Genomic DNA, 72,089 nt, shown 5'->3' with positions numbered 1-72,089 from the left:
TTGAATCAAGTAAAGACCAAATGGAAAGAGCAAAGACAAACAGAAAAATAGAGCTTCTAAAAAGCAGATATACAGCGATATAACTAAGAGAGAAGTTTAGAGCCCTCAAACATGTTTGAGTTGGAGTAGAGAAGGGCTTCTTGAACTTTCTGTCTCCTCTTGAATATCTGGAAGACTTGAAGGCTGGAGGAGACTTCTTTAATGCTGGAAAGAGTTGGTTGAATAGAGTTAATGGTGCTCTTCCTTCTTTTCCGTTGAAAAATCGTTTGCAGATGAAGAACTCTTGTTTTCTTTGAGTGGAATGTTGCTTCTCTACTTTGCTACAGTCCTCTGTGGCTATTTAAGCCATTTCCCACGGAAATTAGCCGTTATACTCACTTTACTAGCTGTTCTGCACACTCTGCACATCCTGACAATGTGTCCGTTGGGGTCGGAGTCGACTCGCGCGATCTGGAGTCGACTCGGCTGTAGCGGGAGTCGACTCATGCTTTTCTGGAATCGGCTCGGCAACTGTTCCGGATTTGAATTAAAGTGAGCTTCTCGACTGGGAGTCGACTCGACTTAACCCGGAGTCGACTCGCCAAAACCTGGAGCTGACCTGGCATTTTTGGAATCGGCTCATCCCATGAAATCCACAGAGCTATTCTTCAACTTGGCCCACTCGAGTCGCCTCGAAAATACTGGGAGTCGACTCGGCGCTCAGAGCCCGAACTCCCGATCTTCTGTCTTTTGGCTCGTTTAGTCTTGGAGTCGACTCGAGCTGTTCCGGAGTCGACTCGGCTCTCAGTTTCCGAAATACAGCCTTCTGTCTTTTTGGTGTAGCGCTGCCTTGGAGTCGACTCGAGCTATCTTGGAGTCGACTCGCGTCTCAGAGACAACAATTCGGTCTTCTGTCTTTTTGGGGTCGCGCTGTCTCGGAGTCGACTCGGGCATTGCGGGAGTCGACTCGGATCTCAGTGTCCGAAAATTGTTCTCTGACTTTTGCCTAGTATAACACTGAGAGTCGACTCTAGCTTTCTTTGGAGTCGACCTGCCAACCATCGGAGTTGACTCGCGTTCCTCAGGAGTCGACTCGGCTCTCAGGATCGAAAATTGCTCTCTGACTTTTTGTCTGTAACTCCCTGGAGTCGACTCATACTACTCCAGAGTCGACTCGGCAAGCTCGGAGTCGACTCGCGCTCTTCAGGAGTCGACTCGTTGACAGGTTTTGAATTGAGTCTTTCTGTTCATCCGTCTGTTCTCAGTCGGAGTCGACTCGTAATGTTCCGGAGTCGACTCGAGCCTGTGCCAATGCTTCTGATACGCTTGGAGTCGACTCGTAATATCCCGGAGTCGACTCGAGTCTCAGACTTTGGTTCAACTTGACTTCTTAACTTATCCAAAATATCTTGAACCAAGTCTAGACGCACTTAACCATAAATTTATAAGATTTTCACTGAAACACTAGATTGAATTCATTAGTAAGCATAAGATATACTCAAATGCTTTGATCTCATCAAAATCAAATAGGATTATGATCAATCACTCCACAATCTCCCCCTTTTTGATGATGACAAAACATTGAGTATATGTACAGTGAATTGCGCAACACACAAGGAAATTTATTGATAAAATTTTGAAATGAATTCAAGTGTCTGGTTATTTAATTTATCCAAACTTGAAAGGTGTGAAACAATAAATTTTGGAGTTAAAGCTCCCCCTTTCATTTGGAATTATATAAGCCTTCATGTCATGCAATCAATTGTTTGGCTTATATGTCTTTAATGATTTTGCTTTCTTAAAAGTTCAGATTCTCCCCCTCAACATATGCATTCAACTTGTTTTGATTCTCTGAATTTTCTTTTAATGCATTGAAGCTTTTGAACTTAAATTTTTGGTTTTTAGAGGAAAAATCTGTCACTTTGTTCTTGAGTAGGATTCAACTAATCTCCGAATATTCCTTGAATAGATTCTGGAGATTACTCCATTAGGAGCCCCAACAGAGAGATAATGAGCCTCGAGGTATTGAATCCACTTAGAACAAATTATTGTGTGTTTTAAAAGTTTTCCTTTTTATTGATTTTCTTTTTCCTTTTACATATCTATTAAATATATTCTCCCCCTTTTTGTCATCGTATCAAAAAGGAAGTGAGTAGAACACACAAGCAAGCAGAGATCAATTTGCACAATATTGAAGAGAATTTGTCTACTCATTGTATTGATGTATATGTAAGTACATTTGTGAATACAATAAGTAAAGCAGAAAATACATGTCAAAATAAAACAAAATCAGCTAGGGTCTCCTCGAGGATGTGGCTCCTCCTCTCAATCTGTTTTGCTCCATGAGGAGACCGACCCCGTCCACAACATTCCCTAGCTGGGAGATAATGGCCGAGGTGGCCCTGCTATGTGTCGTGGAGAGCTCGGTCAGAGTCTCCTGAAGTGTGTCCAGCTTGGCGATCAGCACATTCGCCAAGCACTCGGCCCCCTGACTAGTAGTCCTCATATCGTGTCGGATGTCATCGCGCATCTTCCGAGTGTTGCTCGTGACATCGCTCATGTTGGAGAACTGGGCTTGTATCACGCTTCTGACGTTGAAGATCTCCTCCCTCAGATGAGCCGTCATCTCGGTCACGGCTGATAAGGAGGGAACCAACGCAGAGGAGGGTGCAGGGGCTGGACCTCGGAGCTCCCTCAGCAGGTCGTCCCGAAGATCTCTAACAATCTCCTGCCGCAACTCCAGGAGCTGCTCAGGAGAAATCCGAACCTCCATGGGCTGAGTAGGTGGAGCTAAGGAGGAGGGTCCGGTTGAGGTGGTGGGAGCTGAGGTGGAGGGAAAGGTAGGAAAGTCTGAATCAGGATCTGGACTAGGGGAATGTCTGGTAGTAGGTGTGGAGGAAGATGGTTTCCTGACCCAAGTTCCCTCTACCTTACGAAATCCCATCCTGTGTAGGGTTCCCTCACGCATGCGATCTGTCCATCGCAATGCGCGAGAGGGTTCCCCCTCAGGAATAGGAATCTCGGACTCCCTAAAAATAAGTGTGTACATCATCCCATAAGGGAGGGTGAGCCTAGGTCTATCTAGTGGCTCACATAAGTATCTATAGATCATCTTGGGAAAGTTGATAGGGGTGTCCTGGAGAATGTAGTACATGAGGTGTTGCCCAAGGTGACAACCCAAGAGGGGGGGGTGAATTGGGTCTTTTAAAACCTTTTAAACTACTTCTAATCTTTTAGATTAATTATGCTAAGTTGTATGGATGCTTAGTGAAGCTTAACCTTAGCAAGAGTATGATTCTAATCTAATCAACTATTAAGCAGTGGGTTCAATAAAAGATTAGTCTAATTTTGCCCTAGTATGCTATTCAATTTAATGATTGAGTAAATTGATTATGCTTGCAACTAAAGGATGCACGAAGAAGAGTTAAGCAAGCTTAATATCTAAGTAAGTGAGTGAGGAGGTCAGTCAACAAAGAGCATCACAAACACAACAAAAATATAGTGGTTCGGTGCACCCCAGCACCTACATCCACTCCCCAAGACCTCTTGGGAATTTCACTATAATCCTACCGATTACAGCCGGTTGTTTTACAAGCTCACAACCCAACTTGTTGTTTTACGAGCGCACAACGAACTCGGTCGGTTTTCCCAGGCTCACCGACTAGAACCACTCCGATTGTTTTCCCGGGCTCACAATCAAACCCTTACACGTTGGTTTTACCCTCGGCTCACCAACAAACCTAAACCCCGTTGGTTTTCCCTTTGGCTCACCAACAAACCTTACACCGTTGGTTTTCCCTTTGGCTCACCAACAACCCTTTACCCCTTGATTCAATCCCGTGATTGAATCAAGTTACAAGATATTATAACAAAGTTTAAGATAAATCAAAGCTTCTTAAACAAGCAAATATAACACTATAAGCAAATAGAGTAAAGTGAAGTCCTCAAACGAGTTTGGAAGATGAAGGAGCTCGACTTCTTCTTTACTTGACCCTCTTCTGATTTGGCACGAAGTGGAGGATCACTGAGGCAGCACACGGATGGAGAGGAAGCTTTGGGATTCACTTGGATGCTCTTCTTCCCTCTATTTCACTTTGAATGGCCCTTTTGTGCTTTTGGGAGATTTCCCTTGTAATCTGTTTGGAATCTCTTCCCTAAAAGTTCTCTCCCACTTCCATGAGTTCTCCCCTAGCTCTCTTCTTGTTTTTATAGCTTTAGATGGAGTGGAAACAAGAATATAGCCGTTAGAGACAAAAATATAGCCGTTGGAACCAGTCTGCACCTCCTGACAATATTACCGTTGGGATCGGAGTCGACTCGCGCGATCAGGAGTCGACTCGGCTGTAGCGGGAGTCGACTCAAGCTTTTCCGGAGTCGACTCGGCAACTGTTCCAAATTTGAATTTTGTCCACTCGAGTCGACTCGACTATCCTGGGAGTCGACTCGAATCCCAGAGTCCGAACTCCCGATCCTCTGTCTTTTGGCTCGTCCAGTCTTGGAGTCGACTCGAACTTCCTTGGAGTCGACTCGGCTCTCAGTTTTCGAAAGTTGGTCTTCTGCCATCTTAGTGTAGTGCTGCCTTGGAGTCGACTCGAGCTGTCTGGGAGTCGACTCGAATCTCAGAGTCGGAAAACTGATCCTCTGTATTTTGGAGCCGCGCTGCCTTGGAGTCGACTCGACTTGTCTTGGAGTCGACTCGCCTCTCAGAGACGAAAATACCGTCTTCTGTCTTGGGGTTGCGCTGTCTTTGGAGTCGACTCGGACTTTGTGGGAGTCGACTCGAATCTCAGTGTCCAAAAACTGCTTCTCTGAGTTTTCCCTTGTGTACCACTGAGAGTCGACTCTCGCTTTCTTTGGAGTCGACCCGACAACCATTGGAGTCGACTCGCATTCCTCAGGAGTCGACTCGAATCTCAGGGTCGAAAATCCCTCTCTGACTTTTCTGCCTTTTACACCCTGGAGTCGACTCGTTCTACTCTCGAGTTGACTCGCCAAGCATTGGAGTCGACTCGAATTCCTCAGGAGTCGACTCGAAGACTATTCTTTTAAATTTTCCTTGAATTTGCTCCTCCAATTTGAATCTTTTGAACTTTAAAGTTGGGCCAATGAATTGTAGCTTTCTTCTAACTTTTCTTGAGTGCTTTTGGAGGCCTTCTTGTGTTCTTCCAACTTGCTATGTTCCTTGCAAAATAAATATATTTCTCCTTGCAACATAAACATTAGTATCTATACTTCAAGGTGTTGTGATCATCAAAATCAATCTATGAATCAATCTTTGGGTCATCAATCTCCCCCTTTTTGATGATGACAAAACTTGGAGTATATGCAATATAAAAGATATTGTTTTCTAGAAGTAATACATAGCAAAGTTGCATGAAGTAGACAACATGTATATTTAAAACAAAACATACTTCATGATAATGCTTTAGATTTAATCAGCTTAACACAATCAATATATTTCAGTTCAAGCTGATTATCACAAAGCATTATAAGCATATACTTAGATATTTCTCCCCCTTTTTGACAACATCAAAAAGATAGTGAAACATTAAGTACAAAGATCAGAGCAGAACACATCGAGTGTGAATTCAAGAGGTTTTTTAATTTGATACCACAGATAGTTTTCTAATCAAGTGTAGGTGGAATCTTCCTTAGGTTAATTCAAGAAGTACCACAAATGATAGTCAAGGAAAAATATGAGTGGAAATCTAACCTCTCTTCACTAAGTATGAAAGCTTGTTCATTTAAGACCTTTTGCCCAATCTATTAAGTATTTTATCAACATGAGAGCAATTTAATTAATTTTCAGAGTAAAAGATCAAAACTTATATATTTGGAAAAACATATCATCATGTTGGATCATTAATTCTTAATGACTTCAAAGTTCTTTTATGATAATAAGAGCATTGGGGGCACAAATACTAAAATATGAGTTTATGCAATTTTTGATACATCTTTGAGCTCTTTTAAAGACTTTCTTTTATTCCTTTAGAAAATAAGCACAATTTGATACATAAAATAATGAATTGGCACAAAATAGAAGTTCTAAAGAGCAAGCCAATTAAAACTCATTAGTGAGGTTCAAAATAGATTTTCTAAGAGATACTCAAGAAAATTTAATACATTGTTCTCCCCCTGTTTTATTAAATTAGAGGCTCTTAAGATTTGTAATTTGGTTCATGAGTGATGCATAAGATATACTAACCAAATAACACGCCTCAAGGTGTATCATAAAGATTTTCAGATTTAAATTTCAGATGATACATATTGGAGAGTATTAGGATCACTTTTCATTTAGTATTCTTTCCCTCTCCTATAGATTCATGTAATTAAGTTCCATAAGACCTCTCCTTCTGAAATTTTCTTTCTCCCCCTCAATTGATCATTCCATTTAAGAGTTTAGAATCCTAAGATAATGTTCAACAAAATTGTCAATCTCAAAAATATATTTTCTATAAGTTTCAGCTTATTTTCATAAGACTCAAGGTTTGAGATAAGACAACCTTTATAGAACTCATCTTAAGGTAATTAAAGCATGTCTTGCAATATAAGGAGGTTCATCAAAATCAATCCATAAAATTCAAAGCATGCATCAAAATAAAGTGTCTTTGGGATAGGATACTGAATATCTAAAGCTCCCCCTCAAAAGATGCATTCTTCTTTAATCATTTTAAATTGTTGAATTTCAGATTATAGTGATAAACATGAATAACACTGAAATCCTGTAATATCGAGAATGTAGAGTAATCTAGTATTATTCCAAAATTTGTAGTAATTACTCTTTTCTAATCCTTTACGAACAAGTTATGCTTTCTCTTAATCTTAGTGAAAATGTATAGAAATATCAATCAGAAAATGATTCATTAGAAGCTTAGTTTCTTTCAACCGCATTTACATTTTCTTTCTTTTAGAATCATTTGAGTGAGCTGAAATATTTCTAGTTTTAAGATCATTCACTCTATTGATGGAAGTTTTTTTAATAATGTAGGGGAGAAAAACATATAGATGATCATTGAGGTATATATATTTATAGAACTCAATTTCTTAATCATATTTTTTCAGCAATGTATACATGAGACACAATAAATCCTTTTAATATCAAAATAAAATCATATATTTAGAAATTTTTGTTTGCAATCAAGATCATCGAAAAACACATCATTTGGACCAATATTAGTACACTTTGAAGATAAGAAATGATATGTTTCGGATGCGTATCGGAGCAATCAACCAAAGGCATCAGAATTAATTCTGTTTTTCTTACATTAAGATTTTATTTAGAAATCATATTGAGTTTAAGCTTGTATACAAAATCAGATTCTGAATTACATAGGATTTTCAATTGAGGCTTTCAAAATCATAATTTGAGATATGTATCTTCCATATTATAGCTCATCTTAAATCATTACGATTGAAAATACATATTTCAAACATATAAGAGCATATTCAGAATCTTTGTATTAAATGTTGAGTTTTGGTACGAATTTGAACATTATATACCAAATTTAGGCAAGTTGAAGGATAGATCAAGATTAATTCATTCTGCCTAAATAGAGATATCTTTCTCTTCTCCTTTTTACAAATTTATTTAACTTTCAGATTTTAAAGATGATTGTGAACGACAAATCTGAAATTTCTTTTCAATAGAACCAAACAAAAGATGTTATGTAGCAATTCAAACATTCAAACAAATTGTCCAAGGATGAAGCATTACAAAACATTGAGAACCAATAAATCAAGACATCATACCATATGCAAAATAAATCATGTGTTAAATCATGCATTAAAATATTAAGAACAAGCATGTCAAGGATCCAAATCAATATTTTTCAAATAAACTCCCCCTATTTAAATATAATCTTGCAATGATTTTATCCTTAAAGTGTGTTTTCAAGTGATTAAAAAAAATTGACTTAATTCTACTTTCATTAACTTTGTCTTTCATTTATAACTTTCTTATGCTCTATACTCTATTTGCTCCCTATCCGGTGGAGTTGGAAGGGGCACGAGGTACTACCACTAGCCTCCCTCTTGTGCCGTCCCTAATATGCCCTACACCGAATAGTTGGGTCAAATAGTGCCGGGTACTACCACTAGCCTCCCCATTGGCACCATCCCTATGATGAGCAATATAGAAAATTTATAAAGTTCACTTCAAACTATTCCTGTTTAAGTGTAATTAATTACGAATTTTATCCCTTCCAAATGTGCCGAATATATTATGCTTGTTTTGCTTTTCCTTAAGATTGGGGTATTTGCCTCTACTTGGATTTTACTTCTCTTGAATAATATCCATTTTCTTTTCTTTATCTCTCTCTCTTTTTGTTATTCTCAAGTAATTTACACGAAAGAGCAGAATAAAGAATTTATCTTGTGTATCATTTATATGTGTATCATGCAAACAACATTTTCATTATGCTCATGGATTCATAACTTCTCATAAGTTATTTTACATCAAAATTTTAAGCATATACTTGTGTATTTCATGGTTATGACATATGCAAAGATATATTCTAGTTTTGGCAAACCATGAAACACTCTCTAAAAGTACAATTCAATCAATTATAGACATGATATCAAAAATTAATAATTAAAGACTTTAATCATGTCGTAATAAGACTTAAGTTATTGACTTTGCTCAATTAATTTATGAGAGAAGTATCTAGAATTACCATTTCATTCTGCATTCTTCAGTCAAATACCTACTAGATTTCTTATGTATGAACTTTTGGCTGAAGAAGGTCCTCTCTCTTGTTTGCATGTGAATGTTTATTGTATCTTACATGGAGATATCCTTCAAGTTGAGATCTCTCATTTTCTTGCTCAAGGATCCTGCATTATTAACAAACTCCTTTTCTTTCTTGAAAGAAGGTCATTAGTTTCTTCAAGATACAAAACATTCAACCAACATATTTTTATTTAAACTAGATGACTCAATCATAAGATATGACAATAATCAAATGTTGAATCACTTTACTCAAGAGATTGCCTAAATATAAGCAAGCACATTTCACTTGAACTAAAGAGATAGTTTCATTAACCAAGATAGTTCAAGGACAAGCATGTGAGGCAATAGAAGATTTATCAAGGTCAATTCAATTTCTTATTTTCAAAAATAATTTAGTTTAGATTCTATTTGTTTAAGATAATTATCAATAAGATATTTTAGCTAAGTTTTAATCAATTTTATCTTAAACAGTTGTTTCTATCAGAAATTCAGATTATGATTTATTTGTTATCAATAAAATAAGATTCATTAAAGTTAGATTGAAGTCTTGCCCAAGTGCACATAATGAGCATACATTCTGGTCTATTAGCTGTATGATGAAATAATTATTCTATCAATCTTCAATACAACTTTAAACAATAGATCTACTTTGCTCATCCTATTCAAATTCTACAAGATGGGGTCTTAGATGTACCTTCTTCATGCCAATCTTCTATAAGAGTGTTCTTGTGGACTAACATTGGTCAATGAAGATCCCCTTTCTTGTTTGTCTTAATTTGGAGTTTGAGAGAAGATGTTAATTCATTCATCACACATATTTCAAACTCACCTTACATGAGCTAAGTAAAATCTTCATATAACTCTTCATTAGTAGAACCAAAACTGATGTCATCAATGCATTCTTTGAGCAAATAAAATATTACAAATTCTTCTTTTTGATCCATAGATTTATCACTATTGCTTTCTATCAAAAAGTTTACTTAAGCTCTTATATATTAAGTTTTTGATGCTTGTATCAAATCTCATATTGCTTTATCATATATGTAATGTGTATTTTTAAGTATGGTGGTTATTTTACATAGATCTCCTTTTTAATGAAATAACCACACAAGAGTGTGTTCTACACATTCATTTGATAGAAAATAACGCTCGTAAAGCAAATAAATGATAAAGGTGATTTTTACTTCTAATTATGCAAGAATCTTATCAAGATCTATTTTATCTTTTCTTAATTTAGTCTTTTAATAGTCAAAAATTTTTTTTTATTAAGAGCATATCTGAAAAATCCAATTTGGTTCTAATTATTAACAAGTTTTTCAGATTGTTATATGTAAAAGATTAATCATATAATTTTAGTATCTTGATAATAAATCACTAGTCTCATAAAGAATCAAAATGAATTGATACTTCTACAACTAGAATCTTTTCATGAATGCTCTATATGCATTGCTTGATGAATGATATCCAAGAATAGAAATATCTTTATCAGATTTGGCATTATTTTCATAAGAGCATATCAAGCATAACATGTACGACTGAAAAATATGAAAGATATGCAATGGTTCATTTTTCATTTTTTTTCAGAAGATCAAAATTTTCATCAGAAATAGATCTAATAGAAATCATATGTATGACAAGCAGTGATGATAGTCTTTTAAAAATTATTTAAGTAGATGACTATCATACATAATTGTCTTTTTCATTTCTTCAAGAATTCTATTAACCCCTTTTTACTTATGATGTCCATGGAGCTGAAATAATTGAATTTAATACTATTTTCTGTATAACCTTAATCTGGATTTTGGTTTTCAACACTGTGCCATGATCTTCACAGTTTGGAAACCTTTTTCATTTGAAACGCTTCTACAAGATTTAGTAAATACAGAAAAATACTTCAGTTTTATTCTCCAAGAACAAGTCCAATGTAAGCTTTTGAAGACTTAGAGATGGAAACAACATCTTTAGATTTAGAAATGATTTTTGTTTGTTTCCTTAGTTAGCATGCATAGCAAAACTTTGACCTTTAAGTAGATAATCTAAACAAGCCTATGGCAAGGTCTTTTGATATTAAGTACATACTAGCATGAGTTGATTCTATGTGCCAAGGATGGTTTCTTTAATCTTGGTATTCAAAAGCATACCAAGTACACATTATCATATTGATGATCAATAAAAATAATGCCATAGACAAAAATTCTTAATCAAGCATATAGAGGGTTCATAGAGTTATTTTTAATGAATTAATTAATCATTTAGCAACTTATCCAATAGTGAGTGGAGCATACAAAAAAAATGAAGTGATTTGAATATATTTTCTTTTCATACCCAAAAAGACAAATATCACTTATATCACAAAAATGATTAATACTTTCAAGTTATGTTTTAATCAACTAATAAAGTAATTTCAATACGAGAAGATGTAAGAATTACTTATTTCATCCTTTCTTTCATTTAAATCATTCTTTTTAATTACATTTTAAATTCAATTCTTTAACACATGTCTAGAGCACCCATTGTTTAGATAACATCTTTCATTAGAACCTTGGATAGCTAGACATGCTTGCTGAAAGAATAATCATATTTTCAACTTAGGAACCCAAGCTCTTTTGGGTCCTTGTAGGTTAGCTATAATTGTTCCTTTTGGAACCCATATTCTCTTAATAGCTATTTTGTCCATGAATTTACAGATTTTAGGATTACAAGGGATGTATTTCTGTATCCTCTTGTTGAATTTAACAAACTTAGATCGAACATGAGTAGTAGGAAAACTTTTAATTTTCTGTTTCTCCCTTTTTGGTTCATTAAATTTGTAATGTATAGATTTAGGGACAACAGAAGAGATTTTACTTAGCTTTTGTTTATGAGAATCTGTTTTAGAGTAATTAAAAACTGTTTTAACAAACATATTCTTAAAAGGTTTTTGGGTGTACCAAGGTTGATATCCTAATGTAACTTTATCAAATTCAGCTCCTTGATCATTTATCATTAGGTTCAATTTTTCAGAGCTGAGGGTAAATCTTTCAACAACAGGTTTTAATCTGTCAACTTCTTTAGTTAATCTTCTGTTATCTTCTGAAAGTAACTCATTGTTTTTCTTAAGTTTATCATGACTTTCAGTGAGAAGTTGATCTCTTTGATTTAGTTCTTGATTTTCTTTAATTAAGATTTCAGTTTTACTGGTTAGTTTCAGTTTTTCATCTATTAGAATTTGATTTTCAATCTTCAAGTTTTTGTTCTTACAAATAAGTTTCTTATATTCTAAATACAAATCAGAAAAGGCATCATGGAGTTCATCAAATGTAAAATTGCTTTCAGTTTCAGCATGTACCTCTTGTGCCACCAAGCATAGATTTTCAATATGATACTGCTCTCCTTCTACACATGATATTTCAGATTTGTTAGTGCATTCATATTTGTCTTCAAGCATATTCCATATTTCTTTAGCAGTCATGCAAGAAGATATGCAATTAAACTCATTCCTATCTAATGCACAATATAAAAGGTTCATGGCATCAGCATTCAATTGTGCTAAATCCTTTTCATTAAAAGTTTGAGAGAGTGTGTGAAGATCATTTATTATGATTTTCCATAAATAATAGTTTTGTGATTGAATAAAGATGCGCATGCGTATTTTCCAATGTGTATAGTTTATGCCATTAAATAGTGGTGGTGTATCAATTGATTGTCCTTCTCCTAGAAAACTATCTATTTGAGTTGTCATGATCTTTGGCTCTAGTCGGTTAAGACTACAAATAATATTTGAGCACCTGCTCTGATACCACTTGTTGCCCAAGGTGACAACCCAAGAGGGGGGGGTGAATTGGGTCTTTTAAAACCTTTTAAACTACTTCTAATCTTTTAGATTAATTATGCTAAGTTGTATGGATGCTTAGTGAAGCTTAACCTTAGCAAGAGTATGATTCTAATCTAATCAACTATTAAGCAGTGGGTTCAATAAAAGATTAGTCTAATTTTGCCCTAGTATGCTATTCAATTTAATGATTGAGTAAATTGATTATGCTTGCAACTAAAGGATGCACGAAGAAGAGTTAAGCAAGCTTAATATCTAAGTAAGTGAGTGAGGAGGTCAGTCAACAAAGAGCATCACAAACACAACAAAAATATAGTGGTTCGGTGCACCCCAGCACCTACATCCACTCCCCAAGACCTCTTGGGAATTTCACTATAATCCTACCGATTACAGCCGGTTGTTTTACAAGCTCACAACCCAACTTGTTGTTTTACGAGCGCACAACGAACTCGGTCGGTTTTCCCAGGCTCACCGACTAGAACCACTCCGATTGTTTTCCCGGGCTCACAATCAAACCCTTACACGTTGGTTTTACCCTCGGCTCACCAACAAACCTAAACCCCGTTGGTTTTCCCTTTGGCTCACCAACAAACCTTACACCGTTGGTTTTCCCTTTGGCTCACCAACAACCCTTTACCCCTTGATTCAATCCCGTGATTGAATCAAGTTACAAGATATTATAACAAAGTTTAAGATAAATCAAAGCTTCTTAAACAAGCAAATATAACACTATAAGCAAATAGAGTAAAGTGAAGTCCTCAAACGAGTTTGGAAGATGAAGGAGCTCGACTTCTTCTTTACTTGACCCTCTTCTGATTTGGCACGAAGTGGAGGATCACTGAGGCAGCACACGGATGGAGAGGAAGCTTTGGGATTCACTTGGATGCTCTTCTTCCCTCTATTTCACTTTGAATGGCCCTTTTGTGCTTTTGGGAGATTTCCCTTGTAATCTGTTTGGAATCTCTTCCCTAAAAGTTCTCTCCCACTTCCATGAGTTCTCCCCTAGCTCTCTTCTTGTTTTTATAGCTTTAGATGGAGTGGAAACAAGAATATAGCCGTTAGAGACAAAAATATAGCCGTTGGAACCAGTCTGCACCTCCTGACAATATTACCGTTGGGATCGGAGTCGACTCGCGCGATCAGGAGTCGACTCGGCTGTAGCGGGAGTCGACTCAAGCTTTTCCGGAGTCGACTCGGCAACTGTTCCAAATTTGAATTTTGTCCACTCGAGTCGACTCGACTATCCTGGGAGTCGACTCGAATCCCAGAGTCCGAACTCCCGATCCTCTGTCTTTTGGCTCGTCCAGTCTTGGAGTCGACTCGAACTTCCTTGGAGTCGACTCGGCTCTCAGTTTTCGAAAGTTGGTCTTCTGCCATCTTAGTGTAGTGCTGCCTTGGAGTCGACTCGAGCTGTCTGGGAGTCGACTCGAATCTCAGAGTCGGAAAACTGATCCTCTGTATTTTGGAGCCGCGCTGCCTTGGAGTCGACTCGACTTGTCTTGGAGTCGACTCGCCTCTCAGAGACGAAAATACCGTCTTCTGTCTTGGGGTTGCGCTGTCTTTGGAGTCGACTCGGACTTTGTGGGAGTCGACTCGAATCTCAGTGTCCAAAAACTGCTTCTCTGAGTTTTCCCTTGTGTACCACTGAGAGTCGACTCTCGCTTTCTTTGGAGTCGACCCGACAACCATTGGAGTCGACTCGCATTCCTCAGGAGTCGACTCGAATCTCAGGGTCGAAAATCCCTCTCTGACTTTTCTGCCTTTTACACCCTGGAGTCGACTCGTTCTACTCTCGAGTTGACTCGCCAAGCATTGGAGTCGACTCGAATTCCTCAGGAGTCGACTCGAAGACTATTCTTTTAAATTTTTCTTGAATTTGCTCCTCCAATTTGAATCTTTTGAACTTTAAAGTTGGGCCAATGAATTGTAGCTTTCTTCTAACTTTTCTTGAGTGCTTTTGGAGGCCTTCTTGTGTTCTTCCAACTTGCTATGTTCCTTGCAAAATAAATATATTTCTCCTTGCAACATAAACATTAGTATCTATACTTCAAGGTGTTGTGATCATCAAAATCAATCTATGAATCAATCTTTGGGTCATCATGAGGGCTAGGTCCCTCTTAGACACAAAATCAAATCGGCCGGTCTTAGGGAACAATGACCTAGAAATGATGCTCAGGAGGAGCCGCATCTCAACAGAAAGTGAGCTAGCGGACACCTCATCTAAGGAGGACTGGGGTGGACTCCCTAAAATGGCCGTAAGGGCCTCAGTCCTATCCTCGGGGTGTGTAGGAGATACCCCTACTTGGGGAAGGTGGAGGATTTGAGCTATGAAATCCTCGGAAATAAATAATGGGACACCGGCTACGGTTTCCTCTATCCCACCATTGCCCCTACGCACAGTTCCATAAAACTCCCTAACTAGACCTGGGTATGTGGGGAGATCTAAGGAACAAAAAAACTCTAAACCCTGGGCCCTCAACCTCTTCCCTATGGTGAAGCCCTCCCGGGAGAGATAGTCAAAGTCGACGTATCTCCCGGTGGAGACCGCCTTCCCGGCGCACGGTCGCGAGGGAACCGCCCTCAGCGGGGAACGAGCCGGAGGTTGTGGCCTCACGGGATCGTTCCGAGCTTTGGAACGTTGCTCGGCACCGGTCGCGGGTTGGGGCCTCTTCCGGCTCGGGACAACTGACTTACGGGGCATGGTTGACCTAGGAATGAGGAAAACACCTAAGGGACGGAAGAAGGTCGACGGAAAAGCCCTAAGGACGGTCGGAGACGTTGTCGGAGTCGGCTCTAGGGTTTGTGAACAGTGGCGGCGGTGAATAGAAGTATTGATTAAACACTTGGATTAGGGTTAAAACTCGGATCCCGACCGCGAGTCGACTCGACCTCGAGTCGACTCCAAAATATGCGCGAGTCGACTCCCCTTATGCGCCTATTGACCTCGAGTCGACTCCCGACTATATGCGAGTCGACTCCCTTATGCTGCCATTGATCTCGAGTCGACTCCCGTATATGTGCGAGTCGACTCCCCCTTACGAGCCGACTCTGAAACTTACTCGAGTCGTCTCGAACTCTGGCACGTACCTAAAAATCATGCTATTTTCATGCCGAATGAGGAAAAATTACTAAGTTATGATCTGATTTGATGATCATAGATAAGAAACTCTATATTTTGCACAATCTAATCATCAAAATCAATGAGCTAGAAGAGAATATCACTAGGATGGATCAATCACTCCTAATCCTCTCCTAAGCATACTAAATCTCTCTTCACTCAAGGGTTTTGTGAAGATATCAGCTAATTGATCATCAGTGCAAACAAATTGAAGTGTCACATCACCATTCATTACATGATCTCTTATGAAGTGATGTCTTATCTCAATATGTTTAGTTCTTGAATGCTGAATTGAATTTTTAGTTAGATTAATGGCACTTGTATTATCACAATTAATAGGAATTTTATCTTGTTTAATGCCATAATCTTCCAATTGTTGTTTGATCCACATGATTTGAGCACAACAACTCCCGACTGCAACATATTCAGCTTCAGCAGTAGATAATGCAACCGAGTTTTGTTTCTTGCTAAACCATGAGATTAAGTTTTCTCCTAGGAATTGACATGACCCGCTGGTGCTTTTTCTATCAAGTTTACATTCAGCAAAGTCTGAATCTGTATATCCTATTAAGTTCAGACTAGATTCTTTAGAATACCATAGACCTATATTTTTTGTTCTTATTAGGTATTTAAAGATTCTCTTGACTGCAATTAGATGAGATTTCTTAGGATTAGACTGATATCTAGCACACATGCAAACACTAAACATGATATCAGGTCTACTTGCAGTGAGATACAATAAAGATCCTATCATTCTCTATATAACTTTTGATCTACAGATTTACCTGATTCATCTTGATCTAATTTGCATGATGAGCTCATGGGTGTGCTGATTGACTTGTTTCCTTCCATATCAAACTTTTTAAGCATCTCCTTGATGTATTTGGCTTGATTGATGAAGATGCCTTCTTCAGATTGTTTGATTTGAAGCCCGAGGAAATAGTTCAGCTCTCCCATCATGCTCATCTCAAACTCACTCTGCATCAAGTCAGCAAATTCTTCGCAGAGGCGATTGTTAGTAGCACCGAAAATAATATCATCAACATAAATCTGTACTAATAACATATCTTTGTTTTTCTTCTTTAGAAACAATGTTGTATCTACATTTTCCCTAGAGAACTCATGTTCTAGTAAGAATTTGCTAAGCCTCTCATACCATGCTCTAGGTGCTTGTTTCAAACCATAAAGTGCTTTGTTCAGTTTATACACATGATTAGGGTATTGATGATTTTCAAAACCAGGAGGTTGTTCTACATACACCTCCTCATTAATATACCCATTTAAAAATGCACTTTTTACATCCATTTGAAATAATTTGAAATCCTTAGAGCATGCAAATGCTAATAATAATCTAATTGCCTCGAGTCTAGCTACAGGTGCAAAGATTTCATCAAATTCTATACCTTCTTCTTGATTATACCCCTTTGCTACTAGTCTAGCCTTATTCCTTATTACAATTCCATTTTCATCAAGTTTGTTTTTATATATCCATTTGGTACCTATGATTGAATATTCAGAAGGTCTTTCAACTAGATTCCATACCTTGTTTCTAGTAAATTGATTTAATTCTTCTTGCATTACATTTATCCAATTTACATCTTTTTCAGCTTCTTCTATGTGTTTGGGCTCAAAATGTGAGACGAAAGCTAGATGATTGTTTAAGTTCCTAAGAGATGCTCTAGTCCTAACAGGTTGAGAAGGATCATCTAGAATTAATTCCTTAGGATGCCCGTGAGCAAACCTCCAAGCCTTAGTCAGCCCATGATCCATAATAGCCTCTTGGCTTGATGATGCACCTCCAATTAATTTTTGATTATCATTTTGTAACGTTATCTCATCTATCTTTTCTTCAAGAATTTCAGCATCATCATCAAGATTAACTCTCTTACTAGATGAGGTATCACTAGAATCATCAAAAACAACATGTATGGATTCTTCTATAACTAGGGTTCTTTTATTAAAGACTCTATAGGCTTTACTAGTTGTAGAGTACCCTAAGAATATACCCTCATCAGATTTAGAGTCAAATTTTTCTAGATTATCTTTCCCATTATTATGAACAAAACACCTACATCCAAAAACATGAAAGTAATTTACCTTTGGTTTTCTGTTTTTCCAAAGTTCATAAGGTGTTTTCTTTATAATGGGTCTCAATAAAACTCTATTTAATGTATGACATGAAGTATTGATGGCTTCTCCCCAAAAGTACTTAGGGAGGTTACTTTCACACAACATAGTTCTAGCCATTTCCTCTAGAGTTCTATTTTTCCTCTCCACAACTCCATTTTGTTGTAGTGTCCTAGGTGCAGAAAAATTATGAGTTATCCCCTTTTTACTACAAAACTCATCAAATAAATGATTTTCAAATTCGGTACTATGGTCACTTCTAATAGCTATGACTAAAGTATCTCTAGCATTGGTTACTTCCTTATGAAATTTCTTAAACACTGAAAATGCTTGATCTTTATGAGCTAAGAACATGACCCAAGTGTATCTAGAAAAATCATCTACAATAACTAGACCAAATTTATTTCCACCTAGACTTGTGGTTCTAGTTGGTCCGAATAGATCCATGTGTAGTAGTTCTAGAGGTCTAGAGGTAGAGACACACTTTATGGATTTAAAGGAGTTCCTTGATTGTTTGCCATATTGACAAGCTTCACATATTTTATTCTTTTCAAACTTTAGTTTTGGCAAACCTATCACGAAATCTCTTTTAACTAGTTTAGATATTGTGTCCATGCTTGCATGCCCTAACTTACGGTGCCATAACCAACTAGCATCATTATCCTTAGTTTCATTAACAACTAAACATGGGTTATGTTTGGCAAGATCCTCAAGGTCTACAACATACACATTCCCACGTCTTATTCCTTTAAAAACTAAACTATTGTCACTTGAGTTGGTTATGATACATAGTGATGGTTTGAACAAAACATCAAAATCTCTATCACACAATTGACTAATGCTAAGTAAATTATGCTTAAGACCATCAACATATCGAACATTATCAATAAAGGTTGAAGGGGTAATTTGTACCTTACCTATACCAATGATGTGACCTTGGTTATTGTCTCCAAACGTCACAGCACCTCCCTTCTTAGCTTCAAGGGTGAAGAATTGATCCTTGTCACCCGTCATGTGTCTTGAGCAGCCACTATCCAAGTACCAACAATTTTTGTTGTCCTTGGCTGCAAGACACTCCTACACAAGCAAATCATACAGTTTTAGGTACCCAAGTTTTCTTGGGTCCTTCATGGTTAGTAATGTTGGTTCCTTTTGGAACCCAAACCCTTTTAATTTTTCTTTTAGTTTTTTCTTTTCTATAATCACATACATTTGCTTTGTGTCCTAATGTTCCACAGCAAAAACATGTTATTTTCTTAATTTTACTCTCCCCTGCTTTAACAAAGAAATTACTAAGTAGTTTTTGCTTATTTTTAGGTTTATACCCTAAACCAGCTCTATTGAATACAGCTCGTTGACTATTAAGTATCATCTCTAATTTTTCTGAGCAATATGTAAATTTTTCTACAAACGGCTTGTACTTTTCAAGTTCTAGTGTCAATTTTTGTTTTTCTGTTTTTAGATCATCTAAGTCTTTTGTGTAGTTACTTCCAATAGTTAGTTTATCCTTTTTAAGTTCAGAGATTTCCTTGGCTAGTTTTTCATTATCCTTAGTTAAGGTATTAGATTTTAGAATCAACATTGGATTCCTTGTTTTAAGTAATACATTTTTTTTAGTGATAGAGTCCTTATCCTTAACTAATTTATTGTATTTGTGGAGGTGAGATTGATTGGCTAGTTTTAGCTCTTTATTCTTAAGATTTATAGCCTTATATTCAACCATTAATTCATTAAATGCATCATACAATTCATCAAAGGTAAAATCTAGATGCGTTTCGGATGATACCTCATTTTCATTTGCCATGAAGCAGAAATTGGCCTTTTCTTCTTGTTTCTCATCCGATGATGATGATGATGAGTCGGAGTCCGATAAGGTGGAGACAAGGGCTTTCTTTTTCTTGTACTTGCTCCCCTTCTTCAGCAAGGGACACTCAGCTCTGATGTGCCCCGGCTTCTTGCACTCATAACATCCAATCCCCTCATTTTCTCTTTCCTTACCCTTATCCTTGTGATAGGAACTTGAGGGGCCTCTCCTTTGATGAAAGGACTTCTTTCGGTTGATGAATTTTTTGAACTTGCGCACGAGAAGTGCCTCATCATCATCTCCCTCATGATCTTCTTCTTCACTGCTGCTACTGCAGGACAAGTCCATGTTAGAAGATGTAGATTTGAGAGCTATTACCTTTTTCTTATGGGTGGACTCTTCTTCGCTGTGTTGTTTCATTGTGAGCTCGTGCGTCATTAGGGATCCAAGAAGCTCCTCAAGTGGAAGCTTGTTCAAGTCCTTGGCTTCTTGGATTGTCGTCACCTTGGCTTCCCATGACCTTGGTAGACAGCGAAGAATCTTCCTGACAAGCTCACTGTTAGTATAATTTTTGCCAAGGCTTTTTAGGCCATTGACAATGTCAGTAAATCTAGTGAACATGCAAGTGATTGTTTCATTAGAATCCATCTTAAATAGTTCATACTTATGAACCAATATATTTATTTTGGATTCTTTGACTTGATTCGTGCCCTCATGGGTCACTTCAAGTCTATCCCAAATCTCTTTTGCAGAATTGCAAGTAGAGACCCTATTGAATTCATTCCTATCTAATGCACAGTAAAGCACATTCATTGCTTTGGCATTGAGTTGTGCCTTCCTCATGTCATGGTCATCCCAATCCTTTTCAAGTTTGGGTACAGTGACACCCTCTACATAGATGGATGGGATGTATGGTCCATTTAATATAATGGTCCACATCTCATAGTCTTGGGCTTAGATAAATATTCTCATCCTAGCCTTCCAATATGAGTAGTCGGATCCATTAAAGAATGGGGGTCTTTGGGTGGATTGGCCCTCAATGTGGGAAGATCCAAATGGGGTTGTCATTTTGATCTTTTACTCTTTGGGTAAAAGAGTTCCTACTCTGATACCACTTGTTGCCCAGATAAACAACCCAAGAGGGGGGGGTGAATTGGGTTTTAAAATAATTATTACAATTATTTGATTTGCGAAATACTAATTAACACTTTTTGCAAGTTGATTAATTAGATGCTATGTGCTGTGAATGAAATGAAAGTAAGAGAGATACACAAACAATCACAAACACAAGGATTTTATAGTGGTTCGGAGCTAACCCTTGCTCCTACGTCCACTCCCCAAGCCTCACTTGGGAATTCACTATATCCCCTCGGATTACAGCCGGTTGTTTTACAAGCTCACAACCAAACTTGTTGTTTTACGAGGTCACAACGAACTCGGTCGGTATTCCCAGGCTCACCGACTAGAACCACCCCGATTGTTTTTCCGGGATCACAATCGAACCCTTACACCGTTGGTTTCAACCTAGGCTCACCAACAAACCTATACACCCTTGATTCAATCCCCTGATTGAATCAAGTAAAGACCAAATGGAAAGAGCAAAGACAAACAGAAAAATAGAGCTTCTAAAAAGCAGATATACAGCGATATAACTAAGAGAGAAGTTTAGAGCCCTCAAACACGTTTGAGTTGGAGTAGAGAAGGGCTTCTTGAACTTTCTGTCTCCTCTTGAATGTCTGGAAGACTTGAAGGCTGGAGGAGACTTCTTTAATGCTGGGAAGAGTCGGTTGAATGGAGTTAATGGTGCTCTTCCTTCTTTTCCGTTGAAAAATCGTTTGCAGATGAAGGATTCTTGTTTTCTTTAAGTGGAATGTTGCTTCTCTACTTTGCTACAGTCCTCTGTGGCTATTTAAGCCATTCCCCACGGAAACTAGCCGTTAGACTCACTTTACTAGCCGTTCTGCACACTCTGCACATCCTGACAATGTGTCCGTTGGGGTCGGAGTCGACTCGCGCGATCTGGAGTCGACTCGGCTGTAGCGGGAGTCGACTTATGCTTTTCTGGAGTCGGCTCGGCAACTGTTCTGGATTTGAATTAAAGTGAGCTTCTCGACTGGGAGTCGACTCGACTTAACCCGGAGTCGACTCGCCAAAATCTGAAGCTGACCTGGCATTTTTGGAGTCGGCTCATCCCATGAAATCCACAGAGCTATTCTTCAACTTGGCCCACTCGAGTCGCCTCGGAAATACTGGGAGTCGACTCGGCGCTCCGAACCCGAACTCCCGATCTTCTGTCTTTTGGCTCGTTCAGTCTTGGAGTCGACTCGAGCTGTTCCGGAGTCGACTCGGCTCTCAGTTTCCGAAACACAGCCTTCTGTCTTTTTGGTGTAGCGCTGCCTTGGAGTCGACTCGAGCTGTCTTGGAGTCGACTCGCGTCTCAGAGACAACAATTCGGTCTTCTATCTTTTTGGGGTCGCGCTGTCTCGGAGTCGACTAGGGCATTGCGGGAGTCGACTCGGATCTCAGTGTCCAAAAACTGCTCTCTGACTTTTGCCTAGTATAACACTGAGAGTCGACTCTAGCTTTCTTTGGAGTCGACCTGCCAATCATCGGAGTCGACTCGCGTTCCTCAGGAGTCGACTCGGCTCTCAGGGTCGAAAATTGCTCTCTGACTTTTTGTCTGTAACTCCCTGGAGTCGACTCATACTACTCCAGAGTCGACTCGGCAAGCTTCGGAGTCGACTCGCGCTCTTCAGGAGTCGACTCGTTGACAGGTTTTGAATTGAGTCTTTCTGTTCATCTGTCTGTTCTCAGTCGGAGTCGACTCGTAATGTTCCGGAGTCGACTCGAGCCTGTGCCAGTGCTTCTGATACGCTTGGAGTCGACTCGTAATATCCCGGAGTCGACTCGAGTCTCAGACTTTGGTTCAACTTGACTTCTTAACTTATCCAAAATATCTTGAACCAAATCTAGACGCACTTAACCATAAATTTATAAGATTTTCACTGAAACACTAGATTGAATTCATTAGTAAGCATAAGATATACTCAAATGCTTTGATCTCATCAAAATCAAATAGGGTTATGATCAATCACTCCACATAAGTGCTTTATAAAATATTCAGATTAACTCAAGCTAATTTTATATTCAATTAAGCATATACTCAACTTATTCTTTCCTCCTTTTTGATGGCATCAAAAAGTTACCTTTTAGATTTAATCAAAAGTTACCTTTTGATTGGGATAAATATTTATTTATGTTTGATTAATCAAGTTTTGGTTTTGGGTATCTATTTTTTTTTAAATCCTTATTTTCAAACATCAATATTATTTGTAAGAAAACATGTATGTGCCATGTGTCCTTTTCTTCCATAATAATTATATTTTATGAATGGGCTGTTAGAGTCAGTTACCTTTATATCATGAACACACTTTTGTTTGTCTAGAATTAAATCTAATTTCTTCTTTCGGTGTGTGAATTTTGAAAATAGTTAATTGGCCATTATTTAGGTCTTCTATTTTTAACTTCAGATCATTATTTTCTATAGTTAATTGATCTTTTTCTTTTGAAAATAGATTTTTTTTAGACAGTTTGGAGTTTAATTTTTTAAGTTCTTTATTTTTCTTTCCTAATAGTTTTAATTCAAAAAAAAATCTCTGAATGTATCTTGTAATTCATATAATATAAAATTAGATAGGATTCCAATTTTACCTCATCTTCTTATGCCATATAGCACAAGTTCTTTACTTTTTGTTCTTCTTCTTTCTTGGAGCTAAAATCTTCGTTGTCGCTCCAAGTTGCCTTCTTCTTCTTTTTTTTGCTTGACTCTCCTTTAGCCGAAGCTTTCTTTTCTCATATCTTTTTGTTCTTTTCTTTGTTCAGCTTTTCCTTAGCTGAAACTTTACTTCTTCCTTCTTTCTTCTTCTTCTTCATCTTTATCTTTAGAAAGCTTTTGAATTTTCTGGTAATTAATGATAGGTTTATCTTCATCACCGGACTCCTCAATTTTCGTGCTTTCTTTCTAATTGAAAGACTTAAATAGAGTTTGAACCTCAAAGCACTTCTATTATATCCACATTGAATTAAGATTTCCAACACCATCTGAATCAACTCGATTGGAGCTGCGATAGAAAATGATATAGTCAAAAGTGTGAAGTTATATCACAATAGTCAAGTCCCTAAATAACTATGTGTCGATCGAATGGATGGTGAGTCAGTCGGACTAACTGTGTATTTGCAAAGTCCATCAGAGGTTGTGTCAATATAGTTAGTTGAATTGATGGTGTGTTGGTAGGCAGTGGTTGTTAGATTTTTTTTTACTAATATAAAATTTTGTTTGAATTTGACTAGAATTGGGTTGAAATTGTATCGACACCGTAATAATTAGCGTTTGAAGGCAGATGTGGCGTGTTTCATGCCATTGGAAGAATTTTTCCTTCTAAAAGGCTATGCACAATGGTATTTCTTAGGTTAGGTGTCTTAGGAATTATTTTTCTTATTTTTTTTTGAACTCTAAAGATACCTAGACATCCCTAGCTTTATGAAGACCCCAGAGCCTATATATCCGTCTTACGCTCACTTTTGATCATTAAAAAATAAATAAACCTTCCTTTTTACTAACTGCACTTTGGTACTCTCTTTCTATATGGTGGTTTTTTTGCGATCCTTATGGATTCTACGAATAATGATGTGGTTAGTTGGTGAAGTCCCTAGTTGAGGAGCATTTGAAAGGTGCCAGTTAGTGAAGTCCTTGAGGATGATGAGACTCTTTGAGTAGCAAGAAAAGTAGCTATTTGTTATCCTTTCTTCTAGTTTCTTTCTTAGTATCTAAATCTTTAGCCTTTAGTTTTCAAATTAATAATTACTTTCAAAATTTTGAATTATTTTTATTTTAATTATTATACTTGCTTAGTCTTCCATCGGGCAACTTTATAGCTTGTGCTAGTCCTGTAGCCTATATCAAGTAGTTATTAATTATCTTAATAGATGCAATTTTGATTCTCCATGTAATGAAAATTGACTAACACTTTTTGAGCTCTCCTATAGGTATGTGGATCTTTGAAATTCACAAAAGTGTTATCACATATATTGGATACATTAGGGATTGATAATTGAATACTATATAAATTCAAAAGTCTAATATGTATTAAGAGCGAACTTGAAGTAGATGCTAAATTTTACTCTGCAGTGTCTCAATATTAAACAATACTAAAACTAGGTGACAATTTTTGTGAAGAAACCATCAAAATTCTTCCATTTTGTATAAGAACATTTAGGGACCACGGACAACATGACATTTTGTCTTTAATCAAGGATATTTTTCACCATTTTTTTACAATGTTAGATTCTATAAACTTTTGTCTGAGAAATGTGATTTTACCTAGGATGCACTTAACATTCTAAGTATTTATGCAAGACTTTTTTCTTTATTTATTATTTATCTATATTTTTATTTTTGATAATAGTTTAATATGAGAAATTCAAAAAAATAATGTTTTTCCACTATTCTCACTATTAAAGAATATTTCAACAATATGATACCAAAAATATACTAAATTTATCTACAACATACATTTCTTATGACACAATATTATTGTAAATGCTACTTTCACTCAAGTACCATATCCAAGTAAGTGGTGAAATATTTATGTTATATGGTTTTATGCTCTCAGAGCTTATTCATTTAATTTTAGTAGCAATTTGCTTATGTCTTTTACTACATTTCTTTTATTTTCTTTTTTTTTGAGGGTGGTGGTAGTCCAAATATGATATTATTTTATATACATTATATGACAAATTAGAATTTTGTCCTTATTGCTATTTTTATGACACTAATGTGGCACTATGAAAAAAAGATACTAGTACAACCAACTATTCTTGTAGGAGTTATTGCATGTTTAGGGTATATTAGAGATTCATCATAAATACTATATGAAAATTTAAATGTTCGTTGTATTTACAAGCTAACTTGAAGTGGATGCTAAAGTTTTACTTCACAGTGTACGAAAGTTGTGACCTTATCAAAATTAGATGCAACTTTTATAAAGAAACTATCAAAATTTAATCTCTTGTTGGAGCAATAAGTAGGGACCACCAATAACATGATATTTTATCTATGAATGAGATATTTTACACCTATTTTGCACTCAATGTCAATTTCTTTGAATTTTATCTAAGAAATTAGATTTTACCCAGGATGGTCCTAATATTAGAGGCATGGGTGCAAGATTTTTCTCTTCTATTCATCATCTAACGACATTTTTTTATGATATTCTATAGGAGAACTTCAAAAAAGTGATGTTTCCTATTCTCACTATTCAAGAACATCCAAATATATGAATTAAATTTATTGACAATATGTATTTCTTGTGACCTAGTACCAGTCTAGGAGTTTAGGGAAATAATCTTGCGATAATCTTGCTATATCCAACCAATTAGTGAAATAATCTTGCTATATTACTTTATGGTCTAGGAGTTTATTCATTTATTTTTAGTAGTAGTTTACAGATAATTTACTATCTTTTTTTCCCTTGGTATTTAAGGGATGGTAGTAGTCCAAATATGATATTATTCTATATATATTATATGAGAAAATTAATAATTTTTATTTACTAGTTATATGGCACGTGTCAATGCACGTGAACATACTCAAACTAATTAGAAATAATTTAAGTATAGATTGATGACAATATTTAATTTTTATATTAATGTATGGTATATGAATTCACAAATGTTGATTTGATGCTATTTACTATATGCAAAACAAATATCGATGCTTATATTAAATTTAGCTTTATTTAAGATCATTTGAAGTTTTATGATTTTCCCTTTTACCAAAAAAGATAAAAACAATTGTATCTCAAGAAAATTAAGCTAACATTCAAAGTAATAACCTATTTGTGGATAGAATGGAGAAGCATGATTTAGTGAAAATAAAGAGGAATAACATGTGATTATTTTTTTTGGTGTTCAAAGGGCCAAGCCCATCATAAAAAAATATATAGGAAGAATGGTAACGAAAGTTTGAGCCCAAGGGAGAGAAAAGAGATGCCTTTGATATGGTCTTGGCAAATTAAATCAAATGACTATGAGGAGAATAAAAAAGAAATTATTTTAAATACAAAAAAAGCCTACCATTTATTTTACCTTGCAGGGCCAAGTACCATAGTATTATAAAAATATTCTATATATAAAACTTCTATATTTAGAACTCTTTTGGAAGAGGATTTTTGCACTTCTTTAACACCTAGCATACAAGAAACAAGGATAGGTTTGGGATAATCTGGGGCAAGTACCATTAGCACTATTTTCTGCCCCTAAAGTCCCACGTACTAATACTATTATTGTGACTTTTTGTTAGGGATAAATGCATCATTTTTCAATAATAAGTGAGTGCATGATATAAGAGTCCATCCATCTCTTCTTGGTTCCAAAAGTCAAGAGCCAACAAGAAGGTTGAACAAAATACTTCAAAAAAATACAATTACCAAAGTTAACTAATAGAATAACAAATAAGGAAAGCCTGTCATAGCCCCATTCCAAGATCACCTAAATACAAAAACTGAAATGTACATTAATAACCGAAACTAAACAACATAACACACCCTTGTATACCCAAGACTATGCCGTGAAGTAATATCAATCTCATCTTATGCCTAGTTCCCATTGGGATGGATCTCAAATCTAGGAACATAGAAAAGTTATGGAAGTAGGCAATATCATCTATTAAATTTCTCACTAAATATGGATTATGGATGATAGGAAGTCGTTATCTTTTGATTGTTGATTCATAATCAGAGTCCCATTTTCTGTTGGAATTATGATAAGGAAATTCCCTAGAGTTGGGTATGGAGAAAGTCATATTAATTACCGAGAGAAAATTTGGGTGGATTAGATTGTCATGTCTGAATCTGAAATTCTAAATGTTTCATTATAGTATAGGAATATTTTATGAATAAGTATATTATGGGAATGTAAAAGTTTTCACATGAACTCTTGAGGCTTTTATATAGTTTTTGAAATAAATTCTAAGATTTACATAATTCATTAATTGCCCCCTAAATAGAATATTTTCTCTGCCACTATTTATACGACACCGACATGGCACTATTGAAAAAAAAAGACTAGTACAATTGATGATACTAGGTGGCATTTTCAGTCTCATACAAAAATAGAGGCCGACATTATATGTTCTAGGTCAAAGACTCATTAATGAGTGTGGTTTGGGCCTATACTAGTATTCTATGCTTCACATATAATATGAGATCTGCATGGGATACGATTTAAGTCCTTTGTGCAGTGAAAATCACTACCATTTTGAGCCCTTCTATAAAACATGGAGATCTTTGAGATTCATAGAGGGTTCATCAAATTTCAACATAAATTAGAGATTGAACATGAAATGCTTATAAATTTAAAAGTTCATTGGGTATTGCAAACAATCTTAAAGCAAATGCTAAGTTTCCACTTCACAATGTGCCAAAGTTGTGACCTTATTAAAATTAGAAAACATTTATGAAGAAACCATCAAAATTCTATCCGTGTGCAGAGGAATAAGTAGGGACTATAAACAATACAACATTTTCTCTATGAATGAGGATGTCTTTTATAAAGTTTTCCACAATGCTACTTTTTTGAAAGTTTTGCTTACAAAATTAGATCTGACCTTGGGTGTTCCTAATATCCTAGTGATGAATATGACACTTTTTTTATTATGTATATTATACTATTTCAGTAAGAGAATTTGAAAAAAAAATATTTTTTTTCATTTCTTACTTTTTAAAGAATGTTTTGAAAAATCGATCAACATAATTTTATGTCCAACCGTCATTTTATGAAAAACATGGCTCTTGCCTCTATCCATGCAACACCAACATGACCAATTAGGAGAATTAGATAATGTAGGATATTTTCAATCTTGGAAAAGATAGGATGGTCCACATGGGATGTTATGATTCAAAGACTCATTAATGTATTTCGATGGTTGTGGTTTAGGTCTTTGTGATAGCTTGTTGGCTAAGTTGCAGACAACATGAGAGGTTAAAGTAGATATCAAATTTTTTACTTAGCGTACCAAATTCAAAGCCGTATTGTCACTAAATGACAACTTTTATGAAGAAACTATCAAAATTCTATCTCTTTGCAGAGGAATAAGGTGAGATTGCTAGATGGGGCTAAAAGAGATATTTAATTACCACTTTGTAGTGTAGTAATGTTTGGGATAATCTTGGATAAGAACCATATAACACTATTTTTGACTCCCAAAATGTCACATACTAACACTATTTTTCTTGGTTCCAAAGACCAAGGGCCAACAAGAAGCCTAAACAATAGACCTCCAAAATATACAGTCAATAGTAAACTAATAAAATAACAAATTCTTGGCCCTCTTCCTGAACACAGATGCCTTGGCACCCTTCATCCGAAACGCCTTAAGCACGAAAAGTTGCGGAAGTAACGAAAGAATATAAGAAAGAAACCAACCCCTAGAAAGTCTCTGACAACCCCTTTCCAAAAACATCCAAATACAAAAACTAAAATGTATCTCAATAACCATAACTAAATACCATAGTACATCCTTCCTAGTCTAAGACCATGCAATGAAGGATAATCAATCTCATCCTACACCTAGTTTCCATTGTGATGGATCTTAGAGTCTAAGAATAGAGAGAAGTTATGAGAGTAGGATTAGAGGCAACATTATCCATTAAATTTCTCACTAAACATGGATTTTGGATGGTAGAAAGTCATCATCTTTTAATTGTTGATTCATAATCAGAGTCCCATTTCATGTCGGAACTCATATTCTTGATAAAGAAATTCCCTAGAGATTTGAGTAAAGTTTAATAATTGCTGAAAGATATTTTGGATAGATTCAATTTTCACGTTTAAATTTGATATTCTAAGTGTTTTGTTGTAAAACAGGAATATTTATGAATAGGTGTATTATGGGAATATGAAAGTTTTAGAAATAAATTTTAAGATTTACATAGTTCAATAATTGTCCCCTAGATAGAATCTTTTCTCTGTCATTATTTATACCAATGTGGCATTATGGAAAAAAATGAGATTAGTACAGCTGACAATGCTTTGTTGCTTTGTTGTATTTTTCAACCTCATACAAAAATAAGGGTCCAAATTGGATGTTCTAAGTCAACGGCTCATTGACGGACGTAGTGTGGGTCTATACTAGTTTTTTATGTTTTGCATGTAATATGAGGATTGTATAAGATATCCTGAGCTCAAAACTCATCAGATTACCTTCATGGATGCATTTTAAGTTCTTTCTATAGTGAAAATCACTACCACTTCAAGCCATTCTATAAGATATATGAATCTTTGAGATTCATATAGGGGTCATGACATAAAATGCTTACAATTTTAAAAGTCCATTAAGTGTTACCAATAAACCTGAAGTAAATACTAAATTTTCACTTCACAATATACCAAAGTTTAGATCATATTAAAATTAGATGACTTATTTTATGAAGAAATCATCAAGATTTTATCCTTTTGTGGATGAATAAGTAGGGACCATCAATAATATGGTGTTTTCTCTATGAGTGAGAATGTTTTCATAATTTTCTTCACAATGTTACTTTTTAGAATGTTTTGGTTCCAAAATTATATATTACCTGATATTCTCCTCGCATCATAGTTATTTATATAATATTTTTTCTTTTATTTATTATGGACATATATATTCATGCTTTTTCAGTAAGAGAATTTCAGAAATATCCAACCCTCCCTTCAAGTGGATCTGGACCTTGGCCCCTATTTATGCAACACCAACATGACCTACTACAGGAATTTTATAATGCACGATATTTTCAGTCTTGGACAAAATAGGATGGCCCAGATGGGACGTTCTAAGTCAAACACTCATTTAGTTACCATGATGGTTGTGGTTTAGAATCTATTAGTTTCTTGGCTATGCTGCGGACAAAACATGGAAATATAAAGCAGATATTAAATTTCCACTTTGCAATGCACCGAAGTCGTAACCGTGTTGGAACGGAATGACGTTTTTTACGAAGAAGCTATCAAAATTTTATCTCTTTGTAGAGAAATAAATGGGGAATGTTAGAAGAGGCTGAAATAGATATTTAATTACAACTTCCCAGTATGCCAATGTCATCACTGTATTGATCCTAGATGACAAATTTTGAGAAGAAACTTACCAAAACTCTATCCCTTGCGGGGAGCCAAATAGGGACCATCATCGCTATGGCATTTTTTACCCAATGAAAATGTTGTTGTCATTTTTCTTTTAAACTAAGATTTTGAAAAGATTTTGAGCCAATCATAGAGCGTGGGTTTGGATTGTATCTTTCACGCTAAAGGATGATTGTTCCTTTTTCACGACCTTTGGCAGTTGGATCGCATCCCACGCATCCATCATCCGTGGCCTGCAAAGATCACAAAGCAGCTATGACGGTAAATTCGTGCCAAAGAACATGAATCTTTCTTTCGAGCGAAAGATACCATCCAAATCCAGAGTGTGAGTTATTTAAGATGAGTCTTGACTAATCCTCCCCGGGATTAGAAAAAAGGGAAAATAGATTTTATCTAGGAGACCGGATGAAGCTAGTCGGTCAGCGCTATAATGGCCCCAAAGGCGGTGAAGTGAGCTCCAACTCCGCCGCCTGTCATCTAGCGGTGGAGAGCGCGGGGGGGACAGGGCGAGCGATAAAAGAGTAGAAGGGGAGAGAGGCGAGCGACGAGATCGCCTCTCTCTTCTCTCACGCCTCCGGTGCCCGCTGTTCCTCTCCTTTGCCTCCTCCTCCGCCGCGGCCGAGCGGCGTCCTGCCTTTTATCAGGAGATCTAGGGTTCATCTAGATCTCCCTTTCGGAGGCTTTTGCGGGAGCTAGGGCTCCGGCGTCGCGGCGAACGGTGATCGGAGCGTGAGTTCTGGGGGTCTGGGGGATCTTGGAGCGTGATCTTGAGATCTGGAGGGGGGTTCCGGCGAGGCAGGGCTCAGCGAGGACGTGTTAGGTAAGAGCGTGAGATTTCTTTGCATTCCTTTGTTTATCCAGGTTGCGCTGTTTTGACTGAGGGTTCCTCTGTCTATCCCGCTTTAGATTGGTGGTATTTCGCGCTAAGGTTTTCAGCGCAAAATTTTGCCTTTTTTTTTTTTAATCTAACATTCTTCTTCTTGAAACATTTTTGGTGGCGGTGGCCGGATTCAGCCTTGTCAACAGGACTGATATGACTTAGTTTTGCTTATTCCTTCACCAGTTTTAAGTTTGCTGAAGATGTTCCCTGTTTTGCGGTTTTTCTAGCCCTCTAGACAAAATATTCATTTTGCTGACATGCTTCTGCCTAATTTCTATGTGCTTGCGCTGTTTGGCACTCTGTTGGCACTGACACCCCCGAATTCCTTCAGATTTTGGAAACTTTTTGGTTGTTTCTATTGTTTTTTGGTGCTTATGATGATAAGATGGACGCTTTTTGCCAGTTCCAATAGACGATTTTCATCACGGTGGATTCTTGTTTCTGTCGATGTTTGTTGGAAAACGAGTTAATGGTATGTTTGTTTGCAAGGAAATGAAAAGTAAAACTTTTCCATGGAAAGACGTTTTTCGGACATCTAGTAAACGTTTCATGAATTTGTCAGTTTTCTGTTAAAATAAATGTGAAAAAATTTCCTTTTTCTAAAAGAAAACCAGTTTTCATGCAATTTTCCTTGCAGACGAGCATTCCTTGAATAGAATATTGCATGTCTGAGGTTTATAGTTATAACTAATCTACATGGTACAGATCATTTATGTTTCCCTCTTTCTTGTTAAGTGGCTGTCATTGGCACCTGTAGGTAGCCATGCTGAGAAGTCTGGCCCTCAGAAGTTAGATTAACATTTTGGTGTTTTCATTTTATTGGCAGTTGTAATTAGTTAGATTTAAAGTAATTTAATTATTTCCATCTTGTCAACCATACGAATATATTTTGTCATCTAAGCTTAAAACTGGGACAATCATTTTATGTTTCTTGCTTTTCGCACAAGATGCAATATTTTGTTTGTCATGTTAAGCTATCATACTAAATCTGATACATGTGGTTCTTCCTTGTTACAAGAATTGAATATTTCATGTTTTATACATTCTGCACTAAGCATGGCTTTTCATCTTAAGGTGTTGATTCAAGCGATTTGTACCCAACATAGCTGCAGATGAAGTTTTCTGCTCTCCCTAGGAAGTAAAAAAAATTTCATCATATGCTCCCTAACAACCGATGAGCATATCCCTTTGAGTTGCCACATTTGTTCTCTCCATGCCAACTATAGCTTAATTAACCAACTACGATTTATTACAGATTTTATTAACTTGCTGTCTAAACAAATGTAATTCTTGAAGAAGCTTCTGTGCCATCACCAGGTTGTAACTTCCTTCAAGAGCGACTCATTTTGTAGTGCTTTCCCATATAGGCAAAAGATAGTAGAATTATCTAGTAACAAGATATGTATTGGCTGTTTTCTAAATTCTAATTTATCCCTCTTCATTGTGTAAATTGATGCATCCTGATTTACTCTTTTCTGCTGAAGAAACTCGAACCATTCTCTTAGATACTGTTTGTATGAAAACTTGTACGATCTGTTTCCTTTCATTGATGCTCTTTTATATGCTGTGCGATCATGGCTGCCAAGTTCCAACTTTTTCAGAAATTAAATTTTTTCTATTGTCCAGGAAACAACTAAGATGGAGAATTGCCCTCGTAGATTCAGTGCCATTGGGAAATTATTTGCCGAATCCACTCCTGATACAAAATCAAGATTTTGTCAGGCTGGTGATTTTCCATCTCCTGGAACTGCAGTCATATGTCCTGAACCTCGTCGTGCTATTGGTGTTGCTTGTGTCATTGACAAGCTTGACAGATTCAGTTCCAAGTCAAATGGGTGAGTTACGTGAGAAATACCGTCTTCATTTTTGCTTAGTTTTTTGGCTACATATACGGTTTTTATCTTATAAAGGCAGCAGCACACGGTTCATGCGAGCAATAACAATTTCTCTCTCTACTTGTGCCGACCTTTTACAGTGTGCATATGAACTATTTTGTAATTTACCTGCTGTCTATGCAATATATAATTTTTCATTTGTTAGATAATAGTTTACCACTTTCATGTTTTTTTTTTTTTTGACTTTGGCTGAAGATTTCAAGAGCATTGTGCTTTTTGGCTAGCATTTGTTCATCTTTATAGGGTTTCCAACTACCATCAATTAAAGCAGTATATTTTCTCTTATTCAAATCGTTAAGCTATTGTTGTCTAAAAATTGCTAGCAAACTGGCATAACTAATGCATGTTAAAGAAAAGGATTCATATTATAAAACAGAATTTAAGAAACAAAAACTTTTTAAAAATAAATTTGAAGAAAAAAGTTTTAAGGTCGAAGTACAATAGAATGAAATAAGATAAATTAAAGTACCAAAAAAGTAAAAAATTAAAATAATATCAAATAGAATGAAAAACAAAACACCGTATGAAATAAACAAAATATAAATGAAATATAAGTTAAGCTGTATTAATAAATTAAAAGCAAAGTTAAATACAAATAGAAGCATATGTTATGACAAATGTAGGGTTCTAGTAATAACAATATCTCCCAATCCCTATAAAATTTGTAATGATGAGTACTAATAGGCTTTTGCCCAATTTGGCCAAGAATTAGATTGGTTTGGAAACTAAATAGTGATTTCTATAAGAGTTATTAGCCATTATAGTGGAAATGGTGGGTGGCATTATTTGCTTAAATTAATATTCAATGGGGGATTAAATGAGTTGAGACAGACCTCTAGCTTTGGTCAATATTCAATGATGGCAGCTCGAGCTTGTCATGAGCTAGCTAGTTAAATACAAATAGAAGCATATGTTATGACAAATGTAGGGTTCTAGTGTATCTCCCAATCCCTATAAAATTTGTAATGATGAGTGCTAATAGGCTTTTGCCCAATTTGGCCAAGAATTAGATTGGTTTGGAAACTACATAGTGATTTCTATAAGAGTTATTAGCCATTATAGTGGAAATGGTGGGTGGCATTATTTGCTTAAATTAATATTCAATGGGGGATTAAATGAGTTGAGACCGACCTCTAGCTTTGTTTAATATTCAATGATGGCACCTTGAGCTCGTCATGAGCTAGCTCGACCGTACTCTAGCGCAGCTCATTAACTCTTGAGCTAGCTCAAGTTCGTTTCATATAAGCCCAATTAAATGAAGAAAAGGAGTAAGTAGTATAGGAAAACAACTGATGATCTTGGCTGTAGGAAGCAGTGGCGAAGGGAAGGTCCTGGGGAGTGGTTCAGCCAACAGTGAAGTGAAAGGGGCGATGAAGATGAAGAAGAAGGTCTGATAGTGTGTTTAGAAGATTGAACAAGGTTGATAACAAAGTAGGTTTCGAGTACAAACTTGAGGTTGTAGAGAAGGTGAATAAACTAAAGGAACCACCTAAACTTGACCGCTCTCTGGTCAAAAGTCAGGTCTGATTGGCCTTGGATCAGGAGTGAGGAATGAGGACGTAGGGTCATCATTGGGGGAAAGTGGGTTGGGGATAACTGTTGTTCCAGAAAATGGGCATGGCGGCTGCAATGGCAGCTATAGATTGGAATTGCCATCAAATGGCCTTTGGTGGGTTGGCATCAAATGGCCTTTGGTGTGTTGGCATCAAATGGCCTTTGATGGCTAACAATGAGTGATATGGCAGGCCTGAGCCTGATGCGACAACTAGTATGGTGAGCGTCATAAGCTTGTAGGAGGCTGGATCAGTTTATAAGTTGTGTTTTAAAACTTTTTATGGATTAATAATATTATGATGAAGCACCATGACTTCCTCTCCCTCCTTACAGTGAATCTTTGAGCACATTGCTTTTTTAAGTAATGGCATAATGTTGTGAGTTGTGACTTTATGAGAAAACAATTAATTAGTTTGACAAAATTATTGGTGCAATATAAGTAAGGTTTGGTCATATTTAGTAGTACTAGTTGAATCTTAAACTAGAGGCATGAAATTTATGCAAACATTATCCATGAGATGCTTAGTGAGGTAAAGTGCTGCTATCTATTTAGTAGCCTGTCATTGAGCTCAAGTTGCCCACCACGGTGCTTGCCATCTCTTGCACCCCATGAACCGTTGAACACTATGTGGTGGCCAAATGCTTTTTTAAAGTGTTAGGGCTAGCAAGGTTTCTCTTCCTCCCAGTTTGCCATAGAGGTCAATCCCATCATATCTCAATATAATAGTTGAGAGAGATTTTATCTTCTATAACACTCTATAATCTACTCCTATCCTTTTTGGTTCATTATCCAACTTCTAAATGATGAAACAAGAGTAGTGCCCCAACCAATGATGGATTGTATTTATCAATTTACAAATGGGAGATTGCTATCTTCACCACGCCAAACACTAGATCATCATCTCTCAAGGCTTTCTTGATATATAAGGATTTATTTGGGGCTTACATACAAATAATAGTTTTAAAATATTTAATTATATAACATCTCAAACTTATTTGATGTAGTACTCTTCCTTGTTTTCAAAGTTGCATGCTAGCATGGCAGCATCATAAAATGCAAAATGCCTTACTATCTTCACTTGAGTTCGATCGATTTCATTTCATTTGCTATCAGATTCCCTCTTTGGAGAGATTTGCCAATTTTCCTTATTTTGGTGAAATGGGTTTGATTTATGAAATCCAAAATTGTTTGTAACATTACTAACTCGAGATTAGCGGAGGAACTTAGAGGCAAAAGGAAGCGACACTTGAAGCTATGGTCTCACATCCATTGTTCACCGAATTTTCTAATGATGCGTAACCACGTACCCATCCACATCCAACCAAGGAATGCTAAACTGGGTTGAATTGGCTGGTTCGGTGCATAACAAATAGGACCGATCGGGACAGGCATGGTTCGAGCTGTATATTTGGTTTGCTCCCCTCCCCAACTCAGGAGCATCGAGAGAACGTGAGAGAGTGCGCCCCCCTCCCCCGCTCCCCCGGCACTTGGAAAAATTGTGAGAGTGCGAGAGTACCCTTCACTTGCAAGCACTGCACCCCCCCTCGATGGTCTGCCCTTCTGCCGATAGTAGGTCCCCTCCCTCCCCCTCCTCCCTCCCTCCCTCCCTCCCTCCCTCCCTCCCTCCCTCTCTCTCTCTCTCTCTCGCATGCTCTTTGGGTTAGGGTTTGCTGAGGCAGCCCTCCCCCTTCCTCCTCTTTTAATCCTCTCCCTCTCTCTCTCTTGTGTGCCCTTAGCTTAAGGTTAGGGTTTGCCGAGGTGGCTCTCTCTCGCCCCCTCCCTCTCTTCCATCTCCCTCTCCGAGGAAGGGAACGAACTAGTCCTCTTTTTTTTTGTGAATTTTAAATTGAAGTCGGCAAATCATATGTTGGCTTCAATTCAAAATTTAAAAATAAAAAAGTCCGAAAAGGACTGGAATGGCACGGTACGGATTTGTATCGTACTGTCTCGCTCGTCCACAAGTACGGGTCCCTGTACCAGTTTTTCAGACCTTGCATCCAACCAATGGTCATTATTGTAACTTAATCCATAGGATGATCTCATATTCATTGCCCGCTACAACACTTGAGGCATCCTTTCTGATCTTACATCTCCTCTCACCTCATTGTGTCATTTTATGCCTTACACCTTGTTTTAGCTTTTGTCCACTTCAATTTCCTTTTGGGCTGTCTGTAGTTGACGATGAATAAAAAAGAAACTTCCAAGATGCAACGCATCTGTGTCCATAGACTGCAATAACCAACAAAGGTATATAGTTCATCTATGCTGTCTCCAACAAATTAATTATTAACGACATTAAGTAGCTTGCTTGGTAATATTTCCATTATCCACCTCTCTTTTCTCTAAATGAGTTGCCAATCCTTTGACAACGTGTTTATCTTCGATGGACACCTTATTTTAAACAAGCATTCTTTCATATAATTCATCAAATGTACTTCTTAACTTTTATCAACATGTTCTTCCTAAGAAACTCTATCTTAGTGGAATTTTCACATTTATCCAAACTTGATTATGTGCCAGAAAGCAAATGCGAATGATGAATAAGAGACTGAAGAGATATCCTCCCTCTTGTGGATTCTATTAGTTGTGCATGTTACTTATTGTAGAATTAAAAGATCTATTATGGATTGGGAGTTGGAATTGTTGGAAGTTGAGCTCACCTTGCCTTCAAACTATTCAGAAGTCCATAAGCAAACAGTGACCATGGGTGAGACTTTGGTCCTGGGGCTTAGGGGATGCTAATTTTGGATGCACTAGAGCATGCTGAAATGTGGAGTGCTATTGGTGCGGACAAAGTTGACTAAACACATCCAAGAGTTAAGCATATGGTCACATGCTTCCTAAGTTTGACATTGGAACTGTTGGAAGTTAAGCTTACCTTGCCTTCGAACTATTCAGGAGTCCATAAGCCAACTGCTATCATGGGTGAGATTTTGGTGCTTGAGCTTAGGGGACACAAATTATGGATGCATTAGAGCATGCTGAAATGTGGGGTGTGACTAGTGTGGACGAAGGTTGACTAAACATATCCAAGAGGTTAAGCATATGGTCGCATGCTCCCTAAGTTTGACATTTGTTTGTGCAACTTCAGGTGGGGTAGGATGGTGGTGTTGTTGGAGGAAGGTGAAGGTGCTGCAACATAGAAACACTAAACAAGTTAGGAAGAAGGTGTCATTGTGCTTGAGAAGTGAATAAGTTACATCACGAAATAATGCTTATTTGGAAGGCATTACTATACTCGTGGTGTGAATAAGTTCCGTGGTGAAACAATGTTTGCACGGAAATGCAAGAAAACTAGAACCTACTTAACAAGGCTTATTTAATAAATTAATTTGAGAGGAGGCTATTTAATTAAATATTTCAAAATTAGTATTACTTTAATGAAAATGTTGCTATTATAAGTAGATATTGTTATTATTATAGTAGTTTTAAATTGAGCTAAATCAAGTCGAACACAAGTGAGCCTATCATAACTTGTGTTTGTTGGTTTACAATTTAAAGCAGGCTTATTTGAGCTAAAATTCATGCAAAATAAGAGTTTTCTCATGATCGAGTTGCTCATTTGAAGCCTATTGTTTATTGTATGAAAAAACAAAAATTGCTTTATCACACCACTCCCATCCCTGCTCTAGTCCCTATACTCAGAGAGTGAGTCGATACATGGTCACCCATGTGATCTCATGTAAAGTACTAATCCCCAACTACCACAAGGGACTGGTGCTCTTAGTGGGGAGTGGTGTTGAGAAGCTGCACTTAATAAAATATATTGTAATTTGTTAAACCACGAGAAAAGTTGAAAAAAAGGGCCAACATGCATTTTTATATTACATAATGGGCATTAAATTGTCGATGACTCGGTTTTTTTTTGGGTAAATTGGGTGGTTCATACATGCCTAGTATGAATACATTTCATAAAGTCAGAAAACAAAATATCGCTCAACACGATCGGAACATCTAAAGAGTTGGTCTAAAGAACACCACCTAAGTGCTTTGCTACAAACGAGGCAACCTAGTCCGCCGCACTGTTACCTTCGTGGTAGACATGCCTGGCCAACCGATGACTAGGTTGAGTGGCAGGGATGTGTCAACGGTTTGCTGTTGTTGAACTGAGAATAGGCTGGAAGCCTAACATTCTTCTTTCCCAAATCTTGGGTGGGATTTTTGGTGTTTTAATCCATGCGAGCCATTGTCCTGTAACCTACCAAACTGAGTGGGAGATGATTGCAGAACCTTCTCTCTCTTCTACTTGCTTTAGACATGTTCTTTTTTTCTAAAGTTTTTCAATATAAAGGTAGGTCTACCTTAAATCTGATTGCTTCAAACTAAAGGGAAGAACAAGATGAAGAGGATGACATTCCCCCTTCGCAAATATGCTGCTCTCCTGGTTTGCCTAATTGAAGGAGGATTCCTTCTATCCTAGAATTGGTAGGCCCTCTTTTACCCCTTATCCTCTTCCTTCGCTCCAAATTCTCCAATCATCAACCCTCTTCTCCACCTCCAATTACTTTGGCATCTTCATCAAACAGATTTGATTGGATTTGGTTGATGGGTGAGGATGGGAGATCATGTGATTTAGATCTTTTGCCTCATATTTTTTCTGTTTGTTTTTGAGGATCTGTTTGGTATCACTTTTTTTCCTATGTTTTATTTTTAAAGTGAAAACACGAATTCAGATGCAAGAAAGATGCCCTTATTTTTATTTTTTTATTTTTAAAAGTAACTTCTATAATTTATAGAAAAAATAGAAGTGAAATCTTTTTACTTTCATTATTTTTAAGAATAACTTTTTAAGATATGAAATCATATCAAGTCTGATTTACATATCAAGTCTGATTTATTTCTACTGTCAACGACTACTACCTTGTTGCTTCCATCCCACTTGCTTCACCAAGAAGTTCCTCCCTCTTTGCTCCCTCCTGCCTCTTCCACCCCACTGTTCTCCCAATCAACAGCGGCTTCTCTGTCAATGATAAAAACAATGGTGTCGTCAACAATAACAAAAACATTCCATGGTGGTACGAGAGACTGAGAGCACGTGAATGTCAACGGCTATGCTACCCTTGCTAGCATTTGTTCGACGGATATTTGTGAGATGGATGATGCAGAATCGATACTGCAATTAATGGTGTATCTCACATATCCTCAACTTGATCGTCGGTGGCTGTATGCTTAACATCTAACATGGGAAAGTACTGTAGAGAGATTTCCTATTTTGGCTTACCGAATGTGTTTTCCTATTTTTTTTGTGAAAAATAAAAAAAATTAACAGCGACTACCAAACATGTTTCTGCTGTCAAAAATTTAGGACAAAAAAGGAAACATATTTCCTATTTTTCAATTTTTGGAAAAAAGGGAGAAGTGACAATGATGCCAAATGCAGCCTTAGTTGTTGTTCACTAACCCGATGAGCAGGTCATTACCATCTAAATTGGGTAGTTTGGGCTGTTGGACAGCTCAAGTCAAATGAGTCGGGTGGTCTTCTTTAGAATATGGGTTTAGATCAACTTGACCTGCAATGTTTGATATGTGACAGGTTGATCAGGTCGACTGGGTCTCTAAACACTAAACCATTAACTTATTTGGAATTGTTTAGTAATTTTTGTTTGTGTGAACTGACAAATGCACCCTTATTATTTGGTTATTTTCTTGTGAGATATTGTTATTTACCAATCTCTCATGTGGGGCTACATGGCCTAAGTGAATGAAAACCATAAAAGTGAAATATAAAAACAAATATTGGAGGATCTTGCAATCAGTTCGAAAGTGAGGTATCTGTGACAGCTAAGGTATCTGTTAAATATAAGTTGGTTAATAGCTTGTTCTTCAGAGCAACCAAGCTCTTACATTAAAATTAAAAGTGGATGAACTAGTGTTCATCTTTCTTTAGCTGATAGATGAAAGCTTACAGCTGCATCATGTAGTTTAAACTGTAATACGATTTGAACTTATCACAGAGTTTATCTGTTCTATTATTAGGATGTGACTGCATGAACTTTTAGTTTTAAATCCATTTCTCATTTTACTGCAGCATGTTGCCGGTGCACAAAGGGGACGATAGTCAAGAGATCTTGGATATTATACTGAGCAAGGTATTGTACCTTTCTCCAGCTAGTATATCCTCTCTACTTGTATTAGGTTACATAAAAATCTGAAGAACTTTTCTACTTCTCTATTAGGATGACTATGTAGGTGATTCAGATGCAAGCAACCAAGTGGAATTCTTCTCTGGCTCACCTCCTGCACGCACAAATAACCCTATTGTCCGTGATGCACAGTTTATTAACCAGACGGTGCCATTAACTACTTTGGCACACCATCATGGAATAAGGCCTTCAGCGAAGGTGGAAAGAGGCTCCCCATCGTGTGGATCTTCATTTGGAGGGAGCCCCAAAGTGAGAATAGAAGGTTTTACCTGCTCTGCGTTCGCCTGACCTCAAAGGTCCTGAAACTGTGAGAGACTGCTATTGTAAATTTTCCCCTCACCAAGCATGGGGGGCATTAAAGCCCCCCATGCATATCTTTCTTCACCTGTTAGCTGTTCAAAGCGTTCGTCCCTAAATCTTTACGTATCAGTGGTCATTGCAGGGAGTTAATGTTCCCAGTAGGATGTACAGAAGCTTCCTCCTTTGTTGTTTTAAGCCAAATGAAACTCTTCATAGAATGTAAATATGTACAGAGAAACAAAGACTATCTTTTTTATTTTATTTTTGTACAATCCAAGCATCATTGGAGTTTGCCGCTCTTGCTTGTCTTCCTCTGCTTTGACGTCAGTCCATTGGTCTTGATCTGGGAAGGCTTCAATCGACATGTTTGGATTGAGGTCGGTATTGATTTGCTCCATGTAAAGATTCCTCTGCTTCAGCGATTAGCATCAGAGGATCTCATGGATCATTGTATGATGCAGCTGGAAGCTGCAATACAGACAGGTCCTTTTCTGTGTCATGTTATCGTGTTTGAGTGTTGCTTTGTTGAGAAAGTTTGGAAAGGTCAAGCTACAGGACAAATCAAGGAATTGGCATCAGTTAACATGAAGGCCAGTTTAGGAAGTAGATGATGATTGGATACAGTCCGGTCAAACTGGGGATAGGAGGGGATCAGTGATTCCCTTGGTTTTCTAGGACTGGGTGAATTCCTACATTTTATTCCATCTCCTTTTATAAAATAGCGAAAGATTTCTTAATTAACAAAAAGTAATTATAAAGTCGAGGGCAATGTTTTCATTTCATTCAATCAAATGTATCGTGTTTATGCTACAGGCTAATCATGATATGGCACATAAATTGTTTATTCAATAAAAAAATCTATTTATCACATCTTATTCAAAGATAAAGACAGCTTATTCTCAATTTGTCGATCCATTTACCAAATTAATGTATCCAAGGGATATAACTGAGCCAAGTTTGATGGATCCAAGGACTAATCAAGCTTGGGTTTGAAATTAATTTTTAGTTTGAAAGTTGAGATTAAGCTTGATTTATTTATTATTATTTTGAAATCGATTTCTAAGTTGAAACGAGATTATTTGATTAGCTTGAAAATTCTAAATCGAGCTAGAAATAAAATAAATTTAGTTTAGTTCAAGCTTGACTCAAATCCGAAATAATATCTAAGGGATTCTAAAATTAAATAAATATTGAAATTTCTTATATAGGCAGGTCTAATTCTACTCAGTTTGAAATTAATTTGGAGTTTAGATTTGCAGGTTCATGGTTTGTTCATTTTGCTTCAAACCACGCCTGGAACTACGCTGTTTTCGAGCTGAGCCTGAGCCAAGCTTGAGCTGTTCAGATCATTTAACAGCCCTAATGTGTCCCGAGTCATATGAAGGTGGAAAACTACATTTCAGGGTGCCAGTTTTAGTGGATGAGCGGCGCAAGAATGTAACATCGTTACATCACATCGTGGACTAACCAAATGAAAGGATTTCTCAATGTTGACTCGATTGAATTTGGCTTTGCCTTTGCCTTTGCGTATACCCTTTAGATGTCCGTCGAGCCCTACATTGGGCTTTCCTCGGGAACAAATTGGTCCCTGTCAACTTTTTGGTAGACTTGAGAAAATTTTGTGGCTGTCACACAAGTGGGTTTCTGAAGGATTTGTTTTAGATGACTATAAACTATCTCCTGCTATAGATTCTTAGGTGAGAGTCATCTTACAAATATAAAACTACAACATTCTCCAAGTCTAGCCATGATAACCTAATCACCAAAGAATTTTGTGGGAGAAACTACACATGTTTCCAATAATCTGTTAACCTACATTAGCTCGGCAAGAAAATATTACCTAGGCTGTCAGTGTTAACCGGCTAGGTCCTGACCCAAAACAGATATGGTTGTGCTGGTTTTGAGTTGAAATATTAACCCGTTTCCTCAATCGTGCCCTATTCAATAATTTACTATAAATTAGGTCATGCTTGGTTTTGGTTATTTTGGCCGCCGGTGCTCATCGCCGAGCTCTTCCTCCAATCCCCCGCAGTGGCAGGAGACCATGGCTGGAGCTCCGGCCATTGGGATGCATGATTTTTGAGGTTAAAGTGGGCCGGAACCCCTGTTTTGAATGGATTTGGTGTTGCCGGCCACCAGTCGCCGTGGGCCATCAGTCGCTTGTTGGCCGGCCATTGGTCCTTGACCTTGGGTGTCACCGACAAGCACCCTCTTCCTCTCTCTTCTTTCCTTGGCTAGAGAGAGACATTGTTCTCTTTTCCTCTCTCATTTCTCTCTCTTTTGCACGTTCTTTCTCTTCCTCTCTCTTATTCTCTCTCTATAATATTTCTCTCTCTTGTTTCATAGCCAGACACGTTAATTGATCTAGGTTAACCATGCCATTAACAACCAAACCTAGTTCCTTGATTGAACTCGAACTAAGATTCTCTCTCTATTGTTATTTTTGGATTGACCCTGGTGAATAGCCCTGATACATAGTCATCGGGCAGTGCGTCAGCCCCACCTTGGCCTCTGCCAAACACTATTAGATTTGATTGCCTCGATCTTTATCGAACTATTTATGCCCTAGTTCGAGCATGATTCAATGAGTTTCACTTTGATCGAACCGACCAGGATGTCAGGTACTCGCGCCTCGTCAGCCCTGTGAGGGTATTGGAATTAGGGTTCTATTCTTGAAATAATCATGATAAATGGGTGAGCTGCACATCATCTTGCAGCAAAGTTTTTCAGAACTGCTGGTCTGCTGGCGATATGTTACTAATCACCGTATACGACCTTCAGGACAAATCATGTGCCAACGTATTATGCCCATTGGCAGAGTCCTCAAAATAGCCAGGTTAAAATTCATATAGTTTTAGATTCTATATTCTAGTTCTAAAATCATGAGGTGTCAAAATTAATCGATCAAATCCATAATAAGATCATATATCGTCATAATCTTTCAAAATAACATATTGCGTAATAATATGCTATGCATCAAATTGATGTATCATGAATAATACCACTAAAATATCATGCATATAATAATTTAATAATTGTTGATAAACTTAGTAAAAGTGATATATTACTTACCTTGAATGCAATCCAACTAACAGATCCAATAAATCTTGAAAATTCTTATTAGATCTTGGTATTTAAAGATTATATTTTCAATCAAAATTTATCATGATCATTTCAAGAATAGAACTCTAATTCCCATACCTTCACAAGGTTGATCAGGCAGGAGTGCCCGATACCCCGGTCGGTTCGATTAAAGTGAAATTCATCGAATCATGCTCGAACTAGGGCATAGATCGTTCAATAAAGATCGAGACGATCAAATCTAACAGTATTTGAGGGGGCTAGGTTGGGGCTGACACGCTATCCGATGATTATAAATCATGACTATTCGCTAGGGTCAATCTAAAATCACTGTGAAGAGTCTCTACTGGATTCAACTATTCTGGAGAGAGAGTAGAGAGAGAAAGTTCAGTAGAGAGAAAGCCTAGTAGAGAGAGAATCTCAGTCCGAGTTTAGTTAGGGGTCTGGATTTGGTTGTCAATGGCATGGTCAACCTAGATCAATTAACATATCTAGCCATGAATCAAGAGAGAGAAATATTATAGAGAGAGAATAAGAGAGAGAAAGTGGGGAAGAGAAAGAAATGACAGAGGAAGAGAGAACAAGGTCTCTCTCTCGCCAAGGGAGGAAGAAGGGAGAGGAAGAGGGTGGCTGTGGGTGACGCCCGAGGTTAGGGACCTATGGCCGGCCAACAAGCAGCTAGCAGTGGTGACTGGTGGCCGACAACACCAAACCCAATCAAAATAGGTGTTCCGTTCCCTTTAGCCTCGAATCATGCATCCCAATGGTCGGAGCTTTGGTCATGGTCTCCTGCCACTGCAGGGGATTGGAGGAAGAGCCCTGCGACGAGCACTGGCAGATGAAATAGCTGAAACCAAGGAAGACCTAGGTTGGTCTATCGAAACAGATGAAAATAGGGTGTTGCCTTCTCAGCCAAATTCCGACGATCACCTGCTGGAAACAAGCCTCCAAAGGTCGCGGAAGAGGGAGAGGAGGGTTATCCAAGGATTTTTGGGTTCTTACCAAACTTTCTGGCAGAGAATGGCAGCAGTGACGGCGCGAACAGTGATTGATGCTCAGAGAGGAAAGACATCGAGATCTCCAGCGAGGAGCTCCGATCGAGGTTTGAACTCTGCTGGAGGGATGGGGAGGATCGGGAGTAGCTTAAATCAAGCTCGGTCGGGACTGGAATCCAATCCAGAGTTAGATTCCGTCCGACCATCTTAGGAAGGAAGAAGACTTCCATCGGAAGTCTTTTTTCTCCAGGCATGTGTGTAGCACGTGCCGATTTTACACACATGCCGATTTTTTATTTATTTCTTCTTTTGGTCCAAAGCGACTGGGCTGGTCAATTGGACTGGGCCTAGTTTGCTGGGTTTTGCATTCTCCCCTCTAAAAAAATTTCATCCTTAAAATTTTCATTTCTTGCACTTTCAAAATGTTAGAGATACATAGTTCTAATCTCATCCTCAAGTTTCTAATAATTCTACTTATCAACACAACTTTGTCACTGGATCTTATCAAAATAAGATTCATTACCTCAAGGCTTGATTCTTTTTGTAGTTGATGTTAATCAAACTTCTCTCTCATAAACGAAAATCAATGTCTTAATTTTGAATAAGAATGTCAAGTTACTTTGTCAACATAACAACGACTCTTGATTAATCGATCTATCACAAGATTACATCATAAACAACTCTAATCCACCACTCCTAGTAGAATATTCATCAAAGTCAATTGATAACCTCAATTTTTTTTTAATAAGATAGAGGGTTGATATTAATTGAAGAAGTTTAGGCTTCAGATTTAGGAGGAAAGAGGTCTATACCAAAATATTCTAGATCCAAGATCAAAATTGTTGATCCATTAATTCTAGTCTCAAGATGCTAAGAATTTTTTTAGCATGACATAAAATTGGAGAACTTAAAATAGTGCAACGACATCCAAAAATCATAACATTTTCATTTTGTTTATCAAGAAAATCTTACTATACAAGGAAGCAGATCAAGTCTTTCATTATTAAAACTTGTCAAATCAAAAAGATAATACCTTTGACCAACTTAAAAAAATAATTCAGGCCACTATACTTTTGCTGCATACTCTGATTTAAACCACCAAAATTTTTGGATTTACTAATTATTTTTTTTGATCAAAATACTACCTTGTATTATGAACTAAACAGATCCAAAATTTTAATTTTTAGGTAAATCCCAAAAAAGAACCTTGGATTCTCGTTTCCTAATTTACCTCAAGCACATCCATCTAGATTTACCCTCGAGTCAATCGATACATTTAACTCTTATATAGGCTAGTTACTATAATTCAAAATGAATTGAATCTTAAGTCTCTTATCAACTCAACTAGATGATTTCAAGTCAAACTCCTACAGGTAAAAATAACTAGAAGAATTTTCTCAATGCTCCACCAAGTTAGAAGACCTTTAATCAATAGATATGAGAAAAATTAACTCAATTATCTCTCCTAGAGTTTTAATCAAGATCTTTAGCATTTATCAAAAATATTCTATAATAATTATGCAAGCCTCAAAAATTTAAATTCTTATGCAAAACTAGATTTCATCAGCAACCTCAACAACATTGGCGAAAGATCTCTAGATCAATCTATAAGCCCAAACCTTGAATTGAAGTTTATTACACACCACATAATCTCCGATAGACATAAATAAGATCTTTATTTGGATTCAAAGATGGTAATAAAAAATATTAATAATTCCACCAGGATGAATACTTTATGATCTCAACATAAAATTAATTCTTCAATATAAAAATAACCTTTTACAGTATCACCAAGCATATTTTTCTTTTACATGCTAGTTTTATTCATAATCCGCATACAGATTCAAACCTCGAAGAATATTCCAATCAAGTACCATAAAAATTTTTTATAGCGCAAATCTTAAACAACTTCGTATAAATGGATCTTAATTTGCCTCTAAAAATTATCTTCAAAATTAATCAATATCACAATATATCTCCATATCAATTTTTGAGTTTCCAAATTCACTTAAATAACAAATAATCATAATGCATGCTAATATTCCATGGTCAATCATCCTACACTTAATTTAGATCCAAATCTAAGTAATTATAACTTGATTCATAGATTGCCCAACCTTCCATCATGCATCAAACCTCATAAATAAATTTTATCATAATTCCCTAGTAACCTTTTTATACATAATTACAAGGCTTAACAGAAAATCTTTAAAGTAGCTTACAATGCAATCGACATAGATGTACATCCTAATATCCTTAGTGTCTACCCCTCTACACTCATTGATGAGAGCACAAAAGTGCGTTATACACGTTGCTTAAATTAATATTATTGCTAACAAATAATGATAAAAGGGCTGCATTAATTTTATATTTTATTTGGCACAGATTATCGTAAATCAGAGTTTAAATGTGCATTTGGTTGACTTCAAGCTTGATTACACTGGAACAAAATTGAACCCGGTCAACCGAGGGACACATGGCAGCCATCCGGAGGCAGCGCAAGATGCATCCACTAAGGGTCTAATTTCATCATCCGGGAGGATCCAAAACCCCGCAACGGATCTGTGATTTGATCTCCCGCAACCCCTCATCCAGATCCTGCGATCAACGCCCTCATCTTCCGCCCGTTTAAGGCGCTTCCCAGCTTCCTCCTTCCGCGTGCGACCCCGTATCCCAGCGCCCGTGAAGCTTCCCAAAACACCCAAAGCACCGCATCCTCTTCCTCTTGATTCTCCTGCGGAACCAGCGAGCAGCACCCCACATCATCTTCTTTCCCCGTAATCCCAGCTTCCGGATCAAGCAACGCAACGCCCGTGATCACCGCCCAGCCATCCGCCTCCTCCACGGCGTCCGTCCAAGCTTCTCCCCCGCGAGCAATCTTCCGTGATCATTCCGCGATCACCTCCCAGCATCATGCGTCCGTGAACCGCGTCCAACCGCGTCCGCGTGCCAACCTCCAGCCCGAAATCCAGCCACGGATTGACGCCCTCCGCCTCTGCAGCACCCATTTCCTCGTCACAGCCGGATCCGGCGACCGGGCATCCCGCTGCCAGCCGAGATGGGCATCCCGGACGATCTCCTCCTCCCAGCGAAATTCCAGCATCTTTAGTTTGGAAATTTTGGTTTTAATTTGTGAGGAAATCTTGTTTTTTGGTGAGGTTTTCATTGTATAAAACAGGGGAGGGGTCGGCTGGGAGGTTGTCCTTCATTCCCACACAAAAAAAAGGAAGAATAGAGGAGTCGGCTGCTGCGGTTGAAGGAAAAGAAGAATAAGGAAATAGGGGATGCCCTGTTTCCGAAAAGAAAAAGAAGAAAAAAAAAATAGAGAGAGGAGTAACAGGGGAGAGTCTTTGATGTTGATGGCTGGCTAATCCTTTAGGTGAAGGGTGATGGAGGAACCCTTGATGTATTGCTATCTTTGAAGTAAATTCTAAACCTTTCATTCTTATAGATTTATATTTCCAATATATTATGGATTCTTGCATAATTATTTTGTAGATAGTTCTTTAATGGTTTATGTTGATCGACACGTGGACCGCTTTAGTATTTGATTTGTCGTTGATGTAATAGGCACGATAAATGCTTAGAAATAGGGTTCATATGTCCCTAAAATATATCCCATGCTTTGATCTATCCTACATTTTTATCTTTAATTAAGAATCGAAGAATTTATTTCTTGAATGCAAAATTATCAAGGGGGATTCCAGATCCCTACTCCATCTTAATCTATCCATACTTTGATTCTCTGTGCATTGATTTGTTTTCTATTTGCAAAACATCATCTTAATCAACAAATTAACTGAATTAATTAATCTGAGATTACGCTAATAATCCATAGATCGTTCCCTGAGGAATCGACCTCGGACTTCCGAGTTATACTACTTGTGCGAATCTCCTGCACTTGGGAGAACAGTTTTATTTTTGCACCACTCATTATATGTTTGAGTCTATAACTTATAATTCACTGGTCGTGGCAACTGCCGCATACTCATAGGAAACTCTTTCTACATGCATGCAAGAAATCTCAACATGATATCATAATGTGCAGCCGAACAGATTGACTAATAATATGCGAACTTTATTTCTTTAACTAACTCAACTACAATATCTTACAATTTTAACATTAGTCTAAGGTAAAACATTAGTTTAAATAAACTCTAATCTAGGATAACTTGTGCCATAGTTCTTCTAATCGTTCTTCCTTATTGAAAATCCTGGTTGGCTAGTTCTCTAAACCTATAAAAAAATAAAAAATGGTATAATAAGCTAAATAACCCAGTAAGCAATGATCACTTAGCTAAATAAATCAAACAATTAGATAAATAATAATTTATAGAAAATAAGCATGTATGCAAATTAAATCTTTATTAAATTCTATTCATGAATTCATATTTTTGTAAATACTTAATTCATCTTATCGATCCTAAGCTATGATCACATCATTCCGTGGCAGGGTCATAACACTGACTAATCATTTTCTTTAGGACTGTTGGTCTGCTGGCAATATAGCACTAATTATCTTGGATACGACCTTTAGGATAAATCATGCATCAAGGTATTATCCCCCACTGGCAGAGTCCTGGACATAGTCAAGTCAAAATTCATATAGTTCTAGATTCTATATTTTAGTTTTAAAATCATGAGGTGTCAAAATTAATCAATCAAATCCATAATAAGATCACATATCGTCATAATCTTCCAAAATAATATATTGCATAATATTTACTATGCATCAAATTCATGCATCATGAATAATACCACTCAAATATCATGAATATAATAATTTAATAATTGTTGATAAACTTAGTAAAAGTGATGCATTACTTATCTTGAGTGCAATCTAACTAATAGATCCAATAAATCTTGAAAATCCTCTCAGATTTTGGTATTTAAAAATTATATGTTCAATCAAAATTTATAATAATTCTTCCAAGAATAGAACCCTAATTCTAATATCCTCACAAGGTTGACCAGGCAGGAGTGCCCGACACCTCGATTAGTTCGATCAAAGTAAAATTCATCGAATCATGCTCAGACTTGGGCATAGATCGTTCAAGAAAAATCGAGACGATCAAATCTAAAAGTATTTGTAAGGGCTAACACGCCATCCGACGACTATGAATTAGGGCCATTCACCTGAGTCAATCCAAAATTACTGTGAAGAGTCTCTACTAGATCTAACTATTCTAGAGAGGGTGGAGAGAGAAAGTCCAATAGAGAGAGAATCTCAGTCCGAGTTTAATCAAGGGTCTAAGTTTTGTTGCCAATGGCACAGTCAGCCAAGATTAATTAACATGTTTGGCTATGAATCAAAAGAGAGAAACATTATAGAGAGAGAATAAGAGAGAGAAAGTGGGGAAGAGAGAGAAATGAGAGAGGAAGAGAATAAGGTCTCTCTCTAGCCAAGGAAGGAAGAAGGGAGAGGAAGAGGGTGACTGTGGGTGATGCCCGGGGTTAGGGACCCATGGCCAGCCAACAAGCGGCTGGCGGCCGACGGTGACTGGCAGCTGGCAACACCAAACCCACTCAAAACAAGTGTTTTGTCCCTCTTTATCCTCGAAAATCATGCATCTCAATGGTCGAAGCTCCGACCATGGTCTCTTGCCACTGCAGGAGATTGGAGGAAGAGCCCGACGACAAGACCAGTGGCCGAAATAGCCAAAACTAAGGAAGACTTGGATCGGCCTATCGAAAGAGATGAAAATAGGGTGTTGCCCTTTTCGGTCAAATTCCGACGATCACCAATTGAAAACAAGCCTCCAAAGATCGCGGAAGAGGGAGAGGAGGATTATCCAAGGATTTTTGGGTTTTTACCAAGCTTTCCGACGGTGAATGGTAGCGGCGGCGACGCGAACGGTGATTAGTGCTTGAAGAGGAAAAACATCGAAATCTCCGGCAAAGAACTCTGATCGAGGTTGGAACTCTGGTGGGGAAATGGGGAGGACAGGGGGAGCTTAAATCAAAGCTTGGCCATGACTGGAATCCAACTTGGAGTTGGATTCCGTCCTACCATCTCAAGGAGGAAGAAGACTCCCGATAGGAGTCTTCTTTGCTGCGCATGTGCAGATTTTTTTTTTCTTTTTCTTTTGGGCTAAAGCGACTAGGCCGGTCAATTGGACCAGGCCCAGTTTGCTGGGTTTGATAGTTCTAATGGCCTAGAAGTTGAAACTATATTCTTTAAATTAAATAAACCTCTGGTTTGCTTGCCTAGTTGGCATGCATCACATATTCTAGCTTTATCAAAATTTATTCTCGGCAAACTTAGAACTAGATCTTTTCTAATAAGTTTTGAAATTAAATTTATCTAGCATGTGCTAACCTACGATACCATAACCAACTAGTCTAATTGACTTGGCATTCATTGCAACAAAGCATTGCACGTTAAGTGTAATGTCCGGGCCCAATACAGACCGGGCCCAATACTGTAGGGCCTAGTTGAATAGTATTGGGCCAGGGAGGGGTTAGCAGGCCACACTGGCCCAAGATGACAATGATCTCCCGCCTGAGAGCTGAAAGGACAGGACCACCAGGTGGCCAACGGAGAAGACCTCCACAAACATGCAAAACGGGAACCCGCCACCTCCTCTTCCCCTCGGCAGGCGAGCTGTGAGCTGGCCTGAAGGGGAGGGGCAGCTGGTGGCTCTCGGGACACTGAGGAAGGAGAGGATGCCACCTCTCCTTCAGGGTCAAATCATAAGCCAAGTTTTTAAACCCCTAAAACCCGCTAACCCCCTGGTTTTTTTGATATACCCTCCCTAACTCTCTAACCCCCTGAAATTCTATACCAGAGAGCTAGGCACTGGAGTTGGAGGTAGAAGGTGCCCCGCAGCCCTAGGAGAGGAAGGAGGGACTGTGTACCGAGGTGACACCGCACTACTTCGACCGACCACAACCAGGTAAAGACTCTGCAAGTATAATTTTAGATAGAAAATGGAGGGAAGAAACCCTCTGGCAGATGTTCACCTCTCTGTTCCGTCCATGGAACAGAGGGGAGTACACCGGACAGGGAGGAAGACCGGCGCTAAAAGGAAAAAGGGAGCACTGGAAGGATGACCCTAGGCCGGACCCACGGGCTGCGGGCCGGACCCACGGGCTGCGGGCCGGACCCACAGGCCGCGGGCCGGCCTGAGTAAGGCCCAAGCCTAGGCCCAGCTGCCACCCGGGCCGAGCCCAACCGGACTTGGCCTGCGGGTGACAGTCGCGGCCGCCGCCGCCCTAGGGCTGAGGGGCAGCCTAGGGGGCCACCGGGTCTGGCTGTGCCGGCAACAGACACGGCCCCAAGGCCGCCAGCCTCAGCCCTGCCTCTCCGCCGGCGAGGGGGGGGTGGTGCAGCTCCCGCCAAGGAACAAAAAAAAAAAAGAAGAAGAAGAAGGAAAAAGGGGGAAAAAGGAGAAGAGGGTAACGGAATAAAAAAAAAAGAAAAAGAGAGGATCGGTGCTTACCTCGGACCACGGCCTTACCTAGCCGTGGTCGGAGCCGGTGAGGACCTCCCGGAGGAGACCCGGCCTCGATCCCACCTCCCGGCTCCTCTCCTCTTCTCCGGCATCACTTCGGAGAAGGAAAAGGGGGCCGGCCTCCCGCCACCGCCCTGAAGAGAGAAATTCCGTCTCGGCCGGTAGATCGGGGGAGCCCCACCTCCCCGGTCGCCGGCAAGAGGAAGGGGAGAAGTCGGAAGGTGGCGAGAAGGGAGGATGGGGACCGGAGTGGGGGGAGGCTGGGGAAGGGTTTCGTAGGAAAGCGAGGAGACGAAGAGGGAGAGGGGTGAACGGGAGAGAGAGGCCGAAGCCTCTGGAAGCTCCCGGAAGAAGAAAAAAAAAAGAGAAAGAAAAAAAAAGAGATAGAAAAAAAAAGAGAGGAGGGGCCTTAACGGGCTAGTGGGTCGGATCCAAGTCCAAATCTGAAACCCGTTAGGCCCAAATGATTCAATCGGTTTGGGTGAGCCCAATGTAGGGTTGATCCAAGCCCAATTGAATTAAACGGATCAATTAAGCCTAATTGATGTTGGGTCTGAACCCGACCAAGCTTGAATGAACCCAAATTAAGCAAATTGGGCCAAATTTGAACCCAATTAAACTGGGTCCGAACCATGTTCATAACAGGTGGACCCCAGCAGGCCCAATTAGCCCTAAATCAGGCCCAGACCAGGCCCAATTAAATTGGCAGAAGGCCAAATTGGTTAGAAAAAAGTGGACTCCCTTAGAGGCCCAATTAGGCCTGGTAGACTCAAATTTACTTTAATTGGGCTAAAATTTATGATAAATAGAGGATAATGTGAGTCTTATAATATGGTCCTAGGAATTAAAGACTCGTCGTCCGGACTCAAAGGATTGATAACAACTTATTGTAAGTAACCTATTCTAATCCTGTTGTGGATCATGTCATGTTATTAATATTTCCTCAACATTTTTTTTAAGTATATATGTTTCATGCATGATATGTTACAATGCATAAGTAACTTGCCCGATCCCAGAAGCTATGGCCATGTATGCAACATGATTATGCTGGTATTTTAATCATGCTTGTAAGTTTATACAGTCTTAGCTAGCCAAGAGGTACTGTAATGGGCTCAAAGATGCTACTGATCGAATGCAACTGAGCTGGCCTTGCTAGTGGCCGAGAATAACTTCGCTGGCCTTGCTAGTGGCCGAGAATGACTAGCTGGCCCCGCCAGTGGCCGAATGGACTTCGCAGTAGCATCCGAGAGAATGGACCACGGCATGCCGGGGGCACGGTTAGATATGCATATTTTGTGAAAATTTTTGTGACTTGCAATACTGCTTTGCTCAATTTGCACACATGTTATGCCATGATAATTGTTAGATAAACATGCATGTCAGCTTCTCAAACCCTGAATAACATGTTTAGCCTACTAGCTGATCCGGTAGGATTATGCAGGATTACTTACTGAGCCATGTAGCTCACGTCTGTTTATTTTTCATTTTCTTTCAGATCCTCACCAGTGATCGCCATCAGATATATTTTTATTTTGTTGCAGAGCTTCGTTATTTTTGGAGAAGCTTATATACTTTTGTACATTTGAACAACATAGAAGTTTCTGTATTTTTGGTATCAAACTTCAAGGTTGTACTGCAAATATTTTAATATATGAAAATTTGAATCCTATTGGCTACCTGTTACCCCTGTATAAGGCTGCGTGCTACTATGGGCGATAGTCGGCAATAGCACGGCTATGTCACGGATCCGGGTCCGGGGCGTGGCATTAAGCATGGAAAGATCATCTAGAAAGCTTGGATATTTTGGGAATAGAAAGAGTGGGATTGAAGGAAAAGATTTTTATATGAAGATGGAAGCCGGCTGCTTCCAAGAAAAGTTTGGATGATTCCGCCATTCCGGGTTATTTGTATTAGAAAATGGGTCATTACCCGGTCTGGGCTGTGTTTGAGCAGCATTAATGTGTTCTTGCACGAGTTCGGAGAATTGGGGTGCTGAGGGGCACTCATGAATAGGGTGGGATGGGCTAGAACAGATAGCACACACTTGTGTTTGGGAAGAGTTAACGACATGTCCTCCCATCATCAGTTGGTCAATCTTATGGGACAATGCATCTACCTTGCTAGACAGGTCCATAGAATGACTTATTTCACAAATGGTCCCTTTTCTTTGAGAACTCGGGGGTGTTTGACGAGAACAGGAAGCATGGTGGAGGGAGTTTTCATTGAGATTTTCAAATAATTCCCATGCTTCATGCTCATTTTTAAGCATGAAAGTTCCCCCACAAGAAGCATCAACCATCTGACGGTTTCGATCAGACAATCCGTCATAAAAGCATTGCACTAATTGCCACTTGGGTATCTGATGATGCAGGTATTTACGGATTAGGTCCCGAAATCTCTCCCAGGTTTCATGAAATTCTTCTCCCTCAGATTGGGAGAAGCTTGTGATGGCACGTCTAAACTGGTTCGTTCTTCCTATGGAAAAGTATTTTTTAAGAAATTCTTGTTGCATTTGATTCCAGGAACGAATTGAATTAGCCTCTAAAGAATTCAGCCATTGCTTGGCTCTGTCCTTAAGGGAGAAAGGGAATAATCTTAGTTTCAGAGCATCATCAGTGAAGTTCTGAATCTTGACAGTGGTGCAGATTTCAAGAAATTCATCTAGGTGTTTATATGGATCTTCGTTGGTAAGCCCATAAAAAGATGGGAGCATTTGGATCACACTAGACTTTATTTCATATTGTACAGCTGCTACTTCAGGTAATCGAATGCAAGATGGAGAAGTGTAAATGGTGGGAGTAAAGTATTCCCTCAGGAGTTTGGGTTGTTCTTCAGCCATCTCAGGAGGTGGAGCAGATCCTATGGTTCTATAGGTACGGATTTCGGCTCGAAGGATCCTAATAGAACGCTCTATTTCAGGGTCAAAAGATACTAATTCAGGAGATCTGAAACGACATCCTAGCATACACTAAAACTTGTTGGATCAGTCAAGTACAGTCAAGCATGCATTAAAGGAAAAAACACATCAAATCCTTGTGTTTACCCTAAAATCACTAGACAGCTCTTAACTGGTTTGAAGAGGGCACCTAAGCCTCCAATCCGGTCTAATGAACTGAGTTGACCAGGTAAGCTTCCAGGTAAGTGGGGGGGTCACGATGCGTTGCAAAGGTCCCACTTAAAAATCACTTGCCTCGAACAGATGAACTGTCTCCCTTAGGACAAAGCTTGCCTATACATCAACTGAGCCACAGAGCGAAATTGGTGCAACTTTCGGTGATCTTCGTCCTATTGAGCTCGAATGTCCCTAGGGGCCAACGTCTAATTGATTTTAGTTAACGTGATAGCTATGTGAGAATTGATTCACCTAATTTGGGCAAGAATCTGGTGATGAAATCCAGTTCTTATCTTGTTGGGATGATTGCCCTTACTATGTGCGGATTAATTGGTGTATGTGTATCAAGCATGCATTCACACTTTCACTGAAATTAAAATCAAACAATCACCATAAAATTCCAAGCTGATTGTGAATCAATTTAAATAAGAAAGGTTCAGATGTTACCAAAGGAAATTTCCCCAGCAATTTTTTTATTTTATTTTATGCAAACCTCTACAGCATTCCTTTTCCAGCAATTTTCTTTTTGATCGTCCCAGATGTCTTCTTCGATTCCTGATAAAAAAAAATCAAAAATTAGTAAGAGAGAGAAAGGAGATAAAAAAAGTAATAAAAATAGAAAATATTTTTATTTTATTTTAGATATATATTTTTTTTGGAAAGTTTTTAAAGAGTTTTTTTATATATATATGAAAAGAAAAACAACTATACTAACAATCTCCGGCAACGGCGCCAAAAATTGATAGTCAACTTTAAAGACCACGCAATAGCACGTATCTGGTAGGATAGTGATTACGGGTATCGATCCACAGGGATTGGGGTACAGTTGTTTTCTTAAAAATAAAAATATTTAAAAGGAAGAGTTTGTGAAGAAAATTAAACTAAGGAATTTAAGAAAATGCAATTAAAAGGATATCAGTTTGGGGGAACCTAGGGCAAGGAATTCACCACTAACATGGGTTATTTATAATTTATTTCGTTCTTGGATTAACATGCAAATTGGCTACAAGCCTAATAAGCATTCGAATAGAAATTCACACAAGTAATTTAGGCATAATCCATCTTCAGTTGGCATGAAATGTCTACCCTAATCTAAGGTGGCAGCACATCGCATCTTTCCTAAGCATGGACTATCTTATATTTACTTAGTGATCATGAAGAACAGTTGTATAAACATTATACTTAAAATCACAGAAATTAAATATGATTCAAAAGAAGATATCCATTAAAAACAATAAGTTCATACAACCCCAAGAATATAAAATAAAATATAAAACCCATGTCCCTGTGCTAGGGCTGCATGCAGCCCTAGAGAGGAGATCAGCCTTCCATAGAGTCGTGGGCGACAGCAGCAGTGGCACAGCAGCGGGCTCCCATTTCTTCTTTTCTTCCTCCCTTCCTTGGGTCTCTCCTTCCTTCTCTAGCAATTTATTATTTTTTTCTTTTGGGAAGTCATACCCAAAAAGACCCAAAGTATTCTCTCCCTCCTCTGTTTCCTAAGGGACTTCCACCCGAGAAGAGATAAAATTATTTAAAAGTATGAAAACTTTCTTCAAAAATTCGAATCCTACCAAAAATTGATAGTCAACTTTAAAGACCACGCAATAGCACGTATCTAGTAGGATAGTGATTACGGGTATCGATCCACAGGGATTGGGGTATAGTTGTTTTCTTAAAAAAAATATTTAAAAGGATGAATTTGTGAAGACTATTAAACTAAGCAATTTAATAAAAGAAAATGCAATTAAAGGGATATCAGTTTAAGAGAACCTAGGGCAAGGAATTCACCACTAACATCGGAACAAGGGTATAAGTGCTAAATAATGCATAAATTCATATCTTATTCATAGCACTTATCATTATTTTAATTCACATATTTTGTAAATTTAACTAAAAAATGTGTTACCCTCATCATTGCATTTTAATAAATTAATTCGAGTTTGTTTTACTTATTTATTTACTGATTGAATTTAATGTATGCAGGTCAAGTCAAATTCATTAATTTCTGAACCCAAATCGTATGCACCCTGCAAATCAAGACCCTCTTCCTGCGTCACATCTCAGTCACCTAATGTTCTTCCCACACATGTTCCCAGCTGAATAGGATCACATCCCCTGTATCAAACTCCCGGGATTCACTTCCCAGTCGTTCACCAGTCATTTTTTCCACATCATCTCCATTTAAAAATTTAATATTCCGAGTCAACCCCAATTCCTTTTCTTAGCGTATTCCTCCCAAACAATTTATTTCTCCTTCACTCCCACGTTCACAAACAAAGTCTCAACATCTTCACTCCCAGCCGCATCCCTTCATTACCGTTTAGTATCCATCAACAAATTCCACGCGTCTCTCTTCCAACCTCCCCTGTTCCGAGATCATCTTTATCTCGCGGAACAACCAATCTCACGCGTGCATGGCCTCCGCAGCCCACATCCTGTCCGTGATCTTCCATCCTCCCGTTCGCGTTGGCCTCTTCCGGATCACTCCCAAATGGCACCAGCTCTCATCCTCTTCCGGATAACCTTCATCACCCACGTATTCCCTGTTGCTTCGGAACAGAGTCCGAGTCTTCATCAATCCAAGCCACGTCCACGAACAAACTCCTTTGTTCATACTCCCAGCCGTTCGACCCACCTCCTAGATTTTCCCAGCCGCATCTCAACCGGATGAGCTTCATCCTTGCGAGCTTCACGGCAACCACACGTATTCTTCCTCTGTTTCGGAATAACCACCAGCCGAATCCCATGATCTTTGCTCATCTTCATCTCCCATGCTTCCAATTCTTCTTCCAAAGCTTCCATGGATCAACCCCATCCGGATTTGCATCCCAGTTCATCTTCCCATCATATCTTCCTCCCAGCATCCTTATCTTCTCCACATCCCAACATCCTTATTCCAACCAAGCATCAAGATCTCATCTCCCTGTTACCAGCCGAATCCAGCTACTCCCAACATCGAGCATCTTCATCTCCAGCCATACTTATCTCCCACGGATAAGATTTCTTCTCATCCTCATTCGACCCATCCTGCTGCCAGCCAGGATAGCATCCCGAACAAATCTCAGCCAAGTCCCAGCGTTCCGGATCAACTCCCCTGTTCAGCCTCCATCCTTATCCCATCGTCAAAGGATCAAAAGATATCGACTTTATCCTGCAGCCGTTGATCCATCTTTATCTCAACTTGGAACAGGGGAGAGAGGGGGAGGTACGCAGTCTATAAAAGGCTCTTCATCGAAACCAGAGGGGGCATTCTTCGGATGGAAGGATCAGCGAACTTCTTCCTGTAGCCGAGTTTCCAAAAGAAGTCAGAGAGAGAGAGAAGACGTCGAAGGCCGTGATGGAAGTTCACTATAGTGCTACTGCCGTCCACAAGGCTAATCTCTTCACTAGGGCTGGATGCAACCCTAACAAAGGGACATGAGTTTTACATTTTATTTTATGTTCTTGGAATTGTATAAACTTCTTTGATCTTAATGAATATTTCTTTAATTCCATATTTGAATTCTGTGATTTTAAATATGATGTTTATACAATTGTTCTTCATGATCACTAAGTAAATATCAGATAGTCCATGCTTAAGGAAGATGCGATGTGCTACCACCTTAGATTAGGGTAGACATTTCATGCCAACTGAAGATGGATTATGCCTAAATTACTTTTGTGAATTTCTATTCGAATGCTTATTAGACTTATAGCCAATTTGCATGTTAATCCAAGAACGAAATAAATTATAAATAACCCTTGTTCCGATGTTAGTGGTGAATTCCTTGCCCTAGGTTTCTCCCAACTGATATCATTATCAATTGCATTTTTTATTAAATTCCTTAGTTTAATTTTCTTCACAAACTCTTCCTTTTAAATATTTTTATTTTTAAGAAAACAACTATACCCCAATCCCTGTGGATCGATATCCGTAATCACTATCCTACCAGATACGTGCTATTGCGTGGTCTTTAAAGTTGACTATCGCTTACTGAGCCATGTAGCTCACGTCTGTTTATTTTTCATTTTCTTTCAGATCCTCACCAGTGATCGCCATCAGATATATTTTTATTTTGTTGCAGAGCTTCGTTATTTTTGGAGAAGCTTATATACTTTTGTACATTTGAACAACATAGAAGTTTCTGTATTTTTGGTATCAAACTTCAAGGTTGTACTGCAAATATTTTAATATATGAAAATTTGAATCCTATTGGCTACCTGTTACCCCTGTATGAGGCTGCGTGCTACTATGGGCGATAGTCGGCAATAGCATGGCTATGTCACGGATCCGGGTCCGGGGCGTGACATTAAGCATGGAAAGATCATCTAGATTAGTCATGTAAATATTTCTGTACCTATACCTAGTTAATTTCTTATCATTGTTATTGAGATAAGAGATAATACATATAGACATTTCAAAAATAACTTTAAAATCTTTACCACAAAGTTGACTTATGCTAAATAAATTATGATTTAAACTATCTACAAATAATTCAATAAGGGTGAAAGGAGTGATACCAATATTACCAATATTGGTGATCTTTCTTTGCCATTGTTGCCAAAGGTGACCATCGCTCTATTCTTTGCTTCAAGGGTGATGAATTACAATCCATCCTCTATCATATGCTTTGAGTAGCTACTGTCAAATACCATCTCCGTTTCATACCATGGGCTATGAGACACACGTACACCGTAAAAATTTAAATCTTTAATTTATATATCCAAGATTTTTTAGGTCCTTTCAGGTTAGTTGCCATAGTTTCTTTTGGAACCCATATTTTTCTAGTTATAGTGTTTCCTATTCTTCTAGTATTACAACCATAATATTTATGACCTACTTTATTACAACTGAAATATGTTATATTTGCAAATTTATCATTTGAAGCTTTAATAAATATATTTTTAAAAATATTTATTTTTTCAGCAACTTATAACCAAGGCTTGTCTTGTTATACGCCACTCTTTGACTATCCAAAAGCAATTGCAATTTTTTGAACTTTATGTAAACTAATTAACAATATGTTTTAGCTCATTAATATCTTCCTTTAAGTTTGGATTTTCATCAGTTAATTGCTTCTTTTCTTTGAAAAAATCTTCTTTTTCTTTATCTAAGTCTCCATTAATCCTTTTTAGTTCCTTATTTTTCTAGCCTAGCTTCTTTAATTCATTAAGAAGATTATAAAATGCATCTTGAAGCTCTTCAAAAGTAAAATCAGTTAAGAGTTCAAAGATTACCTCATTCTCATAAGCAATGAGGCATAAATTTGCAACTGCTTGTGTTTCACCATGTGAGCTTGACATATCTCTATCGCTTTAAGTCACCAACATCTCCTTCTTGAAATTCTTGGTAGTTTTCTTAAGAAGTGGGTTGTCGGCCTTAAAGTGATCTGGCATACTAACTGCTCCTCCTTCTCCTTGCTTACTTCCTTCTTTTTTTTTGATATAACGCAACTCACACACAACGGGTACAAGTGCAACCAACTAACTCAGAAAAAAGAGAATAGCACAAAGGATAAGGAGCATACACGTGGCTCTCCTAGATGAAACCTCTAGAGTAATACGCAGCATAGGAAGCAATCCAGTTAGCAGCACTATTTGCCTCCCTATGTGGCTCAATAGGAGTCACACTTATCCAAAAGTCTGCAGATGTTGTGGAGCAGCGGTATCTCGCCGGTAGCACATCTCCGACTCTGAACCCACTCGATCACCATGGCTGAGTCCCCCTCGAGGAGAATGCAATCCGCACCCAAAACACACCTCGCATAGGTGATGCCCTTCCATACGGCTATGAGCTCAACAATGACGGCAGACGTATCAAAGATCTGCCGATCCCCAGCTGCCACCAGTCTGGTGTTATGGTCTTTGATACAAATCCCACACCTCCACTACTCTCTCCCTCGCCGACACTTCCATCCAAGTTTACCTTAAGAAAGCCAGGGGTGGAGGCTCCTAGGAGACAAACATGGTCCTGAACATTGCAGGAGTAGAATGGAAACACAAAATTTTTCTAGCTGTCTCAAGCGACAATGACGTAGTGGTGCCAAAAAGCTCCACTGCATGAAGTAGAGCTTTGTCCACCACTGCCCTTTGATGCACTCTGCTATCCTCGAAGATTCAGGCATTTCTATCTAGTCAACAGTGGTAGGCCAAATAGGCAGCCTTGATCCTCCGCTCCTCAAGGCCGAGCCTCCGTGAGGAAACCTTCAGGAAGTCCAAAAAATTTTCCGTCAACGTCCACCCCTGCCGCGGCTCGAAGGAGGCCAAGGCTCACCCCCAGATCTGAGCGGCCCGCGGACATCCAATAAGGACATAAAAAATAGACTCCTCCACCTCCAGGCAGACTACATAAGCTGAGGGGATACTCACCCCTCGCCGAGCCAGCATGTCTTTGGTTGGTAGGCATCCCCATGCCACCTTCTAGATAAACATGGCCACTTAGGGATAGATGCGCAGCATTAAATCCAACCCCCATTAATCCGCCGAGCCGAAGTCCTCCGGACCAACCCGAGTAAGTCACGGGATTTCACCTCTAACCTCCAATCTCGCTCCAGATCCTTCTGTCCACAACCTCCCCTGCAGGAGTTAGCAGTGACAGGACTGAAAGTGATCTATGATGTCTAGTAGTGATAGCATGCTGAAATTTATTTTTTTTCAAAATCAATGGCTGCACCTATTCGGATTGCCTACGTACCCCTTCATAAGAGGGATCAAGCCATACGTAGTTCTTTTAATTTTGAAAATCACAACGGAAAAATCGAATTAAACATTTTAATTCTAGCATGCATAAGAAAACAAATCTCAAAACACCACTACAAGAACTCATGATCTATAAGCCGGGATTGTTTAAACAATTATGCTAAAAACTATTGCATGATTAATTTCAGATCTGAAATGAAATTATTAATTAAGTTCTAAATTTAACTAATCTATGATCCAACTAATCTCCGAATGCCCATTGAATAGGCTTTGAAGATTACTCTATGAGAAGCCCCAAAAGAGGTTTAACCCTCGGGGATTGGATCCTATCTAAAATAGATTCATACCTTTACAAAATCAGAAGGTAATAGATCTATTGCTCGAGCTTCACAACCACACAGTCGTCTGGCCTCTACGAGTAATCCAAGCAAAGCTCCTGGAGAGATCCAATCCCGCGGAAGTGCTAGCTTGCGCAGGCTCCTTTGTTGCTGAAATTCGATCTTCCTGACACTATCAACTTTTGATTTGTCTTCTTCAAAGAATTTGGAGGAATGGTTTGTCAGGATTAAAGAGGATTTAGATCTGATCTAAAAGCTCTTTTGAGGGACCCCTATCAGCTATGGCGAGGTGGACTTAGAGGAAGATGAAATGGCGAGACGGACAAGGCTGAATTTCATGTTTTTGGCGACACTAGGAACTAATCCTTTTAATGGCACTCCATATGATCATTTGAATTCGAATTCAAATGGAAATAAGGTATCTTGTTGGCGCATGAAGGGGTGGGTTGTAACAAGATAGATCCTATCTTGTTTGAATTCAAAATTCAAACAATAGATAGTTCATGCGAGTGAGATAAGATCGAAATGGATGGTGCTGATTTTTCCATTCAATTTTAATTCGAAATTCCCATTGATCATTTCAAAATTCCACTTGCCATATCCCCATTTACTTGGTGGATGAATGAGCCATCTGATTCATAGTTTCCATGTGACTTAATGTTTGAATTCAAAATTCAAACTTAACTCATGTCGCCACCCATTTGAAGCATGCTTCATTCATGCGCCATGAAGGAATTAGGTTTGACACTTATCATGAGATCTCATCTCTTGTTTCCCCTTCTAGATGGTTGCCACATGTCCCATGGCACCATTAAATAATTTAAATTAATTTTTAATCATATTAAAATTTAATTCATGGCGCCATGCATGAACATGCGACATGTGGATTTCGAGATCTGAACAATTCAGATCAAACCCATTTAATTCGATCAAATCCTAACAATTAGGAAAGTCCAATCTTCTTGGGTTGAACCTAATCCAATTAGGTCAAATCCTAATTAAGCACAAATTGAATCTAATTCAATTTGGTCAACTTAAGTCCTCTTGGTTCAGACCTAATCCAATCATGTCAAAACTATGATTGAGCCCAAAATTGAATCCAATTCAATTTGGTTCATCCTTAGTCCAATTACTCAATCAAATTTGGTTTATTCGTAATCTAATTACTAATTAATTCTCCAATAATTACTTTAATTATTTTATAGGATAATTTGCCAATTGAATTGACCAAATTATTCCTGAATGATTCTCAATCATCCATCAGCCATCTTGATCAATCAGGATACTTCTATGCATGTGACCTCATAGGTTCGAATCTAAGTCGGTAGTACAAGAATGACTTCCTGCACTAATCGATGTGACCATCTAGTAATGATAGCCGACGTCCGGATAGGCCGAATATACGCAAAGCAAATATTCTAAAATTCTGAATTATGGTTACTGTATAATTCATACCTTTGACTCCTAATACCAGAATGACCTTAGAGTTTTGTCAACTCTGTAATCAGTACACCCACTATGTGATCAACTTTTGAAATTCTGTGACTCCTCACAAGGATTATCCTGGCCAAGATTTTGCTAAATTGAACACCAAGCATTATCTTATGTTTTCAGGAGGAGTCAATTCCATCTTGACTCATGCACCGATTTCGTAAGTACTTGACTGCACCCAGTAACCTTCCATCCCAGAATTAGAAATTCTGCTAGTCCGGTACCAAAGTACAGTGAGTTGTTTGCTAATCACTGTGGTGATCTTAGGTCTGAGGGATACTTATACCCATATCCACTCGGAACATCTCTCGACAGTAGAGCGTTGCGGAATTAGTCACGTTTAGTGAAATGTACACTTCACCTGTGTGACATATCAGTGTCTCCACACTCCTTGGTTAAGAGGACAACTAATGTATATGTCACATAACGACCTAATCTCGATGATGCTGTCATCCTAGTAACAATATATCATTTGGTCGTGAACAAGTTTAAGGACTTGAAAATAAATTCTTCTTTATCATAAAATAAGTCCTAAGGACTCCATCATATAAGAGTCCATTTGAAGATGTACAATGAAATGATGAATAATGCCAAATAACACTTTATTAATTTATCAATTCATTTACAAAATTCAATCATCAACATGCTAACGATTGACACTTAGGATACAAATTCCAACAAGGACCCGCTCGGCTAGCTACTCTCCAAATGCCCACTGGACGAGGTCCTTGTTCTACTTTTGCTCTTCTGGTGTAAAAAGATTTCAGACTTTATGCTCATCTAGCCATTCGGGATCGATCAAGGTGGGCCAACTACACAATGGCACCTCGGACAACCATCTGTCCTCCAAGATGCCAATGGCCCATCTGTTCCCAATCTTCCGTTTGATCGTCGGAAGAGCTATTAGGGCGCGGGCGCAGATCTCTCTCCAAATGAAGAGTTATGCTAACCAATGTGGAAGACTACCGGGTCGGCCGGATCCCTATACTTGGCCCTCATTAGAGAGCCTCAAAGACTCTCGGGCTTTAGAAGAAATCCGACTGCCAATCTGGTCCCGAGGATCTTCTGTCGCTTGATTAGGGAGTAGACCCCTAGCCTACCACTGTTGGTCGGTTGGCAAATCATATCCCATGCCAGCAGGTGAACACCACTACTACCCCCATGCTGCCCCCAAGTGAAGCTTTTAAACAGTCGCTCCATGCACCGCAATGCTGCGAGAGGCACTACAGTATTGGATAATAGATAAATAGGGATCAAGCTGAGAATTGACTGTACTAGTATGACTCTTTCCATCATAGACAGAGTGCTCGTCTGCCGTCCCTCCAGCTTGCATCTGATGTCCAAGAAAGAGCACTCCCCCCTCTTAGGCGCTAGCCTATGATCGGAACCTCGAGATATCTCAAGATTCCCTCCTGCTCCCTAATCTCCAGGATTCTCGTGATAGAAGCCTTCACACCTAGATAGTTCTTCGAACTGAAACAAATAGCTGACTTTGCCAAATTGACCTACTGTCTGGACGCTACGTAGTACTCCCATAGATCCTACGGAACGTCAGGGTCGACCGTCTCGTCGCACGCGCTAGTAGTAGACAATCGTCAGCGAATAACAAATAATTAGGGTCAATTCTTCATCTTCGTCGGCATCTGCTAACTCTTCACTTTCATCTTTGTTCATGGCCATTGATTTGAGGGCTATCATCTTCTTCTTGCTTGACTCCTTATCATTAGCCACCCCAACCTACCTTAACCTGCCTCATCTAACTCTACTTGCCTCGCTCCGTCCTAAAGCAGTGAGTTCCCAAATGCAGGGTGGGTACACGTTATGGCCTTCCTAATCAATACCCTTCCTATTGCCATCTCTAATGAGATCATGGGGAGTTCAAGATTTGAAGCCAAGATGTGATGTGGGGGAAGAGGAATGGTTGTTTGAAGGGTTACAACATGCTCCAACTTATGGAAAATTTGTATAAGGGTAAAACTATTTGGTTATAAGTGAAAATGGTTCACAATAATCACCAATTGCACCGATGGTTTAGGCTGAAAATTCAATTTTTTTTATAAATTTGGATTAAAGAGATCTGCCTATGCCATTAACATGGTTAGTTGACAGTTCAATCAATCGATCTAGCTGTATAAGTTTTCAAACATTACTTCTAGCATTCGGTTCTTATTTGAATAAAATAGTCTTTGTCATTCAATAAATGTGGTTTAGGTGATCATTATCTCTTTAACAATGATTACGCTCTTTATCTTTTGTCTTTTCAAAAAAAAAAAAAAAAGGTTAGTCCATTGATTGGTATGGAAAATATGCTAAGTTTATGGTATAACATACTTGACTAATTTTTTTATTATCTATATTTGTCTTTCAATGAGAGTATTTCTTTTTGCTTATCTTAATTATTTTCTATATATTAAATATACAATTACCTGTTTGAACTTGAAAATCTTGTCTAATAGAGATTGTGATGAGCTAGAAATCAGGATTTTGACATATTGGTCCCATGTCCTTTTTCTTTCTTAGAGAGATCGTAGTCAGTGTAGTAATTCTCATAGGACCCAAGGGATTGATTTTGACGATTACAAAATAATTGAATATGTTACTAATGCTTGTAAAATTTTGAGTAGTATTATTTATATTTTAGAAAAGCTTTAGAAGTTTGAACCCTTGAAGAAGCATGAAAAAGCTCAAAAGATCAAATCTCAAAGTTGGAGAAAAGTTTGAAGCTGTTTGATGCTTCTACAGCATAGGAGCTGACTCTAGCATTATATGAGTCGGCCCCTAAATGTTCACAGGTTAAAACAGAGGATTTAAATTTTTTTGAGTATCAGGAGTCGACCTTAGGTGCATAAGAGTCGACCCCTGCACTCTAGGAGTCCACTCTGACACTTGAGTGCTAATTAGCATAGGCTAGAAGTTGAAGCTAGGTTTGCAAGAGCTAACCCTAGAATCCACAGGTCAGAAATCAAAGGATGAAATCCTTGAAGTGCAGGAGTGACCTTTGGAAAGCCACAAGTAGGAAATAGAATGTTGATTTTTTGGACTTTTCAAAAGCCGATCCTTGAAGACTAGGAGTCGACCCCTCATAAAGACTAGGAGCTGACCCATGAGGACCAGGGGCTGACCTCTAAAGAACTAGGGTTGACCCCTCTGTTTTGATAACTCTGTGACAATTAGTTTTTTAGCATGAGCAAACTGCATTAAATGCTTCCTGACCATTCTCGAACAATCCTCAATGGTCATAAACCATTCTCCAGCATCTCTCTTTGACATGGAAGGCTTCTAAAATCAAGAGAAGTGAGAAAAATTGAAAGAACAAGAGATTTACATTGAAGAATATTTAATACAAGTGCACCAACCTTCCAAAGAGTATTTACCCCAAAATTCTAGCGGAAAGAAAGTTCAAAGGCACATTCGAAGGGTCCCTTCATTTCCTAAAGAGCGCCAAAGAGGATATATTCAGCACAATACAAGAAGCTTTTGTTTCGTAAACATTTTCCTTTCTTTTCTTTTTGTGTTTTGTGTGATAAGTTTCAAGTGGATTTAAAACTTGAGAAAATACTTGACCATGCCTTGAAACAGGTTAGTTGTACTATCTTTGGGATAAGCTAGGGGTTATTTGTCGGTGAGTAACTGACAGTGGTAGTAATCGTTATTGAACGATTAGTGGTTTGAAATTTTCAAGAAGTCAGTCCTGGATAGTAGATGTAGGTGTTGGGTTTGACACGGAACAACTATTATAACTTATTTATATTTATGATTCTCTGGTTGTTTTTCTTGTTGATTTCATTTTCTTGATTGTTTACTACACATACTTGTCTTAAGCACCTCACATGCACTTGCAAAAGTTAGTTTTCCACTGACATATTCAATAAAACTTTTAAAAAACTCATTTCACCTCCCTTCCCTCCCCTCTCTCGGTTGCTTCTCTAGGCAACAGAAAACATTTTGAGACATGCATCTTGGGACCCACATAATACTGGCTTAGCAGCTCAACATATTTAACCACCCTTTTACATTGCACCAATTTCGGCAATTTATACTAATTTCCTCATGTCGTCTAGAAAAGGAAATTATTGGTGTGCTCAAAATCATGAGAAAATATGAGGATTAAGGGCCCCGTCATTCATTATAAAATAATAATAAAATAAAAATCATCACATTACTCAAGAAGATGTTACATTACATTACACCTAGCCAATTGATCCCACTTCCGTCGGAACCGAGTCATTCAACTGCTTCCTTTTGTCCACAAACGGTTCCACGGGTCGCTCCCCACCGCACAACTGCTATGTGCTTAGGGATCGCTTCCACCTTGCCACGTGTCGTTATTCCTGTCCTCTTCTGCCACGTGTTAACCACTCTTATCTCTTGCATGTCTATATAAACGTCTGAGAAGTACGATGCGAACAAAGAAACGGCTTCATTTTTTCCGTTTTGCAGCGCATTCTGTTGAACCTTTCTCAATCAGTAACTGTGAACCGCCGATCATGGCTTCAATAGCAGGGGTGAGGCCTCTTCCTCTCTTCTTTCTAAGTCCTTATTACTGTCATTGTTCTTACCTTTTTAATTTTCTTTTGATTATTTAGAGGTATTGGAGATCGGTGGCGAGTCAGGCCAGAGCGAATCGGTGGCTCACCACAGCGACGACGCCAAAGATGAAACCTTCAGCACCAGCTGCTGCTGATTTTGTGGACCATAACCATGGTGCCAAGTCAAGGTTATATTCTTGAAGATATATGGCTTCCTTTTTAATCCCTCTCAAAATCAAAGTATCACTTAACAGAAAGTTGCAGACTCCTAGTTTTAGAATTTTACATCCTAAGGAGATACAGATAATTTTTCATGCATAGAAAACTTGGTATGGAAATATATACTCTTTTTTTTTGGTTTCCTTGTGAAGTTGTTGAAGTATCCAATATTCTTTAGGAACCCCATGGGCAATGGCTATTCGATGTTGAGTAATCATGCATTTTTGATTAAAACAAGTAAAATAAGCCGAGTTCTTACAATCTATAATGAGGGAGAAGCTGTAATGTTGTTGTAAATCTGATGATAGTCTATACAATTTTAATTATTATTTTCATAAAGATATTAATCTACTAATGAATGTTCTTATGATTTGGAAGAATTAAAAAGAAAAGAAACATGAACCTTACCCTCCGTTTGGGAGTTTTGGGGAGAAAAGAAAAGAAAGGAAAACTTTAATGAGGAGGGAAAAGAAAAGAAAGGAATAGAATAGACTTTTCTCTCCTCTTGTTTGGAAGTTTTAGGAGGGAAGAGAAAGTACTTTCCTTCCTCTTATTTGGAAGTTTGGAGAGAAAAAAAAAGAAAGCATATCTTTTTAACACTTTTACTAAAATACCCTTATTATAAAAGAGGCATGCTTATGAGTAGAGGTGCAAATGGATCGGGTCAGACCGGGTCATGAGTGACCCCAACCCAACCTAGATCTTTGTTCAAGTCCTAATTTTAGACCCAAATCCAACCCACTAGAAAATCAGGTCGGGTCGGATTGGGTCCACTGCTACAATTTTTGACCTAAAGAGTCGAGGATATATTTGTCCTTTTAATTTGATACTTCTTTAATTTAAGGATAAAATAGGTATTACAAAAATTTTATTAAGTTCTAATTTCTTTCTCTCCAAATCCTCCCACTTATGGGAGGAAAGAAAGGAGAGAATTGGAGCCCAAAATTTTTTCCTCCTATTCCCTCCTATTCTTTTCCTTTCTCTCTCCTAAAAACCCTGAAACATCAAAAGTTTTGACTTTTCCTTCAATTCCATTCCTTTCTCCTCAATTCTAAGTTTTCAAACGGAGCCTTAGCATCAGGTGCGGATCCAAGATTTTTGTCCTCGAGGGCCCACATGATGTATTATGAAAAATTAAAAATAAATATACTTATGATAATAAAAATCTGTTATAGATACTTTCAATCTAACAAACTTGTTGACTAACAGTATATTAGAAAATATTTTATTCATCTTATCAAAAATTTGATATTAATTAATTATTATCATTTGTAGAATATTTTCTATAGATTTTTTTTAAAATTATTAAGCATATAACAATAATTTGTGCATGTACAAACATGATAAAATAATAAATGAATATGAAAACACTCCGTGTTTGATAAAGAATTTCTCTATGAAAACAATGGAAAAAAGAATGGAGGAAGGATACAACTATTAATGATAAATCTAATAACAATATTTGATAATACACAAGTAATTGGAATTAATTACCCTTAATGTTCTAGGACTATGAGATATCTTATTTTCCTTTCTCCATTCCTCTCTCTCTCTTCTAGTTGCATCCCATTAATAGATTGTAATGGAAATAAAAAATTATATATTTACCAAAAATATAAATGGAGTTGCTACATGGTTTCTTAGGGACTATCCATCCGTTCAACTAGCCAAAACCATGATTCATCATATGCTTGTGGATTTTCGTTAGTGCGAGTCCAATATATTGGCTTATGAGAGCCATATATTTTGCTCTACAAATGATATTTTGTAGAACTTCCATTAGCAAAAGAAAACATTGGATAAGATTAGTCAGAAGTGAAAAAACAAAATAATTAAAATAGAAATTATGTGACAAGGAAAGTTTGATAAAAGATAAGATAAATGGTTAGACAAGATCACAACCATTTCTTATGTGTGTAATATGTATCATACATGTAAATTAAATTCTAGATCTAGAATTTCTCTCTCTCTCTCTGTCTCTCTCTATGTGTGTGTGTGTGTGTGTGTGTGTATGTGTGTGTATATATATGTGTGTGTGTGTGTGTGTGTGTGTGTGTGTGTGTGCATGTATATGTATGCGTGAATATATGTAATTCTAGAAACAGAAGATGAATCTTGGTTTCAGTTAGTTGTGCATATATCTGTTTGAAACTGATGAATTTGAAGCGTGAGGGGAGTATCTTACTCCTTTCACTTCTCTTAGAAAAAAAAAAGAAAACATTGGATAAGATTAGTCAGGAGTGAAAAGACAAAATAATTAAAATAGAAATTATGTGACAGGGAAAGTATGATAAAAGATAAGGTAAATGGTTAGACAAGATCACAGCCATTAATTATATATGTAATATGTATCATACATGTAAATTAAATTCTAGATCTAGAATCTCTCTCTCTCTCTCTCTCTCTCTATGTATATATATATGTGAATGTATATATATATGCATGTATATGTATGTCTGTATGTACGTAATTCTAGAAACAGAAGATGAATGTTGGTTTCAGTTTGTTGAACATAGAGATAGTGCCTAGGAAACCTCGTGGCAACTCCATTGATGTTTACGGTAAAACTAAATTTCTATAGCTTTTTTTTTTTCTGAGAGAAGTGAAGGGAGTAAATACTCCCCTCACGCTTCAAATTCATTAGTTTCAAACAGACATATGCACAAGGATGTCCGTG

The 72,089-nt window shown here is 38.0% G+C and overlaps 2 protein-coding genes across 2 annotated transcripts in view; both read left to right on the top strand.

Annotated features, from left to right (window-relative positions):
* The first annotated feature begins 31,104 nt into the window (after window positions 1-31,104).
* On the top strand, window positions 31,105-41,813 carry LOC103723742 (uncharacterized). Its single transcript, XM_008814763.6, has 4 exons — window positions 31,105-31,562; window positions 33,249-33,457; window positions 41,101-41,161; window positions 41,249-41,813. The coding sequence occupies exons 2-4, from the start codon at window positions 33,261-33,263 to the stop codon at window positions 41,501-41,503; spliced, it is 513 nt and encodes a 170-aa protein (XP_008812985.4). The 5' UTR covers window positions 31,105-31,562; window positions 33,249-33,260; the 3' UTR covers window positions 41,504-41,813.
* A 27,275-nt stretch (window positions 41,814-69,088) lies between these two features.
* LOC103723744 (uncharacterized) overlaps window positions 69,089-72,089 on the top strand; it is a 5,990-nt gene continuing 2,989 nt past the window's right edge. Inside the window, exons 1-2 of the mRNA XM_008814765.4 lie at window positions 69,089-69,169; window positions 69,251-69,381. Of these exons, the coding sequence (XP_008812987.3) occupies window positions 69,152-69,169; window positions 69,251-69,381 (149 nt within the window). The 5' untranslated portion in view covers window positions 69,089-69,151. The remainder of the gene's footprint in view (window positions 69,170-69,250; window positions 69,382-72,089) is intronic.

Source organism: Phoenix dactylifera, chromosome 12 (assembly GCF_051530095.1).
Source record: "Phoenix dactylifera cultivar Ajwa chromosome 12, Ajwa_hap1_PhDact_Kaust_v1.1, whole genome shotgun sequence".
Taxonomy (NCBI): Eukaryota; Viridiplantae; Streptophyta; class Magnoliopsida; order Arecales; family Arecaceae; genus Phoenix; species Phoenix dactylifera.
The sequence above is the reverse complement of the archived record's forward strand: the minus strand, read 5'-3'. Positions and strand labels throughout refer to the sequence as shown.

What these genes read in the sequence shown, in the direction of transcription:
- LOC103723742 (XM_008814763.6), top strand. Translation starts at nt 33,261, where the DNA reads ATGGAGAATTGCCCTCGTAGATTCAGTGCCATTGGGAAATTATTTGCC. An exon ending in TTCAGTTCCAAGTCAAATGG is followed by an intron (nt 33,458 to 41,100) that starts GTGAGTTACGTG and finishes ATTTTACTGCAG; the next exon opens with CATGTTGCCGGTGCACAAAG. An exon ending in TGGATATTATACTGAGCAAG is followed by an intron (nt 41,162 to 41,248) that starts GTATTGTACCTT and finishes CTTCTCTATTAG; the next exon opens with GATGACTATGTAGGTGATTC.